Source organism: Triticum urartu, chromosome 6 (assembly GCF_003073215.2).
Source record: "Triticum urartu cultivar G1812 chromosome 6, Tu2.1, whole genome shotgun sequence".
Taxonomy (NCBI): domain Eukaryota; kingdom Viridiplantae; phylum Streptophyta; class Magnoliopsida; order Poales; family Poaceae; genus Triticum; species Triticum urartu.
In genome coordinates this window covers 316668158-316740246 of record NC_053027.1, presented here as the reverse complement: position 1 = coordinate 316740246, position 72089 = coordinate 316668158, and the positions used below count along the sequence as shown (strand labels likewise).

The 72089-nt window shown below is 46.9% G+C and overlaps 1 protein-coding gene across 6 annotated transcripts; it reads left to right on the top strand.

Moving 5' to 3' along the window:
- Positions 1 to 32731: 32731 nt before the first annotated feature.
- Positions 32732 to 44920, top strand: LOC125513356 (transcription termination factor MTEF1, chloroplastic-like). Of its 6 annotated transcripts, none has more exons than XR_007285876.1 (3): positions 32732 to 33645; positions 34697 to 34740; positions 44655 to 44920. XR_007285876.1 is itself a non-coding variant. In XM_048678452.1 (2 exons), exon 1 carries the CDS (start codon positions 32784 to 32786, stop codon positions 33624 to 33626), a length of 843 nt encoding a protein of 280 aa, XP_048534409.1. In that variant the 5' UTR covers positions 32732 to 32783; the 3' UTR covers positions 33627 to 33645; positions 33793 to 34135. The 6 variants fall into 6 exon arrangements, 1 of the variants encoding a protein (XP_048534409.1); XR_007285874.1 differs by having other exon boundaries at positions 32732 to 33900; XR_007285878.1 differs by lacking the exon at positions 44655 to 44920 and adding an exon at positions 35942 to 36356.
- The last annotated feature ends 27169 nt before the right edge of the window (positions 44921 to 72089 follow it).

The window sequence follows — 72089 nt, the reverse complement described above, 5'->3', positions numbered from 1 at the left end:
ATATATTGTTTATTTAGTATAACTTACCTTTTTCACGGCAACTTTTCAATTAAGTTCTTCTCTTTTTCAGATGACCATCGTGCTACACCCGTCCGGAATACAGCACAACGGAGACACAGGCGCATACGTGCAGCAGGGACCCGTTCTAAGGATTCTTTTTAGATTAAGACCCTGCGTAAACCTTTTTTACTATCTCTTGTTGATACACATCCCTCGGATTCTCAATACAATTGAGAAGGATGCTGACGTATTGGCATGTGGCCACGTCAGAATATTGCACGTACCTGGACACCAGGGGCTTATTATAAAGGGCATTGTTTAGGCCCGGTTTACATCATAAAGACCGAATACCTTAGGGAGTGTTCGGCGTTGCAAGTTTGGCCTTATATGCATCAGCTCCGAATCATGTCTTTGGTCAAATGTTGGGTTTGCCCGGCTCCTATGTTTTGCTGCCTTACGTTCCGCTCTATCGACTAAGGCGGCACTAGGAGAACTACTATGATTGTGCCCTGGTTCATCCGGACGAGCACCTCAGTAGAGAAAGCCGAAAACTGACTGTCATGATATAGCGTGAGACTGGTCAACCACTCGATGACCTAGCGGAATCTTCGGGATTCCTCCGCCTTAACGAAGGGTCGTTTCCTGGCCAGGCATGTACGCGCCCTGAATCCGGATGAGCACGGAGCCACCAGGGGCTATATAGTAGCCCCACTGTCAAACTCCTCTGGCTAAGTGAAAGTGTTAAAGCATTATAGTCCGGTTGCCTAGTTCGCTGCGCTATCACCTCCTTAATGGACCAAGACGTTGGATCAAGTGTGAACATGCGTCTTCTGTGAACACCCCCGCATTATATGCGTGGGGGCTGAAGCCGACGACTGCCATCTTTCAGGTTATATACATATATACATAAACGGCCGCACAGGAGGCATCATCGTACTTTCGGAAAAAGTATAAATACAGCCTTGATAAATTCAATAAAACATTGTTTGTACAATGGGACTACATGTCACTGAAAAATAATATTCTTCGAGCACTGAGCCTCTATCGAACGAGTGCCTTCAAGGACTTCTTCAAAGTAGTTCTCGGCAGCCACTCGGCCTATGGCCGAACCCTGTGCTGCAACGGTGGTGGCCTCCATCTCCGCCCAGTATGTTTTGACACGGGCAAGGGCCATCCGCGCACCTTCTATGCACGCTGATCCTTTACAGCATCAATGTGTGTCATGGCACCAAGGAATTGTTGCACTAAGCTAAAGTAGCTATTCGGCCTTGGCCCTCCTGGCTACAAATGATCCACAACGGACCTTATGGCAAGTCCGGATAATCTATGGAGCTCGGCCCAACCGGTCAATCGCTCATTCAGCAACAGCGGACGGACTGGAGCGTGAAACTGTGACCAGAACAGCTTCTCCACTTCGGGACCTTTCTGATCCTTGAAGTACTCGGCCGCATCAGCAGCGCTTGCAGCCAAATCCATGTACTCGTCCGCAGAACTCCATAGCCGGTCCAGAGGAGCATACTTCGGATCTCCGAACTTAGTCCGCAACAAGAAGGGCTTCCCAGACACGATATATGCAACTTGATTCAGCTCCTCCTTCGTCGCTCTAATTTTGGAGTGGGCTTCCTAGGCAGCCACCCGGGCCTTCTCCAGGTCCGTCGCCTTCGCCCGGTTTTCCTCTTCAAGAATCCGGTAACGGTCAGCAGCATCGTTTAACTCCACGGCCATCTTGGCAATTTTTTCTTTGCTCTCACAATGTGCGGCCTGTTCGGCCCTTAACTCTTCGGCCGCTTGCAAAGCGGCCGCATTGCTACTCCTTGCTTGCTCCTTGGCTAGGGCAAGCTCCGCCCGAAGGGTCTCCACGATGGCCGCTCCATCTGCAGTCATAACATATTAAAGATACTGGCATCATGTTGATCTTATTATGTGACGATCACCAGAAAGGCCACTCACCTTGTGCCTTGTCAAGCCGCTTGTTGACAAGCATGATGTCGGCATCGGCTGCATCCAGCTGCCGCTTTAGTTCGACATAACCATCAGTCCGGTTAGCCACTGGAGCTTCCACCACCTGCACATAAGGCAGTCTGCTTATTACCTAGGACTATGATCCTCTGTTTGCCGCCGTTTTCGACGATAACTAGAGTCTCAGGGGCTACTATCTACACAGGGCACATCTAAAAATGTGCGGTACCGTCAAAAATGTACATCATTTCACGTACCTCAAAACCCGTCAGTAGACTCATAAAAGCTTCATGCAACCCGCTTTCGGCGGACAAAATCCTTTCAATCACCGTACCCATCAATGTGCGGTGCTCTTCTGAGATAGCCGCTTGCTCCAGCATACCCCTCAGTACGTCCGACCGCACACCAAACGGTGCCGGACTCTTTTGATGACTCTCTTCGAGAGCCGGATGTTGAGGACTTCGGGTGGCCATAAGATTACCTTCTGGCCTTGCCGGGTCCGGAGAAACCCTCCGTGACGACACCTCGGGGTCGCCCGCTTCGTGAGGCGGTGTGGCAGGGGGAGGCGTTTCGCTCTCCATCATCTCCAGGAGAAGATCCCCCGAAGACGATCTCTGTTGAGAAGGGCTAAGATCCGAACTGCAAGATAAATGCTTCAATTATTTTCCTCAGAAGTAGAGCAAGATATTTTCGTTATTAACTACCATTTTTACTTACAGCTCGGGGGACGGCTGGTCCCCTTGAGGGCATAGTATGGCCAGGGTATCCCCCAGGGCAGGACCCTCTGGCGGAGATTCCTTCCCTCGTTTGGAGACCATTGTCTCCGGGTCCGCAGAGGCGGTTCTCTTCCTTCCCTGGGGAGAGGGAGTTTCAGTTCCTTCTCTCTGGCTAATCTCCTTCGTGGAGACGCTAGCCTCGTTATCCCCCCCCTTCATCTTCCTTGTAGGGCACTAGGCAGGGTGCTGGCTCGAGCATCTTTTCCAGCACCAGATTGTCCAAGCCTTCAGGAAGGGGGGCCGAACACCGGATCATCTTCGCCTTTGTTATCCAGTCCTGGTCAAAGAGCGATTCTTCAGAATGATGTCATGATAAATAAAAGGATAGTGTGTTCGGCCATGGGATTACTTACTTGGGTAGCGGAGCGGTTGCAGCTCAGGCCCACGTCCTCGGTAGTGTCCGGACACTCTATTTGGGGTCCGAAGAACGATTTGTACATCTCCTCTTCCGTCATGCCGAGGAAATTCTGAATAGTGCGCGGTCCTTCCGGGTTGAATTCCCACATGCGGAGGGGCCGGCGTTTGCAAGGCTGGACTCGACGAACCAGCATAACTTGCATTACCATAACCAGACTGAAATCTCCCCCGAAGAGATCCTGGATACGGCTCTGCAGTATTGGCACGTCCTTGGCTGGACCCCAGCTCAGCCCCCTGCTGATCCATGACATCAGTTGCGGTGGAGGGCCCGAGCGAAAGGTGGGAGCAGCTACCCACTTGGCACTTCGAGGAGCTGTGACGTAAAACCACTCCCGTTGCCACAATCCGGACACCTCTGGAAAGGAACCCTTTGGCCATGGAGCGTCAGCAATTTTGCTTATTAGAGCACCTCCACACGCTGCGTACTGCCCCTCGACCATCTTCGGCTTCACATCGAAGGTCTTGAGCCACAGGCCGTAGTGAGGGGTAATGCGGAGGAAGGCCTCACAAACGACAATAAATGATGAGATGTGAAGAAAGGAATCTGGGGCCAGATCGTGAAAATCCAGCCCGTAATAGAACATAAGACCCCTAACAAAGGGATCTAGAGCGAGGCGTAGTCCTCGGAGGAAGTGGGAGACGAACACAACGCTCTCGTTGGGTTCGGGGGTAGGGACGACCTGCCCTCGGGCTGGCAGCCTATGCGAAATTTCGGCGGTCAGATATCTGGCCTCCCGCAACTTCTTGATGTCCTCCTCCGTGACGGAGGAAGGCATCCATCGGCCTTGAAGGCTGGATCAGGACATGATTGAAGGTACGAAGCACCTGACCTGGGCTTTGGGTGTTAGAACTCGAGGCGGGGGAAGGATTCGATTGAGCATGGGAGGGACAAAAGAAAAGGCCTTGTCCCTTTATAAAGGGGTTGGATATCAGGCGTCCTCCTCGTGGCCGTTCGAGACTTACCTAAAATCTAGGAGTCATACCAACAGGCACGGTTGGGTTACCCACGTTTGTATTGATGAGAATCCCATAATAAGGGGAACATGACCTCTGCTTTGACAAGACGTGTCAAGAAACTGCCTCGCGTTATGTGTGGGGCTGGTTAAAGAAAAACAGTTCAAATAATTACCGGGCCGTGGCGTGATGTCATGCTGCCAAAACGTGTCAGCAGATTAGATTTGTGGAAATATTATTCTCTCTACGGTGGTATGTGGAACTTATTTTGCAGGGTCAGACACTATCCTTGTATTCAAACTCTTTCGTGATGTATTCGGGGGAGGAACCCGCCTTGAAATGCCGAAGACAACACTGCGCGCCGGACTCATCGTCATTGAAGCCTGGTTCAGGGGCTACTGAGGGAGTCCTGGATTAGGGGGTCTCCGGATAGCCGGACTATATCCTTTGGCCGGACTGTTGGACTATGAAGATACGAGATTGAAGACTTCGTCCCGTGTCCGGATGGGACTCTACTTGGCGTGGAAGGCAAGCTAGGCAATACGGATATGCATATCTCCTCCTTTGTAACCGACCTTGTGTAACCCTAACCTCCTCCAGTGTCTATATAAACCGGAGGGTTTTAGTCCGTAGGACAACATACAATCATACCATAGGCTAGCTTCTAGGGTTTAGCCTCTCCGATCTCGTGGTAGATCAACTATTGTACTACTCATATTATCAAGAATAATCAAGCAGGATGTAGGGTTTTACCTCCATCAAGAGGGCCCAAACCTGGGTAAAACATCGTGTCCCCTGCCTCCTGTTACCATCCGCCTTAGACGCATAGTTCGGGACCCCCTACCCGAGATCCGCTGGTTTTGACACCAACAAGGCCCCAAGATGGGATCTCACGGGTACAGAAGGTTGCGGCGGTGGAAATAGGGTTTCGTGGTGCTCCTAGATGTTTTCGAGGTATATGGGTATATATAGGAGGAAGAAGTATGTCGGTGGAGCTGCGAGGGGCCCACGAGGGTGGGGGCGCGCCTCCCTGCCTCGTGGCCTCCACGCTTCTTTCTTGACGTCCACTCCAAGTCTCCTAGATCATGTTTGTTCCAAAAATAACTCTCCCGAAGTTTTCATTCCGTTTGGATTCCGTTTGATATTCCTTTCCTGCGAAACACTGAAATAGGAAAAAAAAACAGCAATTTGTACTGGGCCTTTGGTTAGTAGGTTAGTCCCAAAAATAATATAAAAAGGTATATAAAGCCCATTAAACATCCAAAACAGATAATATAATAGCATGGAACAATAAAAAATTATAGATACGTTGGAGACGTATCATTTCCTCAGAAGAGGGGTTAGTTACCACATCAATAGTTGAAGATATTGAAGTTTTAGATGCATTTGAACATTCGGCGGAAGATATAGCATTATCACACACTATTGCAGGATGCTGCTAACGCAACACTACGATCAGAGACCCTTCGACGAAACTGTGTGCGATGCAATAATCGCAAACAGCGGTGTAAAAAACCGTCAAAAAGGCGCAAAACGTTTGCGATGACGGATGCATCAAACACGGTTCAGATTTTAGTTTCATGTGCGATTCAGGGCATATGGTTCGGTTCAATTAACCGTTTGTGATGAGGAGGAACTAAATAAACGGGCAGCCAGATGAAGGTGTGTGCGATGTACAGCATACGGTTCACTCAGATGAACTATTTGTGATTAGGCAACACAAAAGAAATGGTCAGCCACATCAAGGTGTGTGCGATGTACATCACACAGTTCACTCGGATGAACTGTTTGTGATTAGGCAACACAAAAGAAATGGTTAGCCAGATCAAGGTGTGTGCGATGTACGACATGCGTTTCACCCGAATGAACTGTTTGCATTGAGACAAGAGAACAAAAACAGTTCAATATAACAAATACCATAAATATTGCAAGGTTCAAATTCAAATATTACAACACCCAAATTCAAACATTGCAAGCTGCGTCATTTCTGAAAAGGGATCAGCCACTGACAAGTCATCTATGGGTTTGACACAATAACTTCCAATTGCTTTGCCATATGCTCTACCAAAACAAAGTTTGGCATTTTTGGAGGCACTTCCATTCCACAGTACCGGCCGGCTCTGATAATCATACCATTTATCTTCTCTAATTAAATGCGTGTTCAACCTCAGTACCCTCAGCACCTTTGCTCTGGCAAGAAAGAACCTGGCAAGTGTAATCTTCGGTGGGGTCCCTCGGTAGGAGTTCGAAGTAATATTTGAGAGATGCAGATCCAGTCATTCGAGATTGTCATTATAAACATCATCCACCTCCGGGCCTAATATGCACTGCAAAAGAATAGAACGTGTTAGTGCCTACATGCAGTTTTGAACACTGCTACACGCCCATTTGGTTTGCAGGATTTGTAAAATGCGCCAACGTGCTATCTTCGATCTGGCATGATTAACATGGGAATTTGATTACAATCTACTCCCTCCTTCCCATAATGTAAGACATTTTTTGACACTACACTAGTGTTAAAATATGTCTTACATTATGGGACGGAGTGAGTAGAAACATGTAGCCTTCTTCACAAGAGGTTGGATTGGATGAAAAATTCCCTAAGAAAACTAGTATAGATGAATCCAAAGGATAAATGATTATGGACAATTGTAACCATATGAATGAAGCAACCAATATGGGGTGGGGGTGTATGTCCTAAAATCCTCCAAAATTCCTCCAGAAATCGTAGTACATTGTCATTGTAAACTTGGGAAAAGGTGCAAAAAATTGAACTGGTTAACATTTAAAAGGAAAGGAACATCACCTCGATATACAGCTTCTTCAGGAATGGAAAGCATCTCAGGCAACTGACAACTTGGTCCAGGTTGGGGCCGACAGATTCTAGTGCCAAGACCTTCACTATGCCCAGAGTCTGGGTGAAGCTTCGCTGGATGACAGACGAACATACATCTTCAAAACTAGAAATAACATTGATATCAAGAAGGAGAGGTATATAAGGCGACTGTTGTACCTGAAAGTTGAAGTATTTGACAGACGAGTAGCCCACCACTTTCAATCTCGGCGCAGAAATGACATTGATTCTTGTTGGACCTTGTTGATCAACTAGAAGTAATCTCTCAAGTGAAGGTGTGTCCTGGATGACCATATTGTGGTCCACCTTTTGTGATCTCTCGTTGCAGCACCAGCAACACACATAAATAGTCCAGAGAGTCCTGGAGGTGATGTGCAAGCTACTCGACCAATTCATCACCCAAAGACGAAGGAACTCGAGTGCAGTACAGCCGTGGAGCAGGCGCTCCATGTCATCCTTTGGAATGCGGACGGCGACGAGCTCGAGGTGCTTCAGTCGTGGTAGAAAAAGAGCGGGCGCGTCATTAAGGGGGGATGGCAGTTCATGAACTTGGCGTGGTGCAACGTGGGCGCAAAGCGGAGCGCGGACGTTGGCAGCAAGCGCATATGCCCATCATTATAACTTAGCTTCTCGAGTTGATCTATGGCGTGGGATCGGAACCACTCGTCAAGCTTGGCTCGGTCCTTGCCATTGGAACGGAACTTGCCCGTGATAAGGCCTTTGATTGGGCCATCATGACTATCGAGGATCTGGGAGAACACATCCAAGCTTTGGCGATAGCCATGGCAGAGCTTGTGGGCGTCCAGGAGGTTGACAGGGGTGCGGAGCGATAGGGTGCACCACCGCTGGGAAAGGGTGGCTGTCCTAGCTCAATATTTGATTGGGAGGAGGGATATGATGACTATCAACATATCGTCGGGGAGGTTGTTGATGAAGTCTAGGCCTACTGGAGTCACTTGCGGTTCTTTCTCGACCCGCCTCCGCTTGTTGGCAGCCTCGTTCTCCACCTCGTCGATGGGGACGGAAACCTCTGTCTCCATATTCACGCCGTGCTCCGGTGCTTCAGCAGCCCCGGCGTCGCCACTCCCTCCCATGGGGCACTTCGACGGCATCCTCGTACACTGACGGCTTTGAGGACTCAGAGCGGCGTCGAGGATGCGGGCGTAGAGAGAGGAATTGTGGTGTTGCGAGGATGGGGGGTGCGGCCGCTCGGCCGCGCCATTAATATAGACCAGTGGGAGCGAGGCGGGCGGCGGTCCAAGGCTGTCTCGCTTCGCAGTGAGAACGATCGCTTAATCTCTAGTATGAATGAAATCTATGCTTAATTACTGAATTTTAGTTGCAAAAAATAGATAGTGCTATTGATTTTTAGCTGCATATTTTGACAAATCGTAGTGTCTCTTGGCTTAGCACCGAAGTCTGGCTTTAATTTGCATACCGTAATCTGAACCGTTCGCGTTGAAGAGATGCACACATCCTGCATTGAACAGCTTGTACGCTTCCCGATGAGCCTGCGCACCGGACTGCGCTCGCACGCCTCATGTTCAGTCAAGCAGCTATCCACATGGCACCTCCTATAGCCATTAAAACCAAGACACGTGGTGTCACATGAATGGTTAACCGAACGCACACGGTTTGAATTATACAAACTTTGATATATTAAAGTGGCAGCTATTTTTTTCAAAATGCCTTTGTTAGCAGTCATTATTCGAGTGCGCCTTCTCTCAAAATGGACACGAAAAATACCACAGCATGTCGGGTGTCCTTCCATGATAGCATGCCAAGTTTCATGAATTACACACGAGTTTTGAATTTACTAGAATTTAAAAACCAGGCATCACAATGTTTTGCCGGCAATAAACGGTGCCCTGGTGTTTGAAATTCATTCCCATTTCTTGCATGGGACCTAAGCATGCACCCAAAGACACTGATTTGATTTTTCAACCAATTTATATGCACTGGAGCATGTGCATGTAGTTCAAATTTGAATTATGCATGTAAATGCATTGAAAACTCACTTAATGCATAAAAAATGTCCAAACGAACCACGAAAAATCACAAAAAATAATGCAACACTCCTGTTGTTCTATGTTGACACGAGAAATTTTTTGAAACCAATAAGAGGCAATGGATATCGTTTTGTCCCCAAAGGTGGGGCGTTCCCTACCGAAACCATCATGCTTGTTGCGAGAAGCTCTGGTTTGTGAGAAGCATATACCTAAACCTGCCCCAAATGGGACAAGAAAATTACCACGGCATGTTGATGCCATTCCATGATAGCATGCCAAGTTTCATGAAGTTCGGACGAGTTTTGGATTTACTAGAATTTAAAAACCAGGCATCTCAATGTTTTGCCGGCAATCAACGGTGCCATGGTGTTTGAAATTCATTCCCATTTCTTGCATGGGACCTAAGCATGCACCCAAAGACACATATTTGATTTTTCAACTGATTTATATGCACTGGAGCATGTGCATGTAGTTCAAATTTGAATTATGCACATAAATGCATTGAAATCTCACTTAATGCATAAAAATGTCCAAACGAACCCTGAAAAATCACAAAAAATAAGACAACACTCCTGTTGTTCTATGTTGACACGAGAAATTTTTTGAAAGCAATAAGAGGCAATGGATATCGTTTCGTCCCCAAAGGTGGGGCGTTCCCTACCAAAACCATCATTCTTGTTGCGAGAAGCTCTGGTTTATGAGAAGCATATACCCAAACCTGCCCCAAATGGGACAAAAAGTTTACCACGGCATGTTGATGCCGCTCCATGATAGCATGCCAAGTTTCGTGAATTTCAGACCAGTTTTGGATTTACTAGAATTTAAAAACCAGGCATCTCAATGTTTTGCCGGCAATCAACGGTGCCTGGTGTTTGAAATTCATTCCCATTTCTTGCATGGGACCTAAGCATGCACCCAAGGACATAGGTTTGATTTTTCAACCTATTTATATGCAATGGAGCATCTGCATGTAGTTCAAATTTGAATTATGCACATAAATGCATTGAAAAATCACTTAATGCATAAAAATGTCCAAAGGAACCCCGAAAAATCACAAAAAATAACACAACACTCCTATTGTTCTATGTTGACATGAGAAAAAATTTGAAAGCAATAAGAGGCAATAGATATCGTTTCGTCCCCAAAGGTGGGGTGTTCCCTACCAAAACCATCATGCTTGTTGTGAGAAGCTCTGAATTTGTGAGAAGCATATACCTAAACCTGCCCCAAATGGGACAAAAAATTTACCACAGCATGTTGATGTCGTTCCATGATAGCATGCCAAGTTTCATGAATTTCAGACGAGTTTTGGATTTACTGGAATTTAAAAACCTGACATCTCAATGTTTTGCGAGCAATCAACGGTGTCCTGGTGTTTGAAATTCATTCCCATTTCTTGCATGGGACCTAAGCATGCACCCAAGGACACAGATTTGATTTTCAACTGATTTATATGCACTAGAGCATGTGCATGTAGTTCAAATTTGAATTATGTACATAAATGCATCGAAAACTCACTTAATGCATAAAAATGTCCAAATGAACCCCGAAAAATCACAAAAAAGAACACAACACTCCTGTTGTTCTATGTTGACACGAGAAAAAATTTGAAAGCAATAAGAGGCAATGGATATTGTTTCATCCCCAAAGGTGGGGCATTCCCTGCCAAAACCATCATGCTTGTTGTGAGAAGCTCTGGTTTTTGAGAAGCATATACCCAAACCTGCCCCAAATGGGACAAAAAATTTACTACGGCATGTTGATGCCGCTCCATGATAGCATGCCAAGTTTCATGAATTTCAGACAACTGTTGGATTTACTAGAATTGAAAAACCAGGCATCTCAATGTTTTGCCAGCAATCAACGGTGCCCTGGTGTTTGAAATTCATTCCCATTTCTTGCATGGGACCTAAGCATGCACCCAAGGACACATATTTGATTTTTCAACCAATTTATATGCACTGGAGCATGTGCATGTAGTTAAAATTTGAATTATGCACATAAACTTGGACCTCTCTTGCACTTACCAAACTTGGACCTCTCTTGCACTTCCGCATTTACTCCCTCGTCCAGTCCCATCAGCCCTGGACCCAAGACTCCTTCGTCTCCGCCGTCTGCCACACCTCCTCCGCCGATCCACTCACCGTCGGCGTCGCCGGAGCATGAGTGCCCCGCTCCCATGGCCAACTTCCATCTGGATCGTCTGCTATATGTTCCGGCTGGCCACCACATTGTTGACGGTGGCACGGACCGGGTGCCACGCACATTTTTGACGCCACATACCCCAATTGTGCACCGCCATGAAGAGTTTATGCTTGCTGAGGTAATGTCGATCCCTCTGCCTGATCAAATAGGTGCTGCTAGGGAAGAAGTTGTGCAGTGGCTTCAAGCGCATGGTGTTTTAGTCAGATCGGCGCAGCCCTGGATTCGTTCTGTAGGTCTTTTCGAGCTTCGTGATGCTGTCGTTCGCTTCCATCTGCTCCAACTACCCCCGCAGCCGTTGGGCAATGATCATTTTGTTCGCTTCATGAAGCATGACGAGGGGGAGTCTTTCAGGGGCGCCCAAGGTTTCCGTCAGGGCCTACTCATGTTCCTGGGCATCCCTTTGGGTCTTCACAATACAGATTGCATTAGAGCTGCTGTGAACACGTTTGGCAAGTTCCATCATTGGATTAGTGATGACCCATACCTGGTGCGGTCTCTCGTGTTCGCTTCTTTTCTTGAAGATGTTCTTGTGCCCCGTGATGTTGTCTTCATGGATTATGCGGCCTGGGGTGGCGCGAGGGTTTCTTGGACGGCTCCTTTATACATCTTGGGGGCGAATTTTGCTGAACAGATGCCGCCGGATGAAGATTGGATGCCCATCAATGTCAATCCACATCCGGTTCCTGGGGTTCCATTCCCGGAGATGCCAACCTTCATTCTGCCTCTGTATCCAGCCCTGGGATGGAATGATGTCCCTTCTCCTCCTCCAGAGCCTGCCGTGAATGATGTGCAAGACGACAACTGGGGCAATTGGCATGAGCCAGTGGACTAGCCTGTGCCGCAAGATCAGGAATCTATGGTGATCGATGTCTCTGCTCGGCCCAGTTCTGATGTTGTCCAACATATCCATGATGTGACTGTTAGTTCTTCTGATGAGGAGCTACCTGAAGCTGATGATATTAATGATGTCAGAAACTGGGCTATTGTGATCTACCAGCCTCCCTTGTTTGTGCCTGAAGTAGAACTACCTGTTGCTGTTCCTTTTGGGCCTCCTCTGCCTCCTGAGATGTTGTGGAGAAGGTCATTTGAAAATCTGCTGCAGGCTCCTGTTGTATTCAATGTTCCTAAACCTGTGGCTATGCAGCCTTTTGAACCTATGGTTCTATCTAAGAGGAGTTGGGACTTGTCCTTTGGTAGCAGTGATTTGACAATGCTTACCTGGAGGGAGGAGATGCCAGTTAGGCCTGTGGCTAGGGCCTTGTTCTTTGAAGATGTTGCTGACATTCAGCCACCACCCACTGCTGCACCCCCTAAAGCTAGGAGGACTCTCAAGGCATTGGCGCCAAATCCTATTGTTGAAACCTCTGTTCGAAGATGCACCAGAAGCTCGGCCCAACATGATGGTTTCAAGCCCACCTTCCAGGAGCTTTCTCTACATCCCAAGAAGAGGAAGCCCAAAGCAAAGCCTTTCACTGCTGAGATGCCAGATGATCCAGCCCATGAGGAGATCCCTCCAGCTACACCTGTTGCTCGTCTGCAAGAAATTGGCAGGGAACTAGAGATTGATGCTAAACTCCTATCTGTGGATGCTCTTATGGGGAATCCACCTCAAGCTGCAGCCACTAATGCAAATGTTTAGTGTTCTCCTTCTTTACTGGGTTTGGCAAGCCCCTAAATTTGCTCTGCTGCTGTCCTTTTGTTGGTCTCTTTATTATGCAAACTTTATTGTAATGATGCTGGGTCAGACTGTTATGTGGCCTTTTGTTCATGTGGCATTAAGTGCTATATGTCTTTTGGACCTCTTCACTTTATGTTATAATGAGTAATCTCTGTAGAAACTGGAATGTTCTGTGCTGGAATGTCAAAGGTTTAAATTCAGAAGCTAGGCAGAGAGCAGTTAGGCAAAAAATTGATGAAAGTCAGTGTGCTGTGGCCTGTTTGCAAGAAACCAAGTGCTCATCTTTTGACTCTAAGTCAATTAAGAGTTTCTGCCCCAAGAGATTTGACAGTTTTGTTTGCTCTCCTACAATGGGAGCCTCTGGGGGAATTATTGTGGTCTGGAACTCCTCTGTTTTTATTGGATCTTTAATCCAAATTCAGCAGTTTGCTGTAGTTGTTGAGTTTGTTTCCAGACAGAACAATGAAAAATGGACTCTGGTTGCTGTTTATGGACCTTGTCAGGGTGAAGCCAGAGACAATTTTGTATCTTGGCTCTATAATCTAAATATTCCTGTTGGTGGGAATTGGCTGCTCTTAGGAGATTTTAATTTCATTAGATCCATAGATAACAGGAATTTGCCTGGAGGGGACCTGAATGATATGTTCATCTTTAATGAGATTATTGGGCATTTGGGCCTCCTGGAGTTGCCCATCAAGGGAAGAGCTTTTACTTGGTCTAATATGCAAGATAGCCCACTTCTGAAACAATTAGACTGGTTTTTTACATCTGTAGATTGGATATCTGTCTATCCTATGACAGAAGTGCTCCCCCTTGCTAGGACTGCCTCTGACCATGTTCCCTGTGTTGTCACAATCAAAACATCTATCCCTAAGTCAAATCTTTTTAGGTTTGAGAACTACTGGTTGGAGTTGGAAGGATTTATGGATTGTGTTGCTAAGTCTTGGAATATCCCTTCTAGGAAGGACCACATAACTGCTAAAATTGCTGATAAATTCAAGTATCTGAGAATGTGCCTTAAAAAATGGCAAATGAATGTCTCAAAGTTGAAGCTCCTCATTGCCAAATGTAACCATGTTATTTTGCTCCTGGATGACTTGGAAGAGTGGAGGCCTCTGTTTGTCCAGGAGCTTAATTTCAGGAAGATTGTCAAAGTGCACCTGGAGAAATTGCTTCATTTGCAGTTCCTCTATTGGAAGAAAAGGTGTACTGTTAGATACATTAAGGTGGGAGGGGAAAATACAAAGTTTTTCCATGCCATGGCCACTGAAAGGCACAGGAGAAATTCTATTGCAAGCCTCAAATTGCCTGATGGCACTATTGTCAATGTTCATGCTCAAATGGAAGGAATCATCTGGAATTGTTTTAAAAACAGAATGGGCACATCTAGGGGTATTGTCATGGGGTTTGACCTCTCTGCTCTCCTCACCCCTGTGGCTGGCCTAGACATTCTCACCAAGCCTTTTGAAAAAGATGAAATGGACAAGGTAGTTCAGCATATGCCTGTGGATAAAGCCCCTGGCCCTGATGGTTTCAATGGCCTTTTCTTCAAAAAGTGTTGGCATCTTATTTCTAAGGACTTTATCAGTTGGCACAGGAATTCTATGAGGGTACTGCAACCCTGGATAACATTAATGATTCTTACATTACTCTTGTACCTAAAAAGCTTTCACCTGAAGAGATTGGAGATTATAGGCCTATCTCCCTAACTAGTATGGGCCTGAAATTTCTCTCTAAAATGGCAGCTAATAGGTTCCAAGAGTTGATTCTTCAGTGCATCCACAAGAACCAATATGGCTTTATTAAGAGCAGAACAATTCAAGATTGTATTGGCTGGACTTTTGAGTATTTGCATCAGTGTCATCAATCTAAAAGGCCAATTGTAATTTTTAAGTTGGACTTTGAAAAGGCTTTTGACTCTTTGGAACATGAAGCTCTTTTTCAGATCCTTAGGCACAAAGGATTTAATGAGAAATGGATTCTCTGGATGAGGCAGCTGCTGTCCACCGGCACTTCTTCAGTTCTTCTTAATGGAGTTCCTGGGAGAAAATTTGTTTGTAAAAAGGGAGTCAGGCAGGGTGACCCTGTTTCTCCTCTCCTTTTTGTTATTGCTGCTGACCTGTTGCAATCTGTCATCAATGACATGTTTAGAAGAGGAATTCTTCATCTGCCTATCCCCTATCATGATCTGGATTACCCAGTGATACAATATGTTGATGATACTCTAATCATTTTGCCTGCTGACAGGACTCAACTTCTGGCCTTGAAAGATATGCTCCAAGTGTTTGCTCAGTCCACTGGCCTTGATGTTAACTATCACAAATCTTTCCTCATCCCTATAAATGTTGACCCTATTGTCATGAGTGATCTTGCTGTTGCTTTTGGTTGTCAGATAGGAAAGATGCCCTTCACCTATCTTGGGCTGCCAGTGGGAACCACAAGGCCCAAAATGGTGGACTTTATGCCCCTAGTAGGTTGTATGGAAATAAGAATGACTGCTGGTTCTTCTTTTCTTAACCAAGGGGAGAGACTGCAATTCCTGAACTCTGCTCTGTCCTCAGTGCCTATCTTCTTCATGGGTAGTTTGGCTGTTCCAGCAGGCATACTCAAACAGTTAGAGAGAATTCAGAGGCAATGTTTGTGGAGGAAGAATAGAGATGAACCTGCCCCCTCCCTTGCAGCTTGGGAGCTTATTTGTAGGCCAAAAAAGGGGTGGTCTTGGTATTCTCAATCTAGGGGTACAAAATGTTGCCTTGCTTCTCAAACATGTCGGTAATTTCCTCAATAAAAAGGATATTCCCTGGGTTTCTCTCATTTGGAATTCCTACTGCCATCATAGGGTGCCTCACGGAACATCTGCATGTGGCTCTTTTTGGTGGAAGGATATTTACAAGGTTATGATCAATTTTAGGGAGTGCTCATGGGTTGAGGTTAATGATGGTGACACTGCTCTGTTTTGGTCAGATAACTGGAATATTGGTGTTGAGGTCTCTCCACTACAATCAAGGTTTCCTAGGCTTTTTTCTTATGTTAAGGACCCTTGGATTACAGTTAAGGAATTCTTCAGTTCCCAGGATATTGTTCAGCATTTTCATCTCCCCTGTCTGCTCAGGCATTTGGGGAGCTGGGCATGATTCAGTCTATGATGGGCTCTCATGGCAGCGTACCTGGCTCTAAGGATGTGTGGTTTTGGCAAAACTCATCCAAGTAGTTTAGACCCAAGATGTTTTACTCACACACATTTCTTTCTGAAACCTTCAACCCCCTACTTTGTTGGATATGGAAATCTTCTTGTACTCTCAAGATTAAAGTTTTTGCTTGGATGTTAATCATGGACAGGTTGAATACTAAAGATATGGTTGAACGAAGGCATTGGCACATGGAGGATGGAGTGCATTGCAGGCTCTGCCCCCTGCAGGTTCGAGAAACCAGGGATCATCTCTTCTTCAACTGCAATTTCAGTGTCCGTGTCTGGAATTACCTTCAGATTGAATGGTCTACAGGACACTCTATGTCTGATGTGGTTATTCATGCTAGAAATGATTTTGACAAGCCATTTTTTTCAAAAGTGGTGTTCACTGCATGTTGGAACATATGGATCATTCGAAATGCCAAGGTTTTCAGAAATGAGAGGGCTAGTTTTTATAAATGGCGTTCTGCTTTTAGGCATGATATCTCTCTGTTGCAATATAGGATTAAATCTGCCTTCAAGGATGACCTTCTCAAGTGGATCTCCTTCCTCCCCCCTTAATGCTTAGTGTAGTAAGGCTTCCCTGCCTCCTCCTTTTAGATTAGTTTCTCTCTGTAGATTACCCCTTGTAATTAGCTCTTGTATCCTATTTCTTTGCTTTAGTAAAGGTTTTGATTTGCTGTGGGGGTTTGCCCCACAGTTTCCAGTCAAAAAAATAACACGGAGTGTTAACATGTGATGTTGCTTCTTAGATCATGAGTGTATGGTAGTCACTTCTTACCATATGGTGGGCTTTGTGGTTGCTCAAACGTCACTTGTAACATGGTGATTGATGACCCCCAAGTATAGGGGATCAATCGTACTCCTTTCGATAAGTAAGAGTGTCGAACCCAACAAGGAGCAGAAGGAAAATGATAAGCGGTTTTGAGCAAGGCATTCTCTGCAAGTACTGAAAGTAGCAGTGATAGATATTTTTGTAGCAAGGTAATTCGTAGCAAGTAACAAGTGGCAATAGTAACAAAGGTGCAGCAAGGTGGCCCAATCATTTTTATAACAAAGACAAGCCAGAAAGTTCTCTTGTAGTAAGCAAAGCGTTCTCGAGGACACATGGAATTGTCATCTAGTCACGTTCATCATGTTTAGTTGATTCAAGTTCACTACTTTGATAATTTGATATGTGGGTGGACCAGTGTTAGGGTGTTGTTCTTACTTGAACAAACAACACTCTTATGATTACCCACTCTCACAAGCATCCACAACTACGAAAGAAGAATTAAGATAAATCTAACCATAGCATGAAACATATGCATCCAAATCAGCCCCTTACACAATAACACATAAACTAGGGTTTAAGCTTCTGTCACTCTCGCAACCCATCATCTACTTATTACTCCCCAATGCCTTCCCTTAGGCCCAAGTATGGTGAAGTGTCATGTAGTCGATGTTCACTTGACATCACTAAATGAAGAACAACATACACATCATCAAAATATCAAACGAGTACCAACTTCACATGATTACTTATAACAAGACTTCTCCCATGCCATCAAGAACAAAAGTTACTACTCACAAATCATATTCATGTTCAAGATCAGAGGTGTATTGAATATGCTTGAGGATCTGAACATTTAATCTTTGACCAAATATTCCAACTAGCATCAACTTCAAGATGTAATCAACACTACTAGCAACCCACATGTGCAAATCTAAGGTTTTGGGACAAAGATTGAATACAAGATATGGAATAGGGTGTTGGCGAAGATGTTGATGAGGATTGGTCCTCACATGATGTGAGGATCGTTGGTGTTGTCGATGGCTTCAATTTCCCCCTCGCGGACGGAAGTTTCCCCGGCGGAATCGCTCCGCTGGAGAGCAAAAGTGCTCCTGCCCAGGTTCCACCTCGACACGGTGGCGCTTCCTCCTGAAAGTCCTCTTTTATATTTTTCTAGGGAAAATAGCCTCATATAGCAGAAGATGAGCACCGGAGGACTACTGGGGGCCCACGAGCTCATAGGACTGCTGGCAATCTCGCTCTTCATGTGAAACTGGAAAAATAAGAGAGACAATGCATTAGAATAGCATCATAAAGTGAAATAATGACCCAAAACATTATGGATAACAGTAGGAAAACATGATGCAAAATGGACGTATCAACTCCTCGAAGCTTAGACCTCGCTTGTCCTCAAGCGAAAGCCGGACTCAATAATCATGACCACATGTTTTAGAGAGAGAGAGAGAGGTGTCGATAAAACAAAATACGGACATGAAAGCATCATGATCATTATCATAGCAGCAATATATTATCATAAAAATTCTCATGATAAAGTAATAATTCATTCACAGGCTAAAGTATGAACCATAAACTTCATTGGAAACTAACAAACTATGATCTCTATCATCAAAATAATTGCAATCTATCATATTCTCATAAAGAGTCTATGCAAGAGCTTTGTTTAGCAAGTTCACATACTCAACTACCATTTAGTCTTCTATGATGGCTGACACTCACGACACATTTGTGGAGCAAAAGCTTCAGTCAACCACATAGGAAGATGCGGGGGTTTATAATTTTCACCTCCCAGCGTATTACCTCGAGGATAATGTCAACAGTAATAACTCATGATCACCTACATCCAACTGGATATATATATATATATGCTTGGATCTTTCCCCACCACGTGATGCTTGCCAAGTAGAGAGTAATTAAGAATGGAATAAGGATGGACATTATTGACTCTTGCATAAAAGTAAATACAGAAAAGTAAAAGATAGGCCCTTCGCAGAGTGAAGCAACATTTTTCATGTGCTTTCTGTTTTTGGATGTGCAAGCTCTTAATGGAAAGGAACATCACTTTATATTGCCCCTTGTGATAGCAACCTTTTTTATGCAGTTTGTCGCTTTTATTTCTTTATCATCACAAGTTTGTATAAAGCTTATTTTCCCTTACAATAAAAGATCAATTTTTATTGCTTTATGCATCGCTGACAACTTACTTGAAGGATCTTACTCAATCCATAGGTAGATATGGTGGACTCTATGGCAAGAAACTGGGTTTAAGGGTTTTTGGATGCACAAGTAGTATCTCTACTTAGTATGAATTTTGGCTAGCAAGAGATTATAAGCAAGCACCACATGTTAGAGGATCCATGGCAATATAACTTCTATGTGAACATAAGGAAACATAACTCATTATATTGTCTTACTTGTCCAATGTCAACTATTTGATCAAACATAAAGTATTTGATGGGGGTTCACAATCATAAAAGATGTCCAAGATAGTATATTTATATGTGAGACCTCTCTTTCTTTATTATCTTTCATGAATTGCATCAATGACCAATGCTATGCTTGTTAACTCCCGACAAATTTTATCAACTATACTTCTTTTATGTGAAGTCATTACTCCCCATGGGATTAGTGTATGACTTTTTATCCTTTTCATTGCTAAGATTAAAGGAAGTAAAAGCAACAAACTCAAACCACTATTTATTATATATATTTCATATGCAATTACATAGATAGATAGATAGATAGATAGATCACAAAAAACACTCAAACTAAATGATACTAAAACTTTATTCTTCTATATCACGAGATAACTAAAGATCAAAACAAGATAGATAACGATGGTAAAAGTGATGATGATATGATAGTGGGGCTCCTCCCCCAAGCTTGGAACAAGCCAAGTGTGGTTCCCATACCCATGTACTCAAGCGTATTTCTTCGGTGATGATGGTGATGAGGTAGTAGTCTTGTCCTCTGTCTTCCAAGGCATATGCTCCCCATCATAAAAAGATGAACTCTTCTCCAGAATCCTGAAAGTTGCAGCCAAGCTCGTGCCCTTAAATATATACTCATACCCATAGTTTTGGTGTTGTAGATCAAAGACTTGGGCCTGAAAGTGATCAATCCGGTCATTAAGTTTGAAGATAGCATCTCCAATTTCCTTGTTGTCCCACTTGTGATCATGAATGAACTCAACAATCATGGAGTGATTGGCACTAAGACCGCGCTCCACCATCCCTTGGCACTTGAAGATCTCATGCTCCACAACTTTGAGCCTGGCGTTCTCGCTTCCGTCCTTCTTGGGCCCTTGAACGTCCCGGATGTGAAGCACCCCCTCACACATCTCAATGTTTTGAGGGTGTTTCATCACCTCCGAAAGGTAAGGGTTGATGACCTTCTCATAGAACTTGTCCTTGGATGAACTTGGAGGCGCCATGGTGACCTAGATCTACCAGAAAATAGCCCGAAACAAGAACAAAGGGAAAACTTGTGATGCGGTGGTCAAAACAGTGAGGAGTATATATAATGAATTTTTTCGTGCAGGACAAGTAATCTAGAAGAAAACGCAGTCGGGAAAGTCCACGGGGGAGGCACAAGCTCACACATCGCGCCCCGTGAGCTCGTCGCTCCCTCATGCACTTTCCTGATTGTTCATTATTTTCCTAATTTTTTACATATTCGAAACAAACATAGTATTTATAGGGATTTATGGCGGTGGAATGAGGTCAATACGGCAACCGAGGGCCCCATAAGCCCAGGTGGCGCGACCACCCATGGTCGCTCCACCTGCCATTGTGGATAGCTTGTGGCCCTTCTCGATGTTTCCCAAAGCTTCCAGTGTTTCTTATTGCCCAAAAAAATTGTGTTAAATTACCGCGAAACCAAAAACAAGCAGAAAATAGGAACTGTCACCAAGCACTAAATTAACTAGATGAAACCCTGCGCGTTGCTGTGGGATACAAGTATGTAATATTGTAAAGATTGATGAGGTCAATTCTTAGAGGGAAGATAATGGATAAATAATGAATTTTATGTAACACAAAACACAGTTGCAAAATGTAAAAAAATGACTATCATACTATTTTTAAAAAAATTATTTTATACCTTTTCAATCCTGCAAATTAGAGGAAGCTTGTCAGACCAAGGAAACAATTGTAGTACGGCAATAATTCTGCAAAGTCCCATTACAATGTTTCAACAATAAAGAAATGTCAACAGTAAGCACACTTACAACACGACTTGTGGAAAATTCTGGCTAACTTTAAAAGTACAGATATCAATGATGTAATCACTTTAAGCAAGATTGGTGCATTATGCAGACATATATGCAGAACCATAAGAAGAAAAATTACTTCTCTTGAATAGATCTGAAGTTTATTATACTACAGATTAACCAAATTTCATACATAAAAATCATTTTACTATGCAAAATTGTGGCAGAGAGACATCGCTCCAGATCTTGGAATATAATTATTTGTTTAGATGTACCACAAACGACCGGAACCGCAACAATAATTTTACTGGCCAAAAAGACCATTTGAACCTACCCAAAAAAAATCACCATGTTTGGAAAATCTGTATGCACCATTCAACCTTTGTTTGCAACAGTTGTGTGTCATTAGACATTCTGGGAAAAAACTATTGAAATTTGCAAAGAGGACATGTGAATCATTAATGGAAGTACATATCAAAGTTTCTCCCAATAAAATCAGTAATTGCACAGATAACGAACGGTGGCAGTGATGGTTCAATCCAAATCTCTAATGGATAGTGGTTTTTTAAGATCAAACAGAAATTCCATCAATAATCAAAATGACCATGAGTCTCAATAAGGTAAAACAATGATCAAGAATTCAAAAATAAAGAAAAGTCATGAATTTGGGATTACATTTACCTCCCTGTGACAGGAGTGTTGAGGTAAAGGATAGAGGACTGAAGCCCGATGTTATTGGATACCAAATTTTAAGCCTTTATATTGCTAGATAAAGATCATGAAGCGAAACGAAACATCATTCTGTCAATGCTAGATATATAGCTGAAAATCCATAGGATAAAATACGGATCATTAGCTAATTTAACTCTTGTTCGAAAATTGCAAATTATGAACCGCTCCATAAATTGGTGGACTTGTTATTACTAACTACAATGAACTTTTAATAGAATGGTCAAATGGTTAGATCAATAGATATAATACTGTAGAACTGATAATTTGAGGAGACTCCATGAACCTTACTAACCTTTGTTGAGTTGCATATCCTGAGGTGGTTCTCAGCAACAGCAAAGATGGTTGGTCGAGAGATTAAAATATGTGGTGATGATCAATTTTTCTCAATCTTATAAATAGAAGGGTTCAGCAAGGTAACCTAATGATGTAACTCTGGACAAAATAAGACAAATTAAGCTAGTATATATGGTAAATTCATGGAACTTGTTCAATTGGTTCCTTGCCATTGGCCCTCTTTGTATTGTTGGCTTGCTCTTCCTTTGCCTTCCGGCAGTTGCTCGCTAGCATTTTTGTCCATCCATGATCTCCCCAAGGATGACCCAAGAAGATCCGCTATTAAAAAAATATGTTACCTTCAATCTCCTCCCTGCTATGTGGAGAAGTAAGGCGCCCAATAGATCGGACCCGGTAGTAGTAAAAATCGGTCACCTGGAATCCTTTTGGCGTACTCCTGGTAGGCACCTTCTTGGACCGTCAAGCTGCTGAGACTAAGGCCCCGTTCGGAATTCCTCCGTGGAGCTGACTCCATGGAGTTGTAGAGCTCAATTTTAGCCACTTCTCAAAAATTAGCTAAAGACTGATCCACTCCGGGAGCGCAGTCCATGAAGCGGAGAGGAGCCGAACGCGGCCTAAATAGGGGAGTGGCTACATCTGTTACTCCTGCAATGGCAGGTAGAGGAGTGAGATTTGGGGAGAAAGTGAAGAGGGAGAGGCCGAGAGGGGGTTCAATAGGTGGAACTGTGGAAGATTAATTGCCGCGGAGAAGATGGGGAGTTGACATGGAGAAGAGCGGCCTAATTATATGTTGTATTCTGCAGGGTAATAAGGGTGAGGTAATGATGGCGATGAATGCCTGTGCGTTTGTGACTGTGGTTCCATGCCCATGAGTGGAGAGCGTGTCAATTGTCGCCATGGCATGCGGAAGAGAGAGCAGCGGCGATGAGACTTGCACCAGGGAAGATGAACCGGCCGGCCTACTCGTTAATTAGACGGGAGACGCCAGGACCAAAATAATTGCATTAGCTGCATGGGCTACAACGTCTCACAAAAAAAGCTACATGGGCTACAGCCAACGACCAAGCTATGAGATGTCAAAAAAAATACGCGACCAAGCCATGTACGTGCCATGTACGAAACTACGGCCTTGTACAAACATTATTGTCGAAAGCTTAGCTCTTTGGCTGTTTGTTTCAGATAGTCATTCATTGGACGGGGGCTGCTGATGTGGCACATGTAGCGAGGTGGGATGGTTGCATGTCAAAAATAATAAAATAGAAGGTGGCATGGATGGGCATGTGTGATGAGATGGATAGGTTGCATGTTAAGATAATTGAGATAGTGCGGGTGAACTTCTTAAGTATATAGGATATGTTAGTCCAGAAAAATAATATAAATTCCTATAGAAAGTATATAAAATGATAACATAATAGCATTTAACAATAAAAAATTATAGATACGTTTGAGATGTATCATCTTGGCACAATGGTAACAAGGACACATGAGTTTACCCAGGTTCGGACCCTCTCAAAAAGGTAATACACTATGTCATGCTTTGGTTGTATTGATTTAGAGGGGGTACAGAGTACATGTGATCTACCATGGGATCATGTGTGTATGAGTTGTTGTCTACGACCCTCACCCCTCGATTTATATAGATACCAGGGGTGCCTAGGGGTTACATAGGTCGGTTGCAACTAAGGGAATCATGCAGGAGACTACCTCCGAATATTTGGAGTACACATCAAGTCTTCAGAATCTTTCGTCTTGGATTTCTTGGGCCCGACGAAGGATGCCCACTCGTTTATCTTCACCCGGGGGGTCTTTGACCCAATCCATATATATGGATGAGAGACGACATGGCTAGCACCCCTAGTCCAAGACACCATCAGGGAGGAGAGAGAGGGCAACATGAGTGAGGTCCATCTTGTGGGTTGCAGTGAGGAGGAGAGGGCTTGAGCCACATGAAAGATGGAAGAAGGAGATGGGGAGGTGGAAGAAAAAGAGGAAGAGATGTAGAGCATGGATAAGGAAAAAATATTATGGTCAGACGCGAGAAGAGATAAGGTATGAAATAAGGGGAAATGGGTAGAAGGTGCGTGCATCCAATGCAAACGCATGGCGTCCATCGGTGACCAGTCGAATTTCTAGCCGGTCACCAGATAGAATCATTTACATGTTTAAAACTGGGACCTACCTCAAAAATAATAGAAAGAAAGGAAACGGTTGGTTTCGACTGACCGGACGAGTGACGTGACGGTCACACGCGGGCCACTCGATTTGGCACGATCCATCGACTCCTATTGCCTCCTCCACTTTTTTGCTTCCTCTTATTCTCCCGTCGTCCATATACATCCTTTCCGCTATTCAACTTCGCCCCCCGCCATTCATTTCCAACTTTCTGCCATTTTTTGGTTGCAAGGCGTTGTTCTCCTACTATGGCTTTATTTTTATTTAGCCGGTTGCAGTTTTTTGATTTCTTGGTTCTAGATTTTTTTTTTGCCGGTCGCGGCAATTTCATCCACTAGCATCAACTTTTGATTCGCCTGTTTCAACATTTGTTTTCGCTGGTAGTAGTTTTCATGTTGTTGGTTCCAACTTTTGATTCCGTCGGTCACAACAATCCCTTTTTTGATAGTAGCAACCTTTTTAGTCGCCGACTGTAACATTTTATTTTGTCGGTAGTAGCTTTTTTCCTGAGGAAGGGGATGGATGAAGAATTTTTTGCTACAAGCATGTACTGCAAAAGCTACAATCACGTGCGCAAGAGTTGCAAGGCATGTACACCAGAATTACAACCGGAGACACCCGCCGCTAGCGAGGCTGCAAGCACGAGCTCGCGGAGTTGTAGCCGACGACGTTGTATGCTGGATCGAAGACGACGTGTGCTTCAATGACGGGAAGATAGCAACCTGTCGTGAGCGGGTTTCCTTGAGAGGGAAATTTGTCTGCGTGAGCTTCGGCGAGCGGCATCAATGGAGGTGCTACATGACGTTCAGGGAGCGGCATCTACCAGTCCGACAAGGAGGGCAACCGTCCTGCGAGCGGCATCTGCTAGTCCGGCGAGGAGGCGTTGCAGGCCGTGAAGCGCGGTGGCACTGATTTTTGCGAGCAAATCGGTCATGGGCTACACTAGTATGAGGAACAACCCTTGTTTTTTGCGTGAACTTTATTTCGGGAGCTCCTAACCGACGCCTTGAGCGCCGGTTTCGCGTTCTGGCGCTCGCAGCGTCGCGCTACTGGGCCGGCCCAGGTGAGCTTCGACCACGATGCGAAAAAAGTGAACATGAAGAAAAGGTGCAAAAATGGGTATCAAACTCAGGACCGCAGGTATTTTTCTCCAGTAACACAACAACCAGTGAACCAACCACGTTCTGTTGTTCTTTAATTAGGAAAATGTTCTACTTAACCATTTTTAGTGAAACATTAACGTAAATTTGAAAATTAGTTGAAAAGTTCATTGATTTGAAAAACAAGTTCATCGATTTTGAAAACTAGTTCACCATTTTTTTAAAGTTCACAAAATTTTTAAAAGTTTCATCATTTTGAAAAAAAATCATCGGATTTGAAAAAAAGTTCATCAATTTTGAAAAATTGTTAATGGAATTCAAAAAAAAGTTCATCGGATTTGAAAAAAAGTTCATCATTTTTTAAATAAGTTCATCGAATTAGAAAAAATTTCATCAAATTTGGAAAAAGTTCATCGAAAATGAAAAAAGTTCATCGGATTTGAGAAAAGTTCATGATTTGAAAAAATAGTTCATCGAATTTGAAAAAGGTTCATCGAAAATGAAAAAAGTTCATCGGATTTGAAAAAATTTCATCAATTTGAAAAATAGTTTATCGAATTTGAAAAAAGTTCATCAAAAATGAAAAAAGTTCATCGGATTTGAAAAAAGTTCATCGAATTTGAAAAAATAGTTCATCAAATTTGAAAACAGTTCATCAATTTTGAAGTTTGTTGAATTTGAAAAAAAAGTTCACGAATTTGATACAAAGTTTGCATGTTTAAGGAAAGAAAAAAAGGAATTGAGAAAAGAAAAAGGAATGAGAAAAAAACGTCCAGAAACTAATCAGCGAACAACCTAGATAAAGAGTAAAAGAGGGTAAAGAAGTTTTATAGCACAAGCTTGTCGTTATCCTGATTGTGAGTGCTCTGCACTCTCAATCCGGCGATCCTGTGTTCGATCCCTGCCTCGTGCACAGTAATTTTATTCAGAAACGGGCCGGCCCAGGGCAGCGAGGGGGTGCGGCGGGGGGTGTGCGTCCGTTTGCGCCGATGCCTGTAACGAGCGCCGTTTTTGATGATATTATTCAGAAACGGGCAGGCCCAGGGCAGCGAGGGCGTGCGGCGGGGGGTGTGCGTCCATTTGCGCCAATGCCTGTAACGGACGCCGTTTAGGAAGGCAAATCCTATATGACGCGCGTGTGCGTCCAGGAGCTGCGGCTTCGCTTAAGCAACTCCCCACTTGGGCCGGCCCATGCACCGATTCATGTGCCTTTTTCCTTCATTGTTTGTTTCCTTCTATGCTTCTGCCGTTTTTTTCTTTTTTCTTCAGCAGTTTTTTTGCTTCCAGTTTTTCACTGTTTGTCCGGTTTTCTGTTGTTTTGTTCAATTTTTTTTATTTTTCTGTTTTGGTTATTTTTTTATGTTATTTTTATTTTTTGTTTCTGTTTTCTTCTCTTTATTTGCATATTATATAAAAAATTTACAGGTATTACAAAAATGTTCATTATATTAAGGAAAATGTTCATTGTATATTATGAAAATTGTTCAACTTTGCATATAAAAATGTTCATCGTATATTATGAAATTGTTCAACGTTTTTTACTAAATGTTCAATGCGTATTCGACAATTGTTCAGCACATATATTTATATTTTTCAAAAATGTTCATCGTATATTAAGAAATGTTCATCATGTATTATTTAAAATGTTCAATGGATATCACAAATGTTCAGTGTATGTTTTTCTATAAAAATTCAAAAGATTACGATACTTATTGTGTCGTGCCTGAAGTTTATCACCAGAAATTGCTAGCTTTATTTGTTAGTAGGACTCGTTCACTAGAGGTAGGTTGAGAGTTTGAATTCTCGTTGGTGCATAATTTTTTGGTTATTTTTTACTTGCCTGGAGCTTGTTTACCTCCTAATGGGCAGCCCATTTGCTCCGCCTTCAGCGAAGGCTCCGCAATTTGCCGCTGGCGGGCGGCCAACAGGAACTCCCGTTTAGGAAATGCCCTTTATTTCTACTGCGATGAATTCTGTGAGGTCTAGGGTTTGTATTAGGCCGCAGCCATGGATCGGAGCTACAAGCTTGAAGGCGAGAGAGGGAAAGGAGGAAAGCAGCTCACGCAGGAGCGCACACCACACACGCAACACCTATCCGTTTAGCCATCGCCACCTCGTTCTTATCGCTTACAGGTTTAAATACAAGCTAATGGATCCACTGTGGCCCAGCAAGCCGAGCCGGAGGGCGAGGTTGTCTCTTGGGCCGGCCTAATGCTTGAATCCCATCTTGGCGCTCATCTTTGCTGCTGATAATCCCTCCTCCCTTGGACACGGCTTGCCCCCAAGCCGGAGCTCGCGGGAACCTTTGTTGCAGTGCAACTTCGTCTTCCCAAGTGGCCAACTCAACTGCCCGCTGAACTCCATTTGATCAGGACTTGGACGACGGAATCAGAGCCACGCCGTACCACTCGTTGCTGCAAAACTTGCTCAGGTATCTGAAACTGATCATCAGGTGATGGAAGCAGAGGCAGGACTGGACAGTTTGGAGTTAGCACCTTCTTCAGTAGGGATACATGGAAAACAGGGTGGACCTTGATTGTAACTAGTAAATCCAGACGATAAGCAACTTGTCCGATTCGTTCCAGAATAGCAAACGGGTCGTAGAACTTAAACGCCATTTTATGATTCGCTCGAGGAGCTACTGACGATTCAAGGTATGGTTGCAGTTTCAGAAATACCTTGTCACCGACTGCAAACTCCCGATCGGAACGATGTTTGTCAGCTTGATGTTTCATTCTTTATTGAGCTCGAAGTAAATGTTGCTTTATAGAATCTAGAACAACAGTACGATCAGACAGCCACTGTTGTAGATCACTATTCTCAATTGTATCATCAGGTGATAAGCCAAAGTGGCGAGGAACGTGCCTATAGATAACTTCAAACGGTGTTTTCCCTGTCGCAGAATGCCAGTTGGTATTATACCAATATTCACACAGAGGAATCCACTTTGCGCAATGAGTCAGGTGTCCACTGACGAAACAACGCAAGAAGCACTCTACCTGCTGATTCACTCGCTCGGTTTGCCCATCAGATTGAGGATGTCGAGCGGAGCTCATTCGAAGAAGGATCCCAGACTTCTGAAAAAGCTCACTCCAGAATTTGCTTGTGAATATTCTGTCACAGTCAGATACAATGGACAGGGGCATGCCATGCAGTTTGTAGACAAAGTTCAGAAACGCGTCAGCTACAATTGCTGCAGTGAATGGATGGTGCAGGGGAATAAAGTGTCCATACTTGGATAACTTGTCAATGACCACAAACAAGCAGTTGTAACGCCCTGATGTGGGCAAGCCTTCCACAAAATCCATCGCGACCATCTCCCAAGGAAGTGAAGGAACGAGCAGAGGCTGCAGAAGACCAGGGTATGGTACTCTTTCAGGTTTAACTTGCTGTCAGGTAAGGCACTGTTGCACATAATTTTTGATGAATCCCCTCATTTTCTTCCATTTGAAAAGTTGTTTGATACGCTTGTATGTCACTGGAAAACTGGAGTGACCACCCAGTGGGCTGTCATGAAGAGCAGCACAAATTTTGCTATGGAGGGAAGGATTGTTCCCCACCCAGACACTTTTCCCTTGTTTAAGTATTCCAGCTCTAAGAGAGAACTTATCATTGCAGGTTGGGGATACTGTGAGCTGCTGTATCAGTTCAGTTGTAAACGGATCATTGCAATAGCTTTGTGCAATTTCTTCTAACCAAGCTGGTTGTGCAACAGATAAGTACTGCAGCTCTGGCAGAACATCAGTAGGCATATGGGGTCTCCTTGACAGAGAATCTGTAGCACTATTTTCCACACCCTTCTTGTATTCAATGGAGTATTGTAATCCCAACAGCTTGGTCAGGGCTTTCTGCTGCCATCTGGTGTGCAACCTTTGTTCAGTTAAACAAGCCAAGCTTCTTTGATCAGTTATGATGACAAACTCAGATACTTGTAGGTATTGTCTCCAATGTTCCACTGCCAACAATATTGCCAGGTATTCCTTTTCATACACAGACAGTATTTGGTTTCTAGGCCCCAATGCTTTACTCACATAAGCAATAGGATGCCCTTTTGCATAAGTACAACACCAACTCCTATATCACAGGCATCAGTTTCCACCACAAACTTCCGTGAGAAATCTGGCAAGGCTAATACAGGAGCAGACATCAGAGCTTGCTTTAGTAGCAGGAAAGCTTGATTTTCATTATCTGTCCAATGGAATGGAACCCCTTTTTTCAACAGATTTGACAAGGGTTTGCTCAGTATACCATAATGTGATATAAACTTTCTGTAATATCCCGCAAGACCCAAAAATCCTCTAACTTCCTTAGCAGATTGGGGCACTGGCCAGTCCCTAATGGCAGATTTTTTTGTAGGATCAGTGGCCACTCCCTTCCCACTGATAATGTGCCCAAGATATGCAATCTTGGTCTGAGCAAAAGCACATTTAGACAGTTTAACCTACCAATGGTGTTGGAGTAAGAGCTTCAGTACCTCAGCCAAGTGCTGCAGGTGTAATTCATAGGAAGCACTAAACACAAGTATGTCATCAAAAAAGACCAATACAAACTTCCTGATGCAGGGAGCCAAGGTATCATTCATACCAAAATTGAAGGTGTTAGGTCCACTAGTAAGGCCAAATGACAGCACTAAAAATTCAAAATGACCAATATGAGTTTGGAAAGCAGTTTTATGCTCTTCTCCTGGTGCCAACCTGATCTGGTGATATCCTGATCTTAGGTCTAATTTAGAGAACCAACAAGCATCTGCAAGTTCATCCAGGAGTTCATCAATGATTGGGATGGGATACTTGCCTTTAATTGTGATGGCATTTAATTTCCTATAATCAATAACTGGTCTCCATGTTTTGTCCTTTTTCTGCACCACAATCATGGGGGAAGAGAAAGCACTATTGCTTGGTCTAATAATTCCAGCTGCAAGCATCTCTTTGACCTGCTTTTCCATTTCATCTTTCAGAACAGGAGGAATTCTGTAAGGTCTACTGTAGACAGGTTGGGCTCTAGGGACTAGGGGAATTGTGTGATCATACTTTATTCTAGGTGGCAATCTAGTTGGAGCTTCAAATACTGGAGCAAATTATTGCAGTAGTTGTTTAACTTCAGGAAGTATCTCAGTTTCTTCAGTAGATTCAGTATTTAACATAGCTGACAGTTCAATCAATGCCATCATTTGAGGGGCAGCATCGTGGCCCAGCAGTGTGATAATGCTTCCCTTCAATTGGAATGACATCCAATGATCAGCCTAATCAATTTGCATAGGGCTGTGAGCAGCTAACCAGTCCAATCCCAAAATGCCATCATAAGTCCCCAGAGGAAATATTTTAAAGTTGCTGACAAATTCATGTCCATCACAACACCAACTGCCATTCAGTAATTGTTGATTGCAAGAAACCAGATCACCATTAGCTACCTTAACCATTCTGACTGGCATCTGGGATATGCCCTGAACTGAAGATGCGACTGCACAATCCAGAAAAGTGTGAGTGCTACCAGAATCAACCAAAAGCACTAAAGATTTGCCTTGTAGGTGAACTTTCAGTTTCATAGTGGTAGTTGCTGGAGCTGATAGTTCTCCCATGGCAGCAGCAGAAATACTAATGGCATTTTCTTCAGCAGTAACTGAATCTTCTGAATCACCGTGTTCAGAAGGCATACTTTGTGCATAATCCAACATCTCTTGTACCACATGTAACTGCACCTCCTATTTACATTTGTGGTCTTTTGCCCATCGCTCCCTACAAATGAAACATAGGCCTTTGGATTTTCTGTAAGCACGCAGAGCAGACCAACGATCTTCAGATGCAGCAGGGCGCTGCAATTCTTTGGGACGTTTGTCCTCCATTGTTTTACTTGTCACTGTCCTGCTGGAGAAGGCTGAGTTGCGTTTACTTTGGACTGCAGTGACTAACCTTGCTGAATTATCTCCTAACTCTTCAGTTAACAGTGCCAGGGCAAAAGCTGAGTCCAGATCTGCAGGTTGTTGTATGCCCACCACGAGCCTGGTCGATGGCGTTAACCCCTCCATAAATTGAGTCACGTAATGCACTTGATTGGGATTAGTTTCATACGCAGTTAACTGGTCATACAATTCAGAAAATGGCTCCACATAATCTTCAATAGAACTGGTTTGACGCACATGGAACAATTGCCTCAGGATATTCTGGTGTTTGTTACGTCCAAAACGAGACTGCAACATCTCACAAAATTCAACCCAAGATACATTAGGCGCCCTACGCTGTACTGATTCAAGCCAATGGGCAGCAGTTCCCTCAAAGAGTGCTGAAGCAAAAGGTATCCACTGAATCTGCAGAGTGTTCCAAAACCTGAAATAATCCTCATAGCGAGACTGCCATAACTTTGGGTTTGAACCATCGAATCGGGGCAGTTCAATTCGTGGACCAAAACTCACAGCATCTGCTTGATACTGTCGAAATCCTTCGCTGACAGGTACAATTTGGTGAGTTGAAGGGACTGGATCGACGACCATACCTCGGGCGGGTGGAGGTACATATCTGGGGCCTAAATTCCTCTGCTCTGCTTCAGACCGAGTACCTTCAGATCCACTCGATCCTGAGCGCGCGGCGGTCGCCCGAGCGGGCGGTGGTGCGGTAGGAGACGAAGCTGCCCCTCTATCAGCGCCGATCTCGCCTCGCAGTTCGTCCAGGTCGACCCCTATGGACAGCTTGACGTCGTCGATGCGGCCAGAGAGCAGGTCCAACTTGGAGTCGAGCTTGGCGAAGACCGTCGACAGCTCCTCGCTGCGCTCCGCCGTGGTCCTGGACAGGGCGGCGTCGAAATCGGCCCAGAGGAGATCGTAAATCGCCTTCGTCTCGGGAGAAATTTTCTCCATGGCTTCGGCTCGCCATCGGTCAGCGAGTCGGGTGTGGTGGCGATGACCAGGGAGATCCAGAGCGGAAGGTGGCTAAGGGAAGGACGGCTCTGATACCAGATTGTGAGGTCTAGGGTTTGTATTAGGCCGCATCCATGGATCAGAGCTACAAGCTTGAAGGCGAGAGGGGAAAAGGAGGAAAGCAGCTCACGCAGGAGCACACATCACACACGCAACACCTATCCGTTTAGCCGTCGCCACCTCGTTCTTATCGCTTACAGGTTTAAATACAAGCTAATGGATCCATTCTGGCCCAGTAAGCCAAGCCGGGGGCGAGGTTGTGTCTTGGGCCGGTCCAATGCTTGAATTTCATCTTAGCGCTCATCTTTGCTGCTGACAAGTTTTAATCTGACGGCTATTATAAGGTGAACCGGAGGGCTACTGGCCGGCCAGCCGATATTTGGGCCGGCCGACCAGCGCCCAGCAAACACAGCAGCCCCTCAAAACACACACACACACTGGGGAGTGGGGGCCTACCTCAAAAGTAATATAGAAAGAAACGCACCAGTTCAGTGGATAACTCGCCTCCCAGAAACCCAAACTCTGGCCCCGTGATGCTCGCCCACACGCGCCTCCCGCCTCCGCCTCCGCATCCCGCCCAAATCCTGCCCGCCCGCCTCGCCGGAGGCGGCGGTGTGGAGTTCCGCCGCAAGCTCCACTTCCTCTCGGCCGAGCTCCATCTCGACCCGTTCCCGCTCCTCGCCCTTCATCCTGAGCTCCGCTCCGCGCCGCTCGCGCTTCTCCATGCCTCCCTCCGCCTCCTCCTCTCACACGGACTCTCCGCCGGCGACGCCTCCCGCGTCTTCTCGGCATTCCCGTCGCTCCTCACCTCTCCTCCTGAGGAGTCCCTCCGCTTCCTCTCCGCCGCCGCGCCGCTACCCCCTCCTCTCCTCCGCGCCGCGGTGGTCCGTTCCCCTCGCCTCCTCGCCGCGTCCATCCCGGACACCCTCCGCCCCGCGCTTTACTTCCTTCGCCACCGCGTTTCCCTGCGACGGAGACCCCTTCCGCTCGCTGCTGCCCTGCTTCTCGCTTTCTCCGTCGACCGCACACTCCTCCCCAAGCTCCTCTTCCTTGGCAAAGCCACGGGGCTCCCAGACCGCGCCATCTGCACCATTATTCGCCGCGCCCCCGCCATTCTCTCCTATGGTATCGAGACCAACCTCACGCCCAAGCTCAAGTTCCTCGCCGACGGCATGGGCATGGACCCAGCCGCGGAGCTCACCGAGTTCCCACACTACTTCGCGTTCAGCTTGGAGGGGAGGATCATGCCGAGGCACGAAGCATTGAGGCTGAGGGGCGTTGATATGTCACTAAAGGAAATGCTCAAGAGCAGCGATGATGAGTTCAAGGAGCGGATCTTAGATGCAACGCTGTCGGGCAATATGCAGAGGATGTGAACCTGCACTCAGAAGGAGGGTATGTGTGGTTGCTGCACTGCATCTGGTTTCGATAATTGTGGTGCATTGAGTTTGAATCCAATTAAGAATTTTAGCCTCTAATGTGCCAAATGCCTTCAAAAGTAGCTCAACATAAATTGAGCTGGTGTGTTACTTTGGAGGATAGCTCGCAATGGATTTGGTAATCTTTGGAGGAAGGATGGGTCCGAGGCATGAGCTGTTTGAGAGGTGGGCAGTTTTGGTTCTATGGTGGAGGTGTGGAACCTATGTTTAGGTGAGTGGTGATCAGCCCGAAGAGTTTAGTGATAGCTGTCTGTCTTTATGTACTACTACTAATCTAAAATGTAAGTCTTCTATTCCCTCCGTCCCGATGTTTAGTGTCAAAAAACATCTTACATTATGGGACAGAGGGAGTAGAATTTTACTAGTCAAACATTTCTAAGTCTGACCATCTATAAAGGTAGAACTACCAGCATCTGTAACATCAGCTGATATTTCTAGATTTGTCATGACATGTACTCCCTCCGTTCGGAATTACTTGTCGCAGAAATGGATGTATCTAGACATATTTTAGTTCTAGATACATCCATTTCCAAGACAAGTAATTCCGAACGGAGGGAGTAGTTTATAATGTAATTTTTTTGTACGTGACATAAACACTTTTTGCAAAAATTATTGGTCCAATCACCATATTGAAGACCCTGTCCTCTCCTAAAAGAGCTAGGTTTTGGATCGAAGGAAGTAGGTGTTTCCATGGGATGATGTAAACTGAACTGTTGTTTGGTTCACTTTTGGCATTGCATAATTGGAAAACCTAAATGTGGAATGCTAGATTATGTTTGTTAGTTAACCTACTCTTTTATGGCCCATCCATGTTTGTTGTTAGAAATAATAATCCATGCTTAGTTTGTTGTTAGAAATAATAATCCATGCTTAGTTTGTTGTTAAAAATAATAATCCATGCTTGGTTTGTTGTTAGAACAAATCATCCATGCTTAGTTGTGACTAAGGTTATTTGTTGTTAGGCTTAATGTCTCTTATGCTTATATATCTGACTTCGCTTTGCATAGGAGATGGGACTACTCTTTTGAAAATTCCTGGGAGGCGAGATAAGGTAACGCATTAACACACATAAATCAATATTTAGCATACATGTCAGTAATGCGGATAAAGCAACATTTTGCACTTGGGGAGACAAATTTTGGCATGCAAGAATCTCAATCACTATTAACTTCTATGCCTCTAGACAATTCTATCCGAAAATATTATCGAGTCAATCGAAATAAGCTGTTCTTGAGTTGAGTGCTTCACATGCTAGTTCTCTTCAGAAGTTTTTACACCTAAGTTTTCTTTCAAAACATTGCTTTCTCTCCCTTCTTTTTCTTTTAAAAAAATAAAATCAATGTGAAGCTATGCATCAAAGTTACACTAACCAGACTTGCAACGTAAAATAGAACTATATGTTATTCTACTAGCATAAGGAGCGGACTTAGGTGCAACAATCCAAATAAAAATATTATGTTATTTATATTTGTGAGAAAAGTGAAAATGGATATGTTATACTACTTACGCTGATTCTGCTCTTTCTCTCAAGTCATGCTTCCATCCGTTCTTCCCATTTTCAATCACTAGCCACAACCAATACTGAGAACTTACAAAAGACGCCACCCCAAAGAGAGTTTCCAAAAGCAAACTAAAAGTCTACTTTCACTTTTATTATGCGAACTGAAAATAAACATGCAAACGAAAAGAAAATGAATCAAAAGAAGAAAAACAAAATATGAATGCAAGGATAATTGAGACTACTCACAGTGGGGAGTAACATAGAGTAGTAACTTGCCGATGTTACTAGTCTATGTTACTACCTCCATAGTGGGTAGTAACATATGCAGTGGCGGAGCCAGGATTTTTTACATGGGTATGCGAAGCTATATTTTTTTTGTATCATATAATAATATGACATGAAAGTTCACGATGTCCATGATGAACTATAAATTGTCTTTCTAGAAACAATCTCGAACAGTCTAGTGGCATTTTGAAAATAATGAGAAAAATATAGTTTAACACTATAGTCTACAATTCCAATATCACTGCCAACTGCCAAGTCAATTTAGCTCCTCTCTCAAGTGTTAACTGAACAAATGCAAATTGGTGCTTAAATCCGATTGAATGCAACAGACTACAATGAATTAGCTAATAAAATTATTCTGAAAGAAAATCAATCAATATATTAAAGATCATTCTATGTTCTCAAAAATAAGAAATCCAGATGAAAAGCTCACATAATTACGGTATGTTGCGTTGTTGATGTGGAGTGTGCTGCATGCGCCATGCTTGTTGAGGACAAGGCGAGATATTGGGATATAGCAGGAGTTCAAGAGGCAGGGCTGGTATATTGATCCGATAGCAGCCCAAGCTAATACTTAGGCCCAGACGGGTAAGAATGAAGCGGGAGGGTACGGGATGGCTATGCATTTCGTTTTTTCCTGAGTTCTACACGTGAAAAGACTGCTATCATGCATATATATGTATGTATGGACATATATACTGATTCCCTTTTGCCAAAATTGTTGGGTATGCATTGCATACCCTTGAATAAGTCTAGCTCCGCCTCTGAACATATGAGTGGTATCATAAAAGAGTTTATTTATTAGACTATAGACTCATTATGTCTTCAAATGTGTGATGTTACAATAACTAGCTAAGTTATCACAAACCCCTTTCTCTTTATTAATTAGTTGCCACATAAGCATTCTTATATTGAAATGTGTGATGTTACTAGTTAAGTTACTGCCATTGTGACTAGTCCGAGGGAAATGAATCTCTCCAAGCTTAGGCTTTCGCCTAGCTGAGCCTACTCCTCATCGTTGCTATCGTCGTATGGTTGTGGGCCATGGGGCCGTTGGTATACGTGTGGTGGACAGTCTGTAGGGGATGCCCGTTCATTGGCTGGTAGAACCGTAGAAGGGTGTTTTCACAACCTGAGGTCTTATTGTTTTCTATTATTTTTTATTGGGGTACGGGCAGACCAGAAGTTATTCTGCCTCCGGCTTTTCATTTGGTTACTCCCCCTGGAGGGACCATTGGTATGTGTTTTTAGAGCCGCGTCCCCAACAGGCTTTTCTCAGGCATTTTTTCGGTGTCGGCGGGCGAAAATCAGACCAGTCGTGTCTCTAGGAGCTTGTTTTTTGTCAATTTGGGCCGAAACTGGCGCCGGCGGACCCAGGCCGAACCCGGCGCACTGGGGGACGCCTCGGGACGCCGAGGAACGCGTTTTTGGCGTGAATGGTGATGGGCCCGCTGCGTCAGCGAGACGCCGCTTCGTCCTCATCGCCTCGGTTCCTGCGAGAATGAATGCCAAGGCTGTCGCGCTGTCGCGTCGGTCAGCCTCCATTGATACCTCACGGGCGGTGTAGTGAAGGTGGCACCGACGCGCGTCCCGCCAGCTGCTGCCACGCGTCGCTCGGCATGCAGGCTCTCGCCGCCCGGCCGTGGCTATAAAAGCCGATCCCCGCCGGTGAACGCCACAGCTGCACACTTCGCCTCACATCGCTACGCAAAGCCGACCCCCCCATCCCGCCGAAGAGCAAATGGCTGAGAGGTTCTCAGGCAACGGCGCGGCGGCGAACGGCTTCGGTCGCCGCCATCTCCAAGAGCCGGAGGTGCGTGCGCCCCCGGACATGTGTGTGCCGGGGTCGTGGAAGCTGAGCGCCGGCGACGTCCCGGTGCCGCCGGTGCCCGAAGGGGCGACACGACGAGCTGAGATCGCCCGCATCCGCTCGTCGCTGATGGAGGAGCAGCGGAACGAGCCGAGGTACGCCGACGACAGCCACACGCTGTGGACGACGTACTTTGAACGCCGGCGTGAAGATCAGATCGCCTCCACCAACGGCATCATGCCCCGCGGACGCCTCAACGCCGACGGGCGGCGCGAATGGTGGGGCGTGCACGGCCGCATCCTCGAGGCCGTCCTCGACCACATCGAGACCGGCAACACGCCGCGCCTCGAGTACCCGCCGCGGCCATCCTTCTCTCGCCGTCGTGGCAGCTCCTGGACGTCGCGGCGAATGGAGCCGGGGACGTCCTCGTCGTCGGGCTCCGGCTCGCTCTCCTCCGGCTCGTCGGCGCTCCAGCCCGTCAACCCAGAGCCGGAGGAGACGCCGCTTCGGCGCCGCACCCGTAGCGGCGCGCTCGTCATCAACGAGGGTGCCCGCCCCTCCCCGCGCTCCCTCCGCCTGGTCCGGCCGAAGCCCCAGCCGGGGCTGCTCCCCGTGAATCCGGAGCACGCGGACATGGCCGCCTTCGACGACGCGGCCGTCGTCAAGTGGGCAAGGGAGGACTATGTCCGCGATCAGGTGCTCCGCCAGCGCCGGGAATACGTGGAGCTCTAGGCCCGTCGCCGCGGACGCGAGGAGGGTGGCGCCATCGTCCTCGACAGCGACGAGGAGGACGAGGCCGGGCCGTCCAACCCCCCACCACGCGACGACGACGACTACACCCGTTTCTACAGGCTCCTTGGCATGTAGATGGCGGCGATGGCCGCGGCGAGCAGGGCTAGGCGTAGTTTGGCGTAGTAGTAGGCGTAGTTTGCATGTTTATCTGTTTCTGTACAAATTTCAATGAAGTTTCGTCGAGTTTGTGCAGATCGCCGAATGTGTACAATTTTGTAAATGAAACATCGCCCATTTCACACGATTTTGGTGGTGACTGAAAATGCAATCGCCCCCACGCGTTGGTCCGGGGCGTCGACTGGGAATGCAATCGCCCCATGCGTTAAGCATGCGCCAGTTCGCCCCTAGATGGTTCTTTTTCAACATCCTGAGGGGCCGAATGGCCGAATGGCTGGAGATGCTCTTAAGTTTGATGCAGCCTGGTGCTCAGGGGTCGGTAAGGATGAAGCAGCCCCTGGGTCCGAACAGAGAGAGGGAACTTATGATGCAGCCTCTGTGCGGACTGCTGGGAGGTCCACTATGCGGGGTGTCTACCCCCAGTCCGATGAGCAAAGGGATACGTTTGTTCCGACCTCTTTGTTATCACAGGGTGTTCAAGTTTTTAACGCATGAAATAGCAAACCATTATGGGAACATGGAAAGTTTCCTTTATTCACCAAGTTATTCTAGATCGAGCTAAAACATTGACGCTAAAAATAGCAAATCATTATGGGAACATGGAAAGTTTCCTTTGTTCACCAAGTTATTCTAGATCGAGCTGAAATATTGACGCTAAAACTTGGAAACAGTTTATGCTAAAAATGAAAATTTATGTATAAAAAAGACACAGCTAGACGACGTTCAACACACGCTTTGTGATTCACCCTGTCTTTCTATTGTGGAGGTAGTAAGCTCCGTCTGTAGGGTAATGTAGCCGGAAAAAAAATCCCATCCTACGTACGAACCCAGGACCACTACGAAGATTTACAAGGTTTGATTTGATCGTTACCAACTTGTAGCGCAATGAAAGTAGAGTTGGTGAAAATCATCGATACAGATCCTTACAACTAAGAATTTACAACCTCCTAACCGCGAGGATTTTCTCCCTCGAACGGTCCCACGAACAGGGCTCTAGACTGCTCCTTGGACAGTCCTCCGAAAAGGCCTCGAACAGTCCCTTGAACAGAAGGTCGAACACACGATCTTTCTATTGGGTTGCACACATCCGGTGTCACCTATCCCGTAGGGCATCACCGTCCAAAACTAATTCCTATAGGAGACTGGACAGTCTTGCGGCAGTACAGAACTATTTCATGAAGGGAGAAAAAGGAAGGCAAATCATTGCATGCGTTTGTGGTGAGAAACTTGGATGAAATGGAGAGCCCTCTCCATCTCTATCTATAGCGTGAACAAGGGGTGAAGGGAGGCCAAAAAGCAACCCACCAAAAGTCGGATAAAACTCCCAAACATGCTCCACCAAATGTGGGATAAAGCCCCAAGGGGTGGCTTTCCCACCCAACCAAAAGCCACCAAAAGGGGGGTTTCCCATAAAGCACTCCCACGATTCGTGGGGTGTTCATCCACGCTGGGACAAGATGCTTTTTTGCGTGCGTTCCCTCCAGAAACTTTCGGGCAGTGCCTAAACATTTCCGGCACCCTCCAGCCAAACATTGACCAAAACATTTCAGGTATGATGGTTTTCATGAAACAATTTTTGGTTTCTCCCAAACACTTTTGATTTTATCTCTGAAACATTTTTAGTGTCTTCGAAACTTCTTCGGTGACTTTCTCTTGAACTCTGTGTCTAATATTTGGCATATAGATGACCCTTAAGTGTGTGACCTTGTAGTTTCAGTGAAGCATGGACATGATCTGAACCCCTTCCGTTCAATGATCAATAGCGGAACCGTAAACATCCATATTGACTCCTGTACCCACAAGAATAAATATTCGAGTGAATATGTAGTTACTGAATGATATTCTTGTTGCTTCCTGATATGTTACAAAAATTTGAGGTGAGATTTATTGGCATCCCGGTGAATCAACAACATGTTCACTATGCCAGTTTCCTCGTTACCAATTTTGATCTTTTTCCCATGTTCTGGCATCCCTGTGATCAAATCACACCGTGTCTAGCCAGACGATGATGGATACATTAGCACTAAGAGGTCCCAAAGAATATCTCTATCGTTGGAGAAGCAAATCCCAGTCTTGAGCTATCTAGTCTCTTGTCATACTTTTCCATGAAACTGTAAGCCGCCGTAATAGCCACCCTGTTACGATGACGTTTAACGAACCCTAAACTTCATGAAGCAAGCATGAAAAAACTTGATACTCTCATGCTCTAAGAAATTATGCAAACGTTAACTTTCCATGTGTTATTTACCATCAACTTGTGATAAATGTATCTCATAGCATAACAATCAATTGGGTCGAGTCAACACAAGTGTTCTTCTAAGATTGTATCCACAAAGTTACCGGTATAGACATGCCTATAATCAGGAAAACATAATCATGATGCAACACTTGAGCTAGTCTTAGATGAATGACTGGGAATACATTTTACCATTTATTATTCCACATGTGCATATGAATTTTTCTCTTGGACTTCATGGATATACGAACTCAAGGACCATTGAAGTTATAGCATGGAATATAAACATAATCACAAACATGAAAATAAATGATAACATTCATTATTGCCTCTAGGGCATATTTCTTACAGACTCCCACTTGCACTGGAGTCAATAATTGTAACGCCCCGAGACCGTTGCGTCAGGTGTCTTCTAGTTATTCGCTGTTGTTGCCTTGTCATTTGCTTGTGTGTTGCATCTTGCCATGTCATCATGTGCATTGCATCATCATGTTTTTCAAAACTTGCATCTGTCCGGTTCCCCAGTTCCGTCCCTTGTCCGTTCTAAGCCCAGACACTTGCACGCGCCCGCCGACGTCCGAAATATTATTTTATAACTGGCCAGAAAATATTCTCGGAATGGGATGAAAGTTGGCATGCAGTGTTGTTAGATTGTCAGTAGACCGCTTGCCAGATTTCATTGCATTCGGAGACCGTTTGATGCCCCAACGGATAACTATAGCGGCATTATAGTCGGTCAAACATCGGACGTTTCCGGTCTCCGGAAATGGTTGCCGGGTTGCTTTCCTCCTCTTTCTTCTCAGTCCAACCACACACTTGACCTTGTCCGTCAAACCCTCTTTGCACAGTGCATCGACCCCCTCGCGCGTCTGAAAGCTGTCTCGAACCCGTCCCGGACTGTCGCTACCGTTGTGTCTGGATCATCCCCAAACATCTATAAAACATCTCCTTTTTCTTAATTGGACTTCCAAACCTATTTATTCTCGACCGTCCAATTTCGATCGGAGGGTCCAAACCTACTTCTTTTTGTCCCTATAAATAGTCCACCTCTTTCCAAATCAGACCAAAACCTAATTTCTAGGGATCCACCCCTGTCCAATCCGCGCCGCCACTCCACCGGGTCTCTCCTTCCACCTCGTGATCTTACCAGATCCATCTCGTAGTCACCCACAGGCCAGTCGTCTCCCCTCGATCCCCATCCCACCAATCTCCTCCTGATCCAAAACCCACCAACCTGCGCCTCCTTCCTTCCTCGTTTTCCCCAGCCGACCAATCCCCACCGAGCACCTCTGCTCCCGCACCAGCGCCCAAGCTCCCTGATGCTCCTCACGCCAACCACTACCGGAGCGCAGCCGCGAAGCCCCGTGCCGCCAAGATCCTCCCATGGCCGCCCCACCGCCATGTCCGACCATCGCCAAGCGCCAGCCGTTGCTGGCGTGCAGCAGCAGCCATCAGGACCCCTCGTTGTCTTCCTCTCCCTTCCTTCCTCCCTTTTTGCCTTTCTCCTCCTCTCACATCTCGATCTCTCTCTCTCGTTCTTTTTCTTCTCTGCCATGGAACGAACGGAGTTTGCCCGAAGCGATGTCGCCACCAAGTCCACCTCGTCTGCCTTCCCTGCATCACGCCCCGTCGCCAGGGCCTCACGCCAATTCCGCCTTCGTCCTCTGCTTCCTCCGCCCCGGGATCTGGTTGCCCTCGCCTTCGCCGCTGCCGCGCCAAGTTCCCCTGCCTCGCCGGCCTACCCTGCGACCTCCTCGCGTCCTCTGCGCCTCCCCGTCGTCGTCTCTCGCAAACTGCCGCAGGCCGCCCGTCCAAGCCGTAGGAGCAGCGTCGCCGTTGCCTTGCTCCTGCAGGAGGCAAGCTCCGCCGCCTGACCTCGGAACGGCTAGGTCCGGCCAGCCTCCGTCAGCCCCGCCGCGCCTCCATGGACCTCCCCAGCTTGCCACCACTCCGCTCCCTGCCGCCTGAGCCAAGCTGGAGCGTCATCGACGTGCCCCTGTTCCTCTGCTCCTCGAGCGAGCGCTGCCGCCTCGCGTTAACCAAACCGCACCAAGCCGTGCACACATCAGTTGCGTGGGCTTCAAAACTCCAGCCAGCTCCTGCACCGAACGGGCGAAGGCCCATGGTGAGGCCAGCTCCAGCGCCCTCCTTTTTTTCCACCTGTTGGGCCAGTTCAAGTTTCGGCCTGTTTAGTTTTGTTCACGTCTGCGAATTTCCTAATTATTCCAGAGGACGCCGTTTTACAAAAAAGTCCCTAGAGTTCATGCATATAATAACTCACTAACCGTTCATCGGATTAAAATGTTGTAAACATGAAAAATGCTTATAAATTCATCTAGTTTCATAATATGTCACTTTCATCCATGTTTAAAATGTTTAAAATGCTGTTTGTTTAAATTTGCTTAAATAACTTGCTAAAATGATTTAATTCATAACTAAATAACCGTAGCTCCATTTTAAATAAACTTTATATGTAAATGGGGTAGAAAAATGCCTAGTTTAACATGGTGCACTCATCTTGCATGTTTAACAACTCTAAAATATGGTTTAGGGCAGAACAGTACCAAATCCATAAATTGCACATGAGGATTTTTCCGGACTTGTTGCTTGTTGTTCCGGCCTCATTTAAATTGCTTAGATAGTATAGTTTTATTATGTTTCACCCCTTGCCATGCTAACCAACATTTAATTTTGTTGAGTACTTAAACGAGGGAGAACTAAATAATTGTTGTGGTGTTTCGTCAATATGCAACTCATTGCATATTGAGCTCCACTTAATTTGTAGTATTGTTTGTGCACTTTGCCATGTCATGCTTCATTAAACTGGACATGCATCATACTTGGTTGTGCATCATGCCATGCTTATGTGATGGTTGTTTACTATATTTTTTGCTTCTTTCCGGTGTTGCTTCTTTGGGTTAGTTCCGATAACGTCGTGTTTGTGAGGAATCGTTCGACTTCGTCCGTTTGTCTTCTTCATGGACTCGTTCTTCTTCCTTGCGGGATCTCAGGCAAGATGACCATACCCTCGAAATCACTTCTATTTTTGCTTGCTAGTTGTTCGTTCTATCACTATGTCGCGCTACCTACCACTTGTTATATCATGCCTCCCATATTGCCATGTCAAGCCTCTAACCCACCTTCCTAGCAAATCATTGTTTGGTTATGTTACCGCTTTTGCTCAGCCCCTCTTATAGCGTTGTTAGTTGCAGGTGAAGCTGAAGTTTGTTCCATGTTGGGACATGAATATGTTGTAATATCTCTTATTTAATTAATGCATCTATATACTTGGTAAAGGGTGGAAGGCTCGGCCTTATGCCTGGTGTTTTGTTCCACTCTTGCCGCCCTAGTTTCCGTCATACCGGTGTTATGTTCCTTGATTTTGCATTTCTTACGCGGTTGGGTGTTATGGTAACCCCTTGACAGTTCGCTTTGAATAAAACTCCTGCAACAAGGCCCAACCTTGGTTTTACATTTTCCTAACCACCTATTACCCTTCCCTTGGGTTGGCCAACCCGAGGGTCATCTTTATTTTAACCCCCCCGGGCCAGTGCTTCTCTAAGCGTTGGTCAGAACCGAGCCGCCTGCGGGGCCATCTCGGGGAAACTCGAGGTCTGGTTTTACTCGTAGCTTGTCTCATCCGGTGTTGCCCTGAGAACGAGATACGTGCGACTTCTATCGGGATTGTCAGCATATCGGGTGGCTTTGCTGGTCTTGTTTTACCATTGTCGAAATGTCTTGTAATCGGGATTTCGAGACTGATCGGGTCTTCTCGGAAGAAGGAATATCCTTCGTTGACCGTGAGAGCTTGTGATGGGCTAAGTTGGGACACCCCTGCAGGGTATAAACTTTCGAGAGCCGTGCCCACGGTTATGTGGCAGATGGGAATTTGTTAATATCCGGTTGTAGAGAACTTGACACTTGACTTAATTAAAATGCATCAACCGCGTGTGTAGTCGCGATGGTCTTTTCTCGGCGGAGTCCGGGAAGTGAACACGGTCTTGTGTTATGATTGAACGTAAGTAGTTTCAGGATCACTTCTAGCTTCTCGACCGTCGCGTTGCTTCTCTTCTCGCTCTTATTTTCGTATGTTAGCCACCATATATGCTTAGTGCTTGCTGCAGCTCCACCTCATTACTCTATCCTACCCATAAGCTTAAATAGTCTTGATCTCGCGGGTGTGAGATTGCTGAGTCCTCGTGGCTCACAGATACTTCCAAACAGTTGCAGGTGCCGATGATACCAGTACAGGTGACGCAACCGAGCTCAAGTGGGAGCTCGATGAAGATCTTTTCATTGCTATGTTTCTTTTCTGAATGATCAGTAGTGGAGCCCCGTTGGGATGATCGTGGATCTAGCATTTGTGGTTGTCTTTCTTTATTTTGGTTCCGTCTTGGACCTTCGATTGTAATTTGGATGATGTATGGATTATTTATGTATGGTGTGAGTGGCGATTGTAAGCCGACTCTTTATCCCTTTCTTATTCAATATATGAGATTGTGCGAAGATTACCCCTCTTGCGACAAAATTACCATGCGGCAATGCCTCTAAGTCGTGCCCCGACACATGGGAGATATAGCCGCATTGTGGGTGTTACAAGTTGGTAATCAGAGCCATCCCCGACTTAGGAGCCCCTTACTTCGAATCGTTGACGTTGTTGAGTCTAGAACAAAATGTTTTGAGTTTTAGGATTATATATATTGGAGAGTAGGATTCTTTTTACTCCTTAGTCCCTTCATCGCTCTAGTGAGGCCTCCTGACGTAGAAGTTTTGACTTTTCTCTCCTCAAATTTCATGATTTTTTTTCTTAGGATCACGCGGGTATCTTGGAATCGTTCCGATAGTCTTGTGACGAGAACATTGTTCTTGGTGCCTCCTGACATTTAGGGGTTGTGGCAGTGTCCCGAGGAGTTGAGCTCCGAGGTGTTGTCGTCATAATTTTATCGCTGCAGTTCTGGAATACCTGAGTTTCGCCGACATCGAAAATCTCTTTTATGCAGTTGTTGGTGAGATAACCTCGACGCCACCCAGTACTGAGGCGGGAGTTCGGGAGTATTGCCATAACTCGTATAACGGATGCTTTTTGAAGGTTGATGTACATGATTTCCTAAGGTTTCTTGGTTATGTGTTGAAGGATGGATACAGCTGGATGTATGGATTGTTAGTTTGGGTGAGATATTATGCTTCTCCTGTATCCCCAACACCTGATTGCATAACCAGAAAGTTTCGGGAGTTTATAAGTGGGAATTCAAGTAGCTCCTAGAATAATCTTTCCAACAGACACAAGATATGATATGGGATCTATCATATGTTTGTTTCCGGCTTATTCTGCAAGCCAATCCTTTGTTTTATTTTCAGTTGTGGTATTCGAGTTGCTTCGAAGTTAAGTGTTGATTCCATACCTTCCTTAAGCGATGTCCTCATATTTCTATGTGGATTCTAATCCTTCTTGTTTATCGAGATTGTCATACCAATTCTTTTCCAACCGATGTGCTTCTGTTCTAGTGGATCCGATCATTTTCAACATCCGCAAGATCAACTCTAAGTTTTCTCAACGGTGTTTGTTTCATCCGTCCCCAAGTTTTTTTGTTTTCCCGCCCTCCCACCTTTTTTCAAGTACTCAGAGATATTCAAATCAACTATCCATTTTATTCACACAAAGTCTCTTCATTCTTTTGCTTCAATGTTCTTATTCGGTGATTCTCAGGAAGATACTAAGGAAGCTTCGAGTCTATAATTCTTCATTCTTTTTCTTCTCTGGTGGATTCAATTCAAGCTTTGTTGATCATATTACTTTCCTCGTTTTAAATGTTTTCTCATGCCAGTGCACTTCTTAATCATCCACCTCTTGTTATTCATGTTTATCCGGAGTGCTGAAGATATCCTAGAAGATTCAAGTTTCTATTCGTAATCCTTTCAAGCTATTTCGAGGTCTTACCTTATTCAAGCCATTTAACTCAACCGGTGCAATCTCTCTTTTAAAATCGTTCAACGGTGTATCTTTTGAGTGGGTCCCAACCCACAGGTCTTTTCCTAGGATCTTACCTGACTCTTCTAATCTTCCCGGAGTTACTCTCAAATTCTTTTCCAAGTTTGACGTGAGAATGAGTTATCATCGGTCAAATGCCTTCTCCAAGATCTTTCACATTCTTTTCGTCGTTGGTTCAACCTTTCCATTCTTCATTCCAAAGTGTCTCATCAATTCATGGTGGTGTTTCTCATCGTCATTCTCAACACTTGAAGACCGAAGAAGAGTTTTTCCTCCAAATCTTATCCGTTCTCTTAGAGATGCGTAGTTCAAGCTTGCTGCCATCCTCTCATAATTATTTCGATTGTGAGAATTTCTTTTCACTCATACGGAGCAATTCAAGAGTCTTTTAGATTCCATAGCCCATCATCTTCAGAATTATTCATTCCAGCTTTTAGCTCCCGTTCTTCAAATCTTACCGGTGCATCGTTCAAATATCCTCTAATCAGTTCATGATCTCTTCGTTCTCATGTATCTAAATCCTAGCAAGTATCTTCATTCATTTTCCAATTCTTCCCGGTGAATTTTGCTTTTTCTACTTTCTTGTTCAATTCTTACGGTGGTTCGTTCAAGAGTTCCTCTTCCTTCGTTATCATACAGATTCATTCGTTCTTCCATTCCTACCGGTGGTTCGTTGAAGACCTTTCTCAAGTTTGCGCTATGTCTATCCTTTTTACGAGAATAAGTAGTATGCCAAATCGGTTGCTTGTCATGAATTTAAACTGGTGAAGGATACACATAACATAATTCATATTCTTGTTTCACCCAAATGATTAATTCCGTATTCCGGAGGTTCATCAAAATTCTTGAGTTCATTTGTTCATCTTTCTTTCCGGAGTTCCAAGTTTTTCTCGGTTATATCATGGCGAAGATTCATCTAAATCATTTCAAGGAATCACCTTGTGTTTTCAACTTCTTTTTCTTGTTATCATCCTTTTATTACGGGAGTTCTTCATGGAGGCTCTACATGATGGTTCATCAAGGAGTTAATTCCTTCTCGAAGTGTTCATCGAAATTCTTTTCAGAGGAGCTCAAGTATTCTTCATCTTGCATTTCAAAGTTCAATCCATTCTCCCTTAGCTTTTGAGGTGGTGTTATGTAACACCCTCGATGCGGCTATATCTCCCATGTGTCAGAGCACGACTTAGAGGCATAACCGCATTGAAGGCAATGTCGCAAGAGGGGTAATCTTTACACATCCCATGTACTGAATAAGAAAAGAGGTACATAGTTGGCTTACAATCGCCACGTCACACAATAGCATAAATATATCATTACAATCACCCAGATACAATCAAGGTCCGACTACGGAACCAAAATAAGACAACCCCAAATGCATAATGTCCCCGATCGCCCCAACTGGGCTCCACTACTGATCGTCTGGAAAGGAAACGTAGTAACATCGTGAGTCCTCATCGAACTCCCACTTGAGCTCAGTCGCATCTTCTGGAATGGTATCATCGGTCCCTGCATCTGGTTTTGGAAGTAATCTGTGAGTCACGGGGACTCAGCAATCTCACACCCTCGCGATCAAGACTATTTAAGCTTATAGGTAGGGGAAAAGGTATGAGGTGGAGCTGCAGCAAGCACTAGCATATATGGTGGCTAACATACGCAAATGAGAGCGAGAAGAGAAGGCAAAGCACGTTCGAGAATCTATGATCAAGAAGTGATCCTAGAACAACCTACGTTCAAGCATAACACGAGACCATGTTCTCTTCCCGGACTCCGCCGAAAAGAGACCATCACGGCTACACACGCTATTGATTCATTTTAATTAAGTTAAGTTTCAGGTTTTATACAAACGGACATTAACAAATTCCTATCTGCCCATAACCGCGGGAACGACTTTCGAAAATTCAAATCCCTGCAGGAGTGTCCCAACTTAGCCCATCACAAGCTCTCACGGTCAACGAAGGATATTCCTTCTCCCAAGACAACCCGATCAGACTCGGAATCCCGGTTACAAGACACCTCAACAATGGTAAAGCAAGTCCAGCAAGACCACCCGTTGTGCCGACAAATCCCGATAGGAGCTGCACATATCTCGTTCTCAGGATACACCGATAAGCTAAGCGTACGGGAGCCAACATAACCCAAGTTGCCAAGGGACGGCCCCGCACGGTGCTCTAGGTTGGACCAACACTCAGAGGAGCACTGGCCCGGGGGTTTAAAATAAAGATGACCCTTGAGTCCGCGAAACCCAAGGGAAAAAGGCTAGGTGGCAAATGGTAAAACCAAGGTTGGGCCTTGCTGGAGGAGTTTTATTCAAGGCGAACTGTCAAGGGGTTCCCATTATAACCCGTGTAAGGAACGCAAAATCAAGGAACATAACACCGGTATGATGGAAAGTAGGGTGGCAAGAGTGGAACAAAACACCAGGCATAAGGCCGAGCCTTCCACCCTTTACCAAGTATATAGATGCATTAAGGTAAACAAGATATAATAGTGATATCCCAACAATAAACATGTTCCAACAAGGAACAATCTCCAATCTTCACCTGCAACTAGCAATGCTATAAGAGGGGCTGAGCAAATCGGTAACATAGCCAAACAACGGTTTGCTAGGACAAGGTGGGTTAGAGGTTTGACATGGCAATATGGGAGGCATGATAAGAAAATGGTAGGTATCGTAGCATAGGTATAGAAAAAGAGCGAGCATCTAGCAAGCAAAGATAGAAGTGATTTCGAGGGTATGGTCATCCTGCTTGCAAAGTTCTCCGAGTTGACGTTAGCTTGATCCTCGTAAGCATACTCAACGGGCTCCTTGTTCACGTACTCGTCTCCCGGCTCTACCCAAAGCAAGAACACAAGCAAAGGGAACCACGATCAACCATGGTGCAATGCGCAAGCAACATGATGCAAAACATGGCATGATATGCGGGATGTGATATGCAATGCATATGCGTGCTTCGAAAAGGAAAGATTGAATCAGGCCTCAACTTGGAAAATCAAGAGTGCCGCTAGAAAGATGAGTTGATTTCGGTCAAAATCGATACGAAGATCACCGGAATCGGATGCACGGTTTGCAAATGGCAAGCAAAACAATAATGGCACAAAACTGTGATTAACAACACGAGGCCATCTAAATGCATCAACAACAACAAGCTACTGCACTCTAACATAACAACAAATCAAATGGCAGGGATCCACTCAAGATGCTTGACAAAAGATGAACACTGAGCTACGGCTAATTCACACAATAGCAGGTTCAAACAAGCATGGCAGAAGTGCAAAAGATAACAGGTTACAGACTTAGTGAAAATAACATGTCAGGAATTTAACATCAGGAAGCAATGTTTAGAGCACGATAACAACATGCTACAGGAACATATCATGGCAAAGCAAGGCATGGCATGAAGCTATTCAAAGCATACAACAAAAGTCCCTTACTGACCATAAGCCAAGATGGATCAGAAAATACAATGGCAACCATGTGAACATAGCAATTTTCGTTAAGAGATTCAGACTTAGAAGAAAACTGAAACATGGCAAAATAGATTCACGTAGGCATGTCTGCGAGCTCGATGCACTCACCACAAGGCATTGCATGACAAACTAAGCATACACCTAGCAAGTATACATGGCATAGAAGTTAAACATGGCAAGAACAACCTCATAGCATGCAAGGATCAACTACAACAACCTCGGCAAAATTGCATAACATGTAAACAATCTGCCAGGAATATTTTATAGCAAAAGTAGAGCTCGATTGAGTCATGCTAGGATGCTCCATAATTGCAAACAAAGACATGGATGAATAGAGCATAACAATATCTCCAAAACATCCTTACTGAGCATGCTCAAAAGTGTCATGGATCACTCTCTAGCAACAAGAATACATGGCATAAAAATATAATCAGGGAAATGACTTAGAAGATTTCTAAGTCCCTGAAATCAGCAACATAACGAGAGCTACTTTGCATGCTTGTGCTAGTCACCACAAAGATCACAAAAATACATGGCATACACGCCTGTAAAGATGGCATGACATACTTCAAAACACATGTAGGGCTCAAAATCATAGGAGGCACACATTAAACATGGCAAAAATGATAAATGTCCAATCTCTGCTAAGAAACTGAAACTAACATTGCATAGCACTCTTGCAACAACATTTAGGGCATCAAGATGAGCTCAAATGAACGTGGTGCAATGGAATGAAAAGAAGTACTCATCGAGACGAACAATTTGATATACTACACGCCCAAAACGGAGCCACGGATGATGAGTTATGATGCGATGAAGTATGCAAAAATTACTATAAACTAGGGCAAAAGTCAACCCTAATCGGATTTGGATCTGCACGCCTCCTGAGGTTCGTCGCCGTTCTCACCGGAGTCCATGTCGGAGAAGACGCCGACGTCGAGGATGAGGCCGGCCGGAGCTTGGGGAACGCCGGAGAAGATGGGATCCGGCCCGGGAGCTCGCCGGACGGCGATGGACGGAGGGGAGGCGCGCGCGGGACGCGGGACGGTGCGGTGGCGCGGCGGCCGGCGAAGAAGGCGAGGCGGCGGCCGAGCGGCGCGGCGGCGAAGGCGACGCCGGGAGGCGCGGGCGGCGGAGTGAAGCGGGCGGCGGGGCGCGCGCGGGGGCCCCGGGGGGCCTGCCCTGGGCCTGGCGGACCGGCGATATGGGGCGGCGCAGCGACGAATGGGGAGGTGCCACGTGGCGGCGGCGGCATGGGTCGGACACGTCCGGCCCGAAACGGACGCGTCCGGCGGCGGGAGGTGGAAGGAGACTAGGGTTTTGCCCGAAATTTCGGAGGGGGGGTCTATATTTATAGGTAGAGGGAGCTAGGAGGCTCCAAATTGAGCACGGTTTTTGGCCACGCGATCGTGATCGAATGACCGAGATGATGGAGGGGGTTTGGCTGGGCTTTGGGCCACTTTGGGGAGGTGTTGGGCTGCAACACACACGAGGCCTTCTCGGTTCCTCGGTTAACCGTTGGAGTATCAAACGAAGTCCAAATGCCACGGAACTTGACAGGCGGTCTACCGGTAGTAAACCAAGGCCGAGTGACAAGTTTCGGTCCAATCCGAGAACGTTTAACACCCGCACACGAAAAAATGTAAAAGGGGACACCGGAGGACATAGGAGCGCAGGAATGCAAAACGGACAACGGGGAAAATGCTCGGATGCATGAGACGAACACGTATGCAAATGCGATGCACATGATGACATGATATGAGATGCATGACAAAGACAAAAGCAACGCGAAGACAAAACCCAACAACGAGGAATCTCATAACTTAGTGCCGGAAATGGCAAGATTGGAATACGAATATGGCAGGTTACATATGGGCGTTACAACACTCCACCACTACGAAAGGATCTCGTCCCGAGATCTAGGACTAGAAAAACTCCGGGTATGCGGAACGGAGGTGGTCCTCGCGTTCCCAGGTGGCTTCACGGTCAAAATGATGTGACCACTTCACTTTCAGGAATTTGATAGACTTGTTGCGAGTCTTGCGCTCAGTTTCTTCAATAATAGCAACGGGGTGCTCATGATAAGACAGGTCTTCTTGGAGATCAATCTCTTTGAAGTTGATGGTGCGGTCAGGAGTCTTGAAACACTTGCGAAGCTGCGACACGTGAAATACGTCATGCACATTTGCAAAGTTGGATGGAAGCTCAAGTTGATAGGTGAGATCGCCTCTTTTACCAATGATCTTGAAAGGACCCACGTATCTAGGGGCAAACTTCCCTTTGATACCGAAACGACAAGTACCTTTCATTGGAGAGACGCGGAGGTAGACATGGTCTCCGATCTCGAAAGCCAAGTCACGATGCTTGCTATCATAGTAACTCTTCTGGCGCGATTGCGCGGCTTTGACATTTTCACGAATGACTTTGCACATTTCTTTAGCCTCTGTGATCAAGTCATTGCCAAGAAGTTGGCGTTCACCAGTCTCTGACCAGTTAAGAGGAGTACGACACTTTCTGCCATAGAGAATCTCGAATGGGGCCTTGCCCGAACTCCCTTGGAAGCTATTGTTGTAGGAGAACTCAGCACATGGAAGGCAATCTTCCCACTTCATACCGGAAGAAATGACACAAGCCCTGAGCATATCTTCAAGAATTTGATTAACTCGCTCGACTTGGCCACTTGTTTGAGGATGAAAAGCTGTGCTGAAGCGAATGTTGGTGCCCATGGCCTTCTGAAAAGAATCCCAGAACTTGGATGCAAAGATGCTTCCACGATCTGAAGATATCAACTGCGGAATGCCATGCAGAGAGACAATCCTGGAGGTATATAGCTCTGCCAGTTGAGCTGTTGTGATAGATTCTTTGATAGGAAGAAAATGAGCCACTTTGATGAGCTTGTTGATGACAACGAAGATAGCATCATTGCCACGCTTGGACTTGGGAAATCCAGTCACGAAGTCCATTTCAATATGGTCAAACTTCCATTCTGGAATGGCAAGAGGTTGGAGGAGACCAGCTGGCCGTTGGTGTTCTGCTTTCACTCTCCTATAGACATCACATTCATTCATGAACTGAGCAATCTCGCGCTTCATTCGAGTCCACCAATACGACTGCTTGAGGTCATGGTACATCTTTGTACTCCCAGGGTGAATAGAGAGGAGTGAATTGTGAGCTTCGTTCATAATGACTTTACGAAGGTCACCCTTAGGAACAACAATGCGATCCTCGAAGAATAGAGTATCCTTGTCATCAAGACGATAGCACTTGTACTTAGGTTGGCTCTTGGCAATCCCAATCTTCACCTTCTTCACCATAGCATCAAGAAGTTGAGCCTCACGAATCTGATCTTCCAAAGTAGGAGAGACTTGGAGGTTGGCAAGGAATCCTTGAGGAACAACTTGGAGATTAAGTTTGCGGAAAGCTTCACAAAGCTCCGGTTGATAAGGTTGAGAATCAAACTGTTGTAGTAAGCCTTCTTGCTCAATGCGTCAGCAATTACATTGGCCTTGCCCGGAGTATATTCGATACTCGGATTATACTCTTGAATCATTTCGACCCAACGAGTTTGCCTGAGGTTGAGGTTGGGCTAAGTGAAGATGTACTTGAGACTCTTATGATCAGTGAAGATGTCCACTTTCCTTCCCAACAAGAGATGTCTCCATGTTAAAAGAGCATGGACAACTGCCGCCAACTCGAGGTCATGAGTGGGGTAGTTCTTTTCGTTGGGCTTCAACTGGCGAGAGGTATAGGCCACAACTTTCTTCTCTTGCATCAACACTGCACCGAGACCTTGAAGGGAAGCATCATAGAAAACCTCGAACGGTTTGGATTCATCAGGAGGAGTCAGAACTGGAGCAGTGATTAATTTCTCTTTGAGGGTGTGAAAGCAATGTCACATTCAGGCGACCAGACATAGTTCACATGCTTCTGGAGGAGGTTGGAAAGAGGCTTCGCGATCTTAGAGAAGTTCTCAACGAACCTTCGACAATAGCTTGCGAGCCCAAGGAAGCTGCGGAGTTGCTTCACGTTTCTGAGGCGGTTCCCAATTCACAATTGCAGACACCTTCTCAGGATTCACAGCTATGCCCTTGGCGGAGATGATATGCCCAAGGTAGAGAACCTCATCGAGCCAAAACTCGCACTTTGAAAACTTCGCATAGAACTAATGTTCTCTGAGTTTATCCAGCACCAATCTCAAGTGCTTGGCATGATCCTCCTTGTTCTTGGAAAAGACCAGAATGTCATCGAGGTAGACCAAGACGAAGTCATTTGTGTAGGCGTTGAGGATGAAGTTCATCATGCGAGAGAATGTTGGAGGAGCATTGACAAGGCCGAAAGACATGACAGTGTATTCATATGAACCATAGCTTGTTCTGAATTCTGTCTTGGGGATATCTTCTTCACGAATGCGAATCTGGTGATAGCCCATACGGAGGTCAAGCTTGGAGAATACTTGAGCACCTTTGAGTTGTTCGAAAAGCTCATTGATGTTGGGAAGTGGGTACTTGTTCTTTATGGTCTTCTTGTTCAATGGACGGTAGTCGACACAAAGTCGGTCCGTTCCATCCTTCTTCTTGACAAAAAGAACACCACAACCCCATGGAGAAGAACTTGGTCGGATGAGACCCATACGCTCTTGAATATCGAGTTGTTTCTTCAGCTCCTTCAACTCTTCAGGTCCAAGCTTGTAAGGACGTTTGCAAACAGGTTCCGTGCCAGGCTCAAGATCGATGACGAATTCAACTGGACGGTGAGGAGGCATTCTTGGAAGCTCTTCTAGAAAGACGTCTTGATATTCACAAACGACAGGAATCTGAGAGATGGCATCCAACTCGCCCTTCTAGTTGAGAGAAAACAGTCAAATGGTATCATCACGAGCGGCAAAGACGATTACATCCTCAGACGAATGTGTCAATTGAATCTGCCTGGCAGCACAATCAAGCTGAGCCTTGTGCTTAGAAAGCCAGTCCATTCCGAGAATAAGATCAATATCCGAGTCACCAAGAACCATTGGAGAAGACAGAAACTTATAGTCGCCCAACGTGATAGTAACATCCGAGACCATCGTGGTAGCCCTCATAGACTTAGCCGGAGAAACCACTCCCATAGGTTTACCCAACATTTCGGAAACGAAGTCATGCTTTGAAACAAATGATCTTGACATGAAACAATGCGACGCACCAGTATCAAAAAGGACTTTTACAGGAGTAGAGTTAACTGGAAAGTTACCCATGATATCTTTTGACGAGTCCTCTGCCTGAGCTGCGTTCATCATGTTGACCTTTGCAAACTTGGGATTATGCTTGACCACTGCGGTGCTGGCAGATCTCACAGGAGGAGGAGGAAGACGCCTCGATTGAAGCATTTTTTGGCATAGTGACCGTTCTGCTGACACTTGTTGCACGTGACCTCTGAAAGCGGACGATGATACGGAGCACTTGATCTTGGAGCATGAGACAAAGTCTTGTTCTGAAAGCCTGGGTTGGGTGGGTGGGAAGATCCATTGCCACCTTTGCTCTTCTGCTGATAAGGCTGACGGAACGGAGGAGGCGGCAACCAATACTTTTGCGGCTTAGTTGCCACTTGAGTTGAGGAAGAAGGAGTTGCATCCCTGACTCGCTTCTTGGAAGCATAGCACTTGAGTTGAGCAGTCTCTTGTTTCAGTGCCATATTGTAGAACTTATCATACTTCTTCGGCTCAAAAAGCACGAGAGCTAGTTGCAGATCTTCTCTGAGGCCACCTCTGAACTGATAAATCATGCTCTTCTCGTCAGGGACGTCTTGCTTGGCAAAACAAGCGAGCTTCTGGAACATGATGTTATACTGGTAAACAGACAAGCTGCCTTTTCAGATTGCGGAACTCGTCACGCTTGCTCTCAACAACACTCTGAGGAATGTGGCGAGCTTTGAAGTCTTGGCGAAAATCATCCCAGGTAATCACACGACCTCCTCTGGAATCTTTGTATTGCTGATACCATTCCGCAGCTTGGTCTTTGAGTTGGAACGAAGCAAACTTGACAAAGTCCTCAGGCCTGACGTTACTGCACTCGAAATACTTGCAGATATCCACGAGCCAATCATCAGCGTCTGTTGCCTCGACACAGTTACTGAAAGTCTTTGGCTAGTTTGCGAGGAACTGGTTGAGTGTAGCAAACTGATTCTGATTGTTGCCATGGCCTTGATTTGCTTGGATGCGTTCTTGCAAGAGTTGCATAAGTATCTGCGTGTTGGCGTTGGTAGCGGCCATCACAGTTTGCCATGCCTCCGGAGGTGGAGGTGGTGGCGGTGGATCCGGATTCAGACACGTTGGAGGAGCCATCCTGAAGAGGGTGACATCCGTTAGCATCATGACAGACATATATTCAAGCTGAATCAAATGGATCGAAATTGCAACATATAGTCTCAACATCCGAACAAGAATGAACGAATGCAATCCAAATTAAATGGTCACACTTCCATAAATTGAGAAGCCACTTAGATAGAGGTAGATGAATAAAACAACATGGTACGGACAATAACAAATACATGGTGAGGATTACCCAATCACAAACCAAATATCCGTGGAAGAAATACTAGAGCTACATGAATTCCCACCTATGAAACTCCCGAAATTTTCCGGTTATGCAATCAGGTGTTGGGGATACAGGGGAAGCATGATATCTCACCCAAAGCTAGCAAATCCTACATCTAGCTGTATCCATCCTTCAACACATAACCAAGAAACCTTTGGAAATCATTTACCTCAACCTTCGAAAAGCATCCGTTATACGAGTTATGGCAATACTCCCGAACTCCCGCTCCAGTACTGGGTGGCGTCGAGGTTATCTCACCAACAACTGCATAAAAGAGATTTTTGATGTAGGCGAAACCCAAGTATTCCAGAATTGCAACGATAAAATTGTGAGGACAACACCTCGGAGCTCAAATCCCCGGGACACTGCCACAACCCCTAAATGTCAGGAGGCACCAAGAACAATGTTCTCGTCACAAAACCATCGGAACGATTCCAAGATACCCGTGTGATCCTAATTTTTTTAATGAAATTTAAGAAGAGAAGACTCAAAACTCTACATCAGGATGCCTCACTAGGGCGACGAAGGGACGGAGGAGTAAAAAGAATCCTACTCTCCGATATATATAATCCTAAAAGACTCAAAACATTTTTCTAGACTCAACAACGCCAGCGATTCGATCAAGCAGGGGGGCTCCTAAGTCGGGGAAGGCTCTGATTACCAACTTGTAACAACCTCGATGCGGCTATATCTCCCAAGTGTCGGAGCACGACTTAGAGGCATAACCACATTGAAGGCAATGTCGCAAGAGGGGTAATCTTTACACATCCCATGTACTGAATAAGAAAAGAGGTACATAGTTGGCTTACAATCGCCACGTCACACAATAGCATAAATATATCATTACAATCACCCAGATACAATCAAGGTCCGACTACGGAACCAAAATAAGACAACCCCAAATGCATAATGGCCCCGATCGCCCCAACTGGGCTCCACTCCTGATCGTCTGGAAAGGAAACATAGTAACGTCGTGAGTCCTCAAAGCCTGTTAGAAGGCTAGCACAGGCTTCAGTCAGTCCGCTCTTGGCAGACCGAACCTTCTGGATCACCGCACTCATAATAGTGCGGTGCTCTTCGTCGATGGAAGCGCTGCGAAGCGCTCCTAGCAGATTGTCCGGTGCCCCTGGATGGGCAGAGGTCACCGGCACAGGCGTCTTGCCCCTTTTGGAAGGAGGCCGCCTGCCCGAGTCCGGAACCACTGGGGATTCCGGCGTGGTGTTCGGCTGAGGGCCGAACTCGGAGCCCTCGGGAGCCTTACTCCCTCTGCTCCTGGAGTCCGCAAGGTCGCCTTGAGGTGCCTCCGGGATTGTCTCCCCTCGACCCGCTGCCTCTTGAGACAATACCTCGGCATTGTTCGTAGGGCACGGGGAGGTGGCGGTCGGAAGTGAATCGCTATCCATATCCGACGAGTCCAAGGAGCCGCCCGACGAAGATATGTCGATACGGGCTTGGGGTGGTCTGCATAATCATGTTCGGCGTTAGGGGAAGCAGTGCGACGAAGGTATGCTATGAGTTACTCTGGTATCCAAATACTTACGACTTCGCCAGGGGCTTGGCCCTGAGCAGCCACTCGTCTTCGCCTTCAGCGGCGGTGGTGGAGTAGTCCGGAAGGAGGGTTCTCCCCTTCTTGGACCCTTCGGCCCCCCCGGTCGGGGTGGCCTTCCTTTTCTTGTCTCCCCCGACTTAAGGGGGAGCATCTTCATCTTCCTCCTCGTCTTCGGGGGAGGAGTGCGTCGCGGAGTTATCGGACGATGAGTCCGATAACACCTAGCGTAGGGAACTCTTTTGGGTTCCCTTGGCCTTCTTGGTCTTCTCTGGCACCTTGTAAGGACCCGGAGTCAGCATCTCCGTCAGGAGAGCGTCCGCAGTGTCTTCGGGCAAAGGGGTCGGACAGTTAATCTGCCCCAACGTCTCCACCCAGTCCTGTCAAAGGCATGGAGCTCAGACCCCGCACATGGTTAAACTAGGGGAAATAAATATCCTACCAGATGTATAGAACTCACCGAATGCGCTAGGCGCTTCGCGCTTAGTCCGCGGTCCTCGGCGAGAGAGGGAGGGACCTCGGCACCCTTGAACAGCACCCTCCAGACGTCCTTGTGCGTTGTGTCGAAGAGCTCGCTCAGAGTCTGGTGCTGGGCCGGGTCGAACTCCCACAAGTTGAAATCCCGTTGTTGACACGGGAGGATCCGGCGGATGAGCATGACCTGGACTATGTTGACAAGCTTGAGCTTCTTGCTTGCCATATTCCGGATACATTTTTGGAGTCCGTCCAGCTCCACTGATGAACCCCAGGATAGGCCCTTCTCTTTCCAGGAGGTGAGCCGCATGGGGATTCCGGATCGAAACTCGGGGGCCGCGACCCAGTTGGTGTTGCGCGGCTCGGTGATGTAGAACCATGCCGATTGCCACCCCTTTATGGTCTCCATGAAGGAGCCTTCAAGCCATATAACATTGGGCATCTTGCCCACCATGGCTCTGCCACATTCTGCTTGTTGGCCCCCCACCACCTTCGGCTTGACATTGAAGGTCTTCAGCCACAGGCCGAAATGGGGCCGGATGCGGAGGAAAGCCTCACACACGACGATGAACGCCGAAATGTTGAGGATGAAGTTCGGGGCCAGATCATGGAAGTCCAGCCCATAGTAGAACATGAGACCGCGGACGAATGGATGGAGGGGAAACCCCAGTCTGAGGAGGAAGTGGTGGAGGAAAACTACCCTCTCGTGAGGTTCCGGGGTAGGAACGATCTGCCCCGCAGCGGGCAGCCAATGCGCGATATTCGTGGATAAGTATCCGGCTCCGCGCAGCTTTTTGATGTGACCCTCCGTGATGGAGGAGGCCATCCACTTGCCTCCCGCTCCGGACATGTTTGGAGAAGATTGAGGAGAAGGATGTGGACTTGGGCGTTGGAGCTCGAGTGCGCAAGAATGGATGAGCAAGGAGGAAGAAGGCGTGGGTAGAAAAAGGTTAAACCTTATCCCTTTATAAGGGCGGCTGAAACTATGCGCCCCCACTAGCCTGATAAAACTCGCTTATCCCCCAAGCGCCGTAATTGATGGCGCGGTTGGGTTACCCACACTCGTATTGATGAGAATCTAGTAATAAGGGGGACACGATCTCTGCTTTGACAAGACATGTCAAGAAACTGCCTCGCATTATGTGCGGGGCTAGTTAAAGAAAACAGTTCGAATAATCACCGGGCCATGGCATAATGTCATGTTGCCAAAATGTGTCAGCAGATTAGATTTGTGGAAATATTATTCTCTCTACGGTGGTATGTGGAACTTATTTTGCAGGGTCAGACACTATCCTTGTCTTCAAAATTTTCCGTGGTGTATTCAGAGGAGGAACCCGCCTTGCAATGCCGAAGACAACACTGCGCGCCGGACTCATCGTCATTGAAGCCTGGTTCAGGGGCTACTGAGGGAGTCCTGGAGTAGGGGGTCTCCGAACAGCCGGACTATATCCTTTGGCCGGACTGTTGGACTATGAAGATACAAGATTGAAGACTTCGTCTCGTGTCCGGATAGGGCTCTACTTGGCGTGGAAGGCAAGCTAGGCAATACGGATATGTATATCTCGTCCTTTGTAACCGACCTTGTGTAACCCTAACCCCCTCCGGTGTCTATATAAACCGGAGGGTTTTAGTCCGTAGGACAACATACAATCATACCATAGGCTAGCTTCTAGGGTTTAGCCTCTCCGATCTCGTGGTAGATCAACTCTTGTACTACTCGTATCATCAAGAATAAATCAAGCAGGACGTAGGGTTTTACCTCCGAACCTGGGTAAAACATCGTGTCCCCTACCTACTGTTATCATCCGCCTTAGACGCATAGTTCGGGACCCCCTACCCGAGATCCGCCGGTTTTGACACCGACATTGGTGCTTTCATTGAGAGTTCCTCTGTGTCGTCGCTGTTAGGCTTGATGGCTCCTACGATCATCGATAGCGATGCAGTCCAGGGTGAGACTTTTCTCCCCGGACAGATCTTTGTGTTCGGCGGCTTCGCACTGCGAGCCAACTCGCTTGGCCATCTGGAGCAGATCGAAAGTTACGCCCCTGGCCACCAGGTCAGGTTTGGAAGCTTAAACTACATGGACGATATCCGCGGAGACATGATCTTCGACGGATTCGAGCCCCTTCCTTGCGCGCCACGCGGTCACGATGAGTATGATTTAGCTCTACCATCGGACCGTATTCAGGAGATCGCACCGGCAGCCGCTCCGAGCCTCAATTCGGAGCCAGTTGCGGCATCCATGGACGGGTGGATAGACCCCGTCACGGAGGCCGTATCCTCAGCGGTGATCGAGCCGAATATCGACCTTACCCTTCACGAGAGCCATGTTGCCAAACTGCCGGATCCTTCTCCGGCCACGGACTCCGAACCGCCGGCGCCCGTTCCTATCGAAACCGATTGGGCGCCGATCATGGAGTTTACCTCCGCGGATATTTTTCAGCACTCGCCCTTCGGCGACATACCGAACTCATTAAGGTCTCTCTCCTTGTCAGGAGGATCCTGGCCGAACTATGTCCGGCAGGATTGGGATGCGGCTGACGAAGAAATTCGCCGCCCACCCACCACCCACTTAGTAGCCAGTGTCGACGACTTAACCGACATGCTCGACTTCGACTCCGAAGACATCGACGGTATGGATGATGATGCGGGAGACGAAGAGGAACCACTGCCCACAGGGCACTGGATAGCCACCTCATCATACGACATATACATGGTGGACACACCCAAAGAAGGCAATGGCGACGAGACAACGGAGGATGACCCCTCCAAGAAGCAACCCAAGCGCCGGCGACAGCGGCGCCGCTCTAAGTCCCGCCAAGGCAAAAGCGGTGATACAGGCACAGGAGATAATAGCACTCCGGGTAGTGCCGAAAACGGCAACAATCCCCTCCAGCAAGATTTAGGGAAGGAGGATGGAGAAGCCAGCCCTCCAGAGAGAGCAGCAAATGGAGAGGCAGAGGATGATAATTACATGCCTCCCTCCGAAGACGAGGCAAGCCTCGACGATGACGAATTCGTCGTGCCTGTGGATCCCGTCGAACAAGAGCGCTTCAAGCGCCGGCTTATAGCCACGGCAAATAGCCTTAAGAAAAAGCAGCAACAGCTTCAAGCTGATCAAGATTTGCTAGCTGATAGATGGACTGAAGTCCTGGCGGCCGAGGAATATAAACTCGAACGCCCCTCCAAGAGTTACCCAAAGTGCAGGTTGCTACCCCGACTGGAGGAGGAAGCACCGAAACCCACATCCCCGGTGTATGACGCGGCTGATCGGCCACCTCGCGGCCGCGACAGAGACGCATTCCAGCCAAAAACCCAGCCCACACCCCGACGCCATTCGAATAAAAAGGCATGGGGAAATACGCCAAACCTGCGAGATGTATTGGAGGACAAAGCAAAACACGTAAGATCGATCTACGGATCACGAGGGCGCGCCACTATGCGAGACGATAATCGTCACTCCGGATACAGTAAAAGTAAGTTCGGCCGGGCCGAACACAGCGGGCAGGACTCATTTGAGCTGCGTCGCGATATAGCCCAGTACAGAGGCGCCGCACACCCCCTATGCTTCACAGACGAAGTAATGGATCATCAAATCCCAGAGGGTTTCAAACCCATAAATATTGAATCATACGACGGCACAACAGATCCCGCAGTTATGGATTGAGGACTTCCTCCTCCGAGATCCAATCCCGCTGCGATGAGCGACTTCCTCCTGCGACAGAGCGGACGCTGGCTGCGTGGAGATAGATGGCTGTGACACACGGCCATCAAATACCTCCCACTCAAACTCAAAGGACCAGCTCGGCATTGGCTCAACAGCTTTCCAGTAGAGTCCATTGGCTGTTGGGAAGATCTGGAAGCCGCATTCCTCGACAACTTTCAGGGCACTTATGTGCGACCACCAGACGCCGATGACTTGAGCCACATAATTCAGCAGCCAGAGGAATCGGCCAGGCAATTCTGGACACAGTTCCTAACAAAGAAAAATCAAATCATCGACTGTCCGGATGCAGAGGCCCTAGCAGCTTTCAAGCACAACATCCGCGACGAATGGCTCGCCCGGCACCTTGGCCAGGAAAAGCCGAAATCTATGGCAGCCCTCACGACACTCATGACCCGCTTTTGTGCGGGAGAAGACAGCTGGCTGGCTCGCAGCAATAACATATCAAAGAACCATGGTACTTCGGATACCAAGGATGGCAATGGCAGGTCACGTCGCAACAAACATAAGCGCCGCATTATAGTGACAATACCGATGATACAACAGTTAATGCCGGATTCAAAGGCTCTAAACCCGGTCAGCGGAAAAAGGCATTCAAAAGAAGCACTCCGGGCCCGTCCAGTTTGGACCGTATACTCGATCGCTCGTGCCAAATACACGACACCCCCGACAAGCTAGCCAACCACACCAACATGGATTGTTGGGTGTTCTAGCAGGCCGACAAGATAAATGCCGAAAACAAAGATAAGGGGTCACATAGCAATGACGAGGAGGAGCCCCGGCAGCCGAACACCGGAGGACAGAAGAGGTTCCCCCCACAAGTGCGGACGGTGAACATGATATACGCAACCCACATCCCCAAGAGGGAGCGGAAGCATGCGCTCAGGGACGTATATGCGTTGGAGCCAGTCGCCCCAAAGTTCAACCCATGGTCTTCCTGCCCGATCACCTTTGACCGCAGGGACCACCCCACTAGTATCCGTCATGGCGGATTCGCTGCGTTGGCCTTAGACCCAATCATTGATGGATTTCACCTCACTCGAGTCCTTATGGATGGCGGCAGCAGCCTGAACCTGCTTTATCAGGACACAGTGCACAAAATGGGTATAGACCCCTCAAGGATCAAACCCACTAAAACGACCTTTAAAGGCGTCATACCTGGTGTAGAGGCCCATTGCACAGGCTCAGTAACACTGGAAGTGGTCTTCGGATCTCCGGATAACTTCCGAAGCGAAGAGTTAATCTTCGACATAGTCCCATTCCACAGTGGCTACCATGCACTGCTCGGGCGAACCGCATTTGCGAGATTCAATGCAGTACCGCATTATGCATATCTCAAGCTCAAGATGCCAGGACCTCGGGGGGTCATCACAGTCAATGGAAACACAAAGCGCTCTCTCCGCACGGAGGAGCACACTGCGGGCCTCGCAGCAGAAGCACAAAGCAGCCTCTCAAGGCAATCCACTAGTTTGGCGATTAAGGACCCGGACACCTTCAAGCGCGCCCGGAGTAATCGGCAACAGGACCGCCTAGCACGTTCCGAGCTCGCATAGCAATGCGTCCCCCACCCCGGTCCCAGCCAAACGGCGAAATCCGTGCCATGCGTACATAATTACGCATTAAAAATACCATGGGCACAGGCGGGGAGGGGGCACGACTGCGGCACGCTCCAAGTCGCGGCTTAAACCGCATTAGGGGCTTCCCGCTTTGTTATTTTTCTCTTTCAGGACTTTAATCTCTGGAAACCCTGTCCGGCAGCATGATTGCCGAACACATGATGCAGCAACCAAGGAGGGAAAAAGCTACGTCACACCACGGAACTCCCAGGTGGATTACGATAATGAGTGAAATATTTGCTTTAATACTATTCCTCAGCTTGCCCTTGGAAGGGACATGTCAAACAGTCCTACTTTTTGCTTATCGCACTACTTGTATCATTCTGCTTTAACGCACCTTTTTGAATAAACAATGCATAGCATTAAGACTATTATTGCATTCTTCCTTTATATATATATATATGTTCATTCACGACATCTAGCATCCGTACACTTTGGTACGGCCAATACGCTAGGGGCTTAAGCATACCCCATAATGCGGCGTGAGAAGTCCGAACACTTTCGACAGTGCGGCATCCCGAACTTATAGCATTATATGCATCAACTCCGAATCATGTCTTGGGTCAATAGTTGGGTTTGCCCGGCTCCCATGTTTTGGTACCTTACGTTCCGCTATATCGGCTAAGGTAGCACTGGGAGAACTACTGCGATTGTGCCCCGGTTCTGCTGGGCTAAGCACCTCAGTAGAGAAAGCTAAAACTGACTGTCATGATAAGGCGAGAGACTGGTCGCTGTTCGAGAGGTTTCGAGTCCCTAAAGACTTATGCCGCTTAGAGCGAGGAGTCGGCCCTGTCCGGCTTAAGGCGTGTATTGCGCCCCGAATTCGGCCTTCTGAATACTAGGGGCTTCGCCAAGATTTAAAATTATAGAATTCTATGGCTAAGTGAGAGTGATAACGCATTATAGTCCGATTGCCTTGTTCGTTGTGCTGAGCATCTCCCTCGAAGGACCCAAAAATGGGAACAAGAGTGCTCAGGTTTATCCCGAACACCCCAGCACTCGTGGCGTGGGGGCAGAAGCCGACGACTAGCCATCTCTCAGATTTGATAAACAACCGAACAGAAGGTAATATTTTAAATTCAAACAAGCGTTGCATAGTGCATATGAACAAGTTTTCATAATACAGGATTACACGAGCAAGTTTACTCAAATATTACATCTTTCGTACACTCGTCCGCTATGAGACGGGCACCCTTCAGGACACCCTCATAGTACATCTCGGGGTGGCGATGCTCCTTGCCCTGTGGCGGCCCTTCCTTCACCAGCTTCATGACGTCCATCTTGGCCCAGTGCACCTTCGCACGGGCGAAAGCCTGGCGTGCACCTTCGATGCAGACGGACCGTTTGATGACTTCCAGCCATGGGCAGGCATCCACAAGCCGCCTCAGCAGGCCGAAGTAGCTGTTGGGAAGGGCGTCACCAGGCCACATCTGAACTATAAAGCCCTTCATGGCCTGTTCGGCCGCCTTGTGCATCTCGACCAGTTGCTTCAGCTGGTCGCTCAGAGGCATCGGGTGTTCGGTCCCAGTATACTGAGACCAGAACAGCTTCTCCTTTGAGCTTCCCTCCTCGGCCTGGTAAAACTGTGCGGCATCCGACACGCTGTGGGGCAAATTTGCGAATGCTCTTGGAGAGCTCCGGATTCGGGTAGGTAACAAGTAATTTACTTTCACATGCTTGCTTTGCATATAGAATGCCTTACCCGCCGCTCTCTTCTTCATCGCATCAATCTCCTGGAGGGCCTTTTGGGCTTCGGCCTTGGCACTCTTTGCACTCTCAAGGGCCGCGGCAAGCTCGGACTCTCGTGTCTTCAAGTCAAGCTCCAACGCCTCGTGCTTCGTCACGAGAGCGTGGAGCTCTTGCTGCACCTCGCCCACCGTGCCTCTTGTTTTTCCCGCTCGGTGCGCTCCTGGGCCGCTTTGTTTTCGGCCTCGGATAGCGCTTGCTTCAGGGTCGCCACCTCGGTCGTGGCCCCTGGCAAATTTACGATGATCCTATCATTTTGCAATCGCATTCTTTATATATATATCCATAGACTAGGTACTACTTACCTTTGTTCTCCTCAAGCTGCCTCTTGGCAAGGCCGAGCTCTTCCTTGGACCCTTCGAGGTCCTGCTTCAGTGCGGCGACCTCCGCAGTTAGTGCGGCAGAGGCCAGCAGCAAAGCCTGCATACGCATATAGACATATATTATACTCCTGCGATATTGTTTGATCCTCTGTTCGGCTTTTCTTTGTGAACACCGAACAGAGCATCAGGGGCTACTGTCTATGCGGTAATATTTTTCCTATATTTCAAATACTTACCTCAAAGCCTGTTAGAAGGCTAGCACAGGCTTCAGTCAGTCCGCTCTTGGCGGACTGAACCTTCTGGATCACCGCACTCATAATAGTGCGGTGCTCTTCGTCGATGGAAGCGCTGCGAAGCGCTCCTAGCAGATTGTCCGGTGCCCCTGGATGGGCAGAGGTCACCGGCACAGGCGTCTTGCCCCTTTTGGAAGGAGGCCGCCTGCCCGAGTCCGGAACCACTGGGGATTCCGGCGTGGTGTTCGGCTGAGGGCCGAACTCGGAGCCCTCGGGAGCCTATCTCCCTCTGCTCCTGGAGTCCGCAAGGTCGCCTTGAGGCGCCTCCGGGATTGTCTCCCCTCGACCCGGTGCCTCTTGAGACAATACCTTGGCATTGTTCGTAGGGCACGGGGAGGTGGCGGTCGGAAGTGGATTGCTATCCATATCCGACGAGTCCAAGGAGCCGCCCGACGAAGATATGTCGATACGGGCTTGGGGCAGTCTGCATAATCATATTCGGCGTTAGGGGAGGCAGTGCGACGAAGGTATGCTATGAGTTACTCTGGTATCCGAATACTTACGACTTCGCCAGGGGCTTGGCCCTGAGCAGCCACTCGTCTTCGCCTTCAGCGGCGGTGGTGGAGTAGTCCGGAAGGAGGGTTCTCCCCTTCTTGGACCCTTCGCCCCCCCCGGTCGGGGTGGCCTTCCTTTTCTTGTCTCGCCCGACTGAAGGGGGAGCATCTTCATCTTCCTCCTCGTCTTCGGGGGAGGAGTGCGTCGCGGAGTTATTGGACGATGAGTCCGATAACACCTAGCGTAGGGAACTCTTTCGGGTTCCCTTGGCCTTCTTGGTCTTCTCCGGCACCTTGTAAGGAGCCGGAGTCAGCATCTCCGTCAGGAGAGCGTCCGCAGTGTCTTCGGGCAAAGGGGTCGGACAGTTAATCTGCCCCAACGTCTCCACCCAGTCCTGTCAAAGGCATGGAGCTCAGACCCCGCACATGGTTAAACTAGGGGAAATAAATATCCTACCAGATGTATAGAACTCACCGAATGCGCTAGGCGCTTCGCGCTTAGTCCGCGGTCCTCGGCGAGAGAGGGAGGGACCTCGGCGCCCTTGAACAGCACCCTCCAGACGTCCTTGTGCGTTGTGTCGAAGAGCTCGCTCAGAGTCTGGTGCTGGGCCGGGTCGAACTCCCACAAGTTGAAATCCCGTTGTTGACACGGGAGGATCCGGCGGATGAGCATGACCTGGACTATGTTGACAAGCTTGAGCTTCTTGCTTACCATATTCCGGATACATTTCTGGAGTCCGTCCAGCTCCACTGATGAACCCCAGGATAGGCCCTTCTCTTTCCAGGAGGTGAGCCGCGTGGGGATTCCGGATCGAAACTCGGGGGCCGCGACCCAGTTGGTGTTGCGCGGCTCGGTGATGTAGAACCATGCCGATTGCCACCCCTTTATGGTCTCCATGAAGGAGCCTTCAAGCCATATAACATTGGGCATATTGCCCACCATGGCTCTGCCACATTTTGCTTGTTGGCCCCCCACCACCTTCGGCTTGACATTGAAGGTCTTCAGCCACAGGCCGAAATGGGGCCGGATGCGGAGGAAAGCCTCACACACGACGATGAACGCCGAAATGTTGAGGATGAAGTTCGGGGCCAGATCATGGAAGTCCAGCCCATAGTAGAACATGAGACCGCGGACGAATGGATGGAGGGGAAACCCCAGTCTGAGGAGGAAGTGGTGGAGGAAAACTACCCTCTCGTGAGGTTCCGGGGTAGGAACGATCTGCCCCGCAGCGGGCAGCCAATGCGCGATATTCGTGGATAAGTATCCGGCTCCGCGCAGCTTTTTGATGTGACCCTCCGTGATGGAGGAGGCCATCCACTTGCCTCCCGCTCCGGACATGTTTGGAGAAGATTGAGGAGAAGGATGTGGACTTGGGCGTTGGAGCTCGAGTGCGCAAGAATGGATGAGCAAGGAGGAAGAAGGCGTGGGTAGAAAAAGGTTAAACCTTATCCCTTTATAAGGGCGGCTGAAACTATGCGCCCCCACTAGCCTGATAAAACTCGCTTATCCCCCAAGCGCCGTAATTGGTGGCGCGGTTGGGTTACCCACACTCGTATTGATGAGAATCTAGTAATAAGGGGGACACGATCTCTGCTTTGACAAGACATGTCAAGAAACTGCCTCGCATTATGTGCGGGGCTAGTTAAAGAAAACAGTTCGAATAATCACCGGGCCATGGCATAATGTCATGTTGCCAAAATGTGTCAGCAGATTAGATTTGTGGAAATATTATTCTCTCTACGGTGGTATGTGGAACTTATTTTGCAGGGTCAGACACTATCCTTGTCTTCAAAATTTTCCGTGGTGTATTCAGAGGAGGAACCCGCCTTGCAATGCCGAAGACAACACTGCGCGCCGGACTCATCGTCATTGAAGCCTGGTTCAGGGGCTACTGAGGGAGTCCTGGAGTAGGGGGTCTCCGAACAGCCGGACTATATCCTTTGGCCGGACTGTTGGACTATGAAGATACAAGATTGAAGACTTCGTCTCGTGTCCGGATAGGGCTCTACTTGGCGTGGAAGGCAAGCTAGGCAATACGGATATGTATATCTCCTCCTTTGTAACCGACCTTGTGTAACCCTAACCCCCTCCGGTGTCTATATAAACCGGAGGGTTTTAGTCCGTAGGACAACATACAATCATACCATAGGCTAGCTTCTAGGGTTTAGCCTCTCCGATCTCGTGGTAGATCAACTCTTGTACTACTCGTATCATCAAGAATAAATCAAGCAGGACGTAGGGTTTTACCTCCATCAAGAGGGCCCGAACCTGCATAAAACATCGTGTCCCCTGCCTCCTGTTACCATCCGCCTTAGACGCATAGTTCGGGACCCCCTACCCGAGATCCGCCGGTTTTGACACCGACAATGACACTTGAGTCTGCGAAACCCAAGGGAAAAAGGCTAGGTGGCAAATGGTAAAACCAAGGTTGGGCCTTGCTGGAGGAGTTTTATTCAAGGCGAACTGTCAAGGGGTTCCCATTATAACCCAACCGTGTAAGGAACGCAAAATCAAGGAACATAACACCGGTATGACGGAAACTAGGGTGACAAGAGTGGAACAAAACACCAGGCATAAGGCCGAGCCTTCCACCCTTTACCAAGTACATAGATGCATTAACGTAAACAAGATATAATAGTGATATCCCAACAATAAACATGTTCCAACAAGGAACAAACTCCAATCTTCACCTGCAACTAGCAACGCTATAAGAGGGGCTGAGCAAAGCGGTAACATAGGCAGACAACGGTTTGCTAGGACAAGGTGGGTTAGAGGTTTGACATGGCAATATGGGAGGCATGATAAGCAAGTGGTAGGTATCGTAGCATAGGCATAGCAAAAGAGCGAGCATCTAGCAAGCAAAGATAGATGTGATTTTGAGGGTTTGGTCATCTCGCCTGCAAAGTTCTCTGAGTTGACGTTAGCTTGATCCTTGTAAGCATACTCAATGGGCTCCTTGTTCACGTACTCGTCTCCCGTCTCTACCCAAAGCAAGAACACAATCAAAGGGAACCACGATCAACCATGGTGCAATGCGCAAGCAACATGATGCAAAACATGGCATGATATGCGGGATGTGATATGAAGTGCATATGCGTGCTTCGCAAAGGAAAGATTGAATCAGGCCTCAACTTGGAAAATCAAGAGTGCTGCTGGAAAGATGAGTTGATTTCGGTCGAAATCGATATGAAGATCACCAGAATCGGATGCACGGTTTGCAAATGGCAAGCAAAACAATAATGGCACAAAACTGCGATTAACAGCACGAGGCCATCTAAATGCATCAAGAACAACAAGCTACTGCACTCTAACATAACAACAAAGCACATGGTAGGAATCCACTCAAGATGCTTGATAAAATATGAACACTGAGCTACGGCTAATTCACACAATAGCAGGTTCAAACAAGCATGGCAAAAGTGCAAAAGATAACAGGTTACAGACTTAGTGAAAATAACATGTCAGGAATTTAATATCAGGAAGCAATGTTTAGAGAACGATAACAACATGCTACAGGAACATATCATGGCAAATCAAGGCATGGCATGGAGCTATTCAAAGCATACAACAAAAGTCCCTTACTGACCATAAGCCAAAAGGGATCAGAAAATACAATGGCAACCATGTGAACATAGCAACTTTCGTTAAGAGATTCAGACTTAGAAGAAAACTGGAACATGGCAAAACAGATTCACGTAGGCATGTGTGCGAGCTCGATGCACTCACCACAAGGCATTGCATGACAAAATAAGCATTCACACAGCAAGTATACATGGCATAGAAGTTAAACATGGCAAGAACAACCTCATAGCATGCAAGGATCAACTACAACAACCTCGGCAAAATTGCATCACATGTAAACAATCTGCCAGGAACATTTTATAGCAAAAGTAGAGCTCGATTGAGTCATGCTAGGATGCTCCATAATTGCAAACAAAGACATGGATGAATAGAGCATAACAATATCTCCAAAACATCCTTACTGAGCATGCTCAAAAGTGGCATGGATCACTCTCTAGCAACAAGAATACATGGCATACAAATATAATCAGGGAAATGACTTAGAAGATTTCTAAGTCCCTGAAATCAGCAACATCACGAGAGCTACTTTGCATGCTCGTGCTAGTCACCACAAAGATCACAAAAATACATGGCATACACCCCTGTAAAGATGGCATGGCATACTTCAAAACACATGTAGGGCTCAAAATCATAGGAGGCACACATTAAACATGGCAAAAATGAAAAATGTCCAATCTCTGCTGAGAAACTGAAACTAACATTGCATAGCACTCTTGCAACAGCATTTAGGGCATCAAGATCAGCTCAAATGAACATGGTTCAATGGAATGAAATGAAGTACTCATCGAGACGAACAATTTGATATGCTACACGCCCAAAACGTAGCCATCGATGATGAGTTGTGATGCGATGAAGTATGCAAAAATTACTGGAAACTAGGGCAAAAGTCAAGCCTAATCGGATCTGGATCTGGATCTGCACGCCTCCCGAGGTTCATCGCTGTTCTCACCGGAGTCCTCGCCAGAGAAGACGCAGGCGTCGAGGATGAGGCCGGCTGGAGCTTGGGGATCGCCGGAGAAGACGGGATCCGGCCCGGGAGCTCGCCGGGCGGTGATGGACGGCGGGGAGGCGCGCACGGGACGCGGGACGGTGCGGTGGCACGGCGGCAGGCAACGAAGGCGAGGAGGCGGCCGAGCGGCGCGGCGGCGCGGGCGAACGAGTGAAGCGGGCGGCGGGGCGCGCGCGGGCCCGGGGGGCCTGCCTTGGGCCTGGCGGGCCGGCGATGTGGGGCGGCGCGACGACGAATGGGGAGGTGCCACGTGGCATCGGCGGTGCGGGTCGGACACGTCCGGCTCGAAACGGACGCGTCTGGTGGCGGGAGGTGGAAGGAGACTAGGGTTTCGCCCGAAATTTTGGAGGGGGGGGGTCTATATTTATAGGTTGAGGGAGCTAGGAGGCTCCAAATTGAGCACGGTTTTCGGCCACGCGATCGTGATCGAATGAACGAGATGATGGAGGGGTTTGGCTGGGCTTTGGGCCACTTTAGAGAGGTGTTGGGCTGCAACACACACGAGGCGTTCTCGGTTCCTCGGTTAACCGTTGGAGTATCAAACGAAGTCCAAATGGCACGAAATTTGACATGCGTTCTATCGGTAGTAAACCAAGGCTGCATGACAAGTCTCGGTCTAATCCGAGGATGTTTAACACCCGCACATGAAAAAAGGTAAAAGGGGACACCGGAGGACATAGGAGCGCCGGAATGCAAAACGGACAACGGGGAAAATGCTCGGATGCATGAGACGAACACGTATGCAAATGCGATGCACATGATGACATGATATGAGATGCATGACAAAGACAAAAGCAACACGAAGACAAAAACCCAACAACG

Bases quoted from the DNA above. Each gene is read 5' to 3' on its own strand.
- LOC125513356 (XM_048678452.1), top strand. From the start codon at position 32,784: ATGCTCGCCCACACGCGCCTCCCGCCTCCGCCTCCGCATCCCGCCCAA.